The 72,089-nt window shown below is 41.4% G+C and overlaps 3 protein-coding genes across 6 annotated transcripts; 2 read left to right on the forward strand and 1 right to left on the reverse strand.

Annotated features, from left to right (window-relative positions):
* Positions 39,838–45,577, forward strand: LOC8068710 (transcription initiation factor TFIID subunit 6). Of its 2 annotated transcripts, XM_021454277.1 has the most exons (12): positions 39,842–40,133; positions 40,609–40,695; positions 42,337–42,438; positions 42,530–42,638; positions 42,756–42,862; positions 42,944–43,081; positions 43,161–43,256; positions 43,374–43,498; positions 44,209–44,341; positions 44,411–44,536; positions 44,634–44,745; positions 44,893–45,577. In XM_021454277.1, exons 1-12 carry the CDS (start codon positions 40,008–40,010, stop codon positions 45,267–45,269), a joined length of 1,638 nt encoding a protein of 545 aa, XP_021309952.1. In that variant the 5' UTR covers positions 39,842–40,007; the 3' UTR covers positions 45,270–45,577. The 2 variants fall into 2 exon arrangements, with proteins under 2 accessions (XP_021309951.1, XP_021309952.1); XM_021454276.1 differs by having other exon boundaries at positions 39,838–40,133; positions 44,209–44,536.
* Positions 46,555–50,501, forward strand: LOC8064651 (protein FLUORESCENT IN BLUE LIGHT, chloroplastic). 2 transcript variants are annotated; one of them, XM_002459940.2, is made up of 5 exons: positions 46,555–46,700; positions 48,130–48,308; positions 48,527–48,686; positions 49,359–49,679; positions 50,001–50,501. In XM_002459940.2, the coding sequence occupies exons 1-5, from the start codon at positions 46,601–46,603 to the stop codon at positions 50,201–50,203; spliced, it is 963 nt and encodes a 320-aa protein (XP_002459985.1). In that variant the 5' UTR covers positions 46,555–46,600; the 3' UTR covers positions 50,204–50,501. The 2 variants fall into 2 exon arrangements, with proteins under 2 accessions (XP_002459985.1, XP_021310495.1); XM_021454820.1 differs by lacking the exon at positions 46,555–46,700 and having other exon boundaries at positions 48,130–48,316; positions 50,001–50,462.
* Positions 56,576–63,010, reverse strand: LOC8064652 (4-coumarate--CoA ligase-like 7). 2 transcript variants are annotated; one of them, XM_021452731.1, is made up of 5 exons: positions 61,736–63,010; positions 57,538–57,724; positions 57,253–57,398; positions 57,070–57,124; positions 56,576–56,967 (listed from the first exon to the last, which is right to left on the reverse strand). In XM_021452731.1, exons 1-5 carry the CDS (start codon positions 62,771–62,773, stop codon positions 56,882–56,884), a joined length of 1,512 nt encoding a protein of 503 aa, XP_021308406.1. In that variant the 5' UTR covers positions 62,774–63,010; the 3' UTR covers positions 56,576–56,881. The 2 variants fall into 2 exon arrangements, with proteins under 2 accessions (XP_021308406.1, XP_002462135.1); XM_002462090.2 differs by having other exon boundaries at positions 57,070–57,137; positions 61,736–62,966.

The raw sequence follows: 72,089 nt of genomic DNA on the forward strand, positions 1-72,089 counted from the left end.
CTCATGGGATGACTCTGGTAATCTACTTCTATTTCATTATGCAATTACTATCCATGTATGTTCTGGTTCACAGCTCTTTTGAGTACTTTAATCTATAGGACGCTATAGGTGAGAGTTGTAGTATAGGTGTAAGCGTGGTGCTTAGACCTAGATTACTTGTGGATATCCCGTGGATCGTGTGGTAGGCCGCGTAGGTGACAGTTACGTTGGTCCCCTGTAGTCCACCTCCCGTTAGTAGGACTGGTAGGGTTTATCAGCCTATGGATAAGCATCCTTTATGGTGTATTCTTATCACGTGGTTCGCCCCAGACATAGACATACCCCTTTGAAGTAGAGAAACCATAGTTATCCTCTCTATTCTCCTACCATCGCCGATATATTAGATTGCTCTACTCTCTATTCCCATATTATCACCCATTGTTATCTTACCTTTAATATTGTTCTTATTCAATTCTACCATCTTTCCTATTTACACCTACTTATCTATCTAGGTTGAGTTAGAGCGTAGATCAGTTCTCCCATTTCCCTGTGGATACGATAAAACCTTTAACCGGGTAAAAGCTACAACGGTATCCGTGTGCTTGCGGATTTATCTGTGTGCATATAAATACCATAGTACACTCTAGTGCCATGCTGGGGATGACAACCTAGTATTCAAGTGGTGTTAGCAAGTGTCAACAAGCATTTTTGGCGCCGTTGCCGGGAAACGGTTGCTGAGTTGACTACGAACTAGCTTAATCATTTTCTAAAAAAATATACTTTTCCTTTTATCCTTTGCCTCATCTCTACTATTCTTTCTTCTTATCTAATCCTTGATTTCTGGTCTATCATGAATGCAAACATGTCTATCTATCAGTTTCATAAACCTACGGGCACACATCTCGAACCACCAAAATCTTCAAAGCCTATCATAGCATCTAGTTTTGAGATAGACCCTAAATACATAGAATTTATTCAAAAACAACCTTTCTCAGGAGAAGGTTAAGAAAACCCATACGCACACCTAAGAGAGTTTTATCGAGTCTGTGACCTCCTTCGCATAGAAGGCATGTCCGATGAGACCCTTAAATGGAAGCTCTTTCTGTTCTCTTTAACAGGAAAAGCTAGACATTGGTATAAACTCAAAGTAGGGAGTGTTCATGGAGATTGGAAGGAGTTATATAATAGTTTTCTTTTTAAATATTTTCCAATCTCCAAAGTGGCAGAACTTTGGTGTGAGATTATTTCTTTTAGACAACTGGAAGAAGAATCTCTTGGCAAATCATGGGACCGCTTTATTAACCTTACTCTCACTGGCCCAAAGCTTTCGATTCTAGAAGAAGTTCTTCTAATTCACTTTTTTGAAGGCCTTAGTAGGGAAAATAAGCAAACCTTGAATACAGCCTCTAGAGGATCCTTCTATCACCTACCTACTAGTGAAGCTAGGGATTTAATTGATTCATTGAGTGGAAAGTTTCCTAACATTTATATCCCTGAGAAAGAGAAAGAACCAGTTCCTAGACAAGAAGAAGAAGTTTCGATAGCCAGATCACAACCACTTCAATCCCGAACTTTAGCTATCGATCCTAAACCATCAATACCCCAAAATTCTCCAAGGGAGGAAGGAATTCCGACCTTAAATCTTTCAGATGCTGATGGTTTAGACTTCTGGTTCCATAAGAGACCTTCAAGCAGGGATAATTCAAATCCTTGCAATAATGGTTCTCTTAGAGAATGTCCTGGTTCCTGTTATGAAGAAGTCGAGGATGACATATCAAGTGAAGGAGAGCTAAACCATATAGAAGATTCTATCTGCTCCCCTTCCATGTCGACAAATTCTAAATCCATCCTTGACCTTAGAGACCCCTCTTATCCCTCTCCTTTTAAGTCTCATGATGATCCTAACAATCCATCAAGACGATCAAACCATAGGAGTCATAAAGACCATGAGGATGACATGTCAAGTAATGTCATAGAAGGGGAGCTAAGCCATATAGAAAATTCTAACACCTCCCCTTTCCTGATCACAAGTTCTAAATGGCTAGAATGTATAGAGTGGATGGATAAGGAAGAAGCCTTAATGGATTCTGACTTTGGCTCAATTTCAAATGGTGAGTTCTTGACTCCCTTTAAAGATGAGATTCATCCAACTACAGAAGAGGACATAGGTGAGACCAATCCAGGAGAAACTCTGAACATTCAGATTGGAGACGAAGATAACATTAATGAGCATGGAATTTATTTCATACCCACTTTGTTTACTCCATGCTCATATGAAACATCTTCCCATCTATTGGTCTCTCCAACATCACCACATTTGAGATCTCCAACCCCCTCTTCCTTTCTATTTATAAAAACTTTAAAAGGGCGGTAGTCGATGCATATGTCTATAATAAATATTGCAGATCTCGTTGAGTTGATCTTGATATAGGTCAGCGTTGGAGGGGAAACCACTTCGACGTCATAAATTGATGGTTTACCAAGGACAAGCTTAGTGTCCTAAAATAAGCACTGATCAGACCATAACATGAGCTTTTAATTATTCGCAACATTGCCTTGTGCATTGAGTATATAAGGATAATTGTAAAAATATTTCTTCGGGTATTCTGGTCACTAACCTTTCTAGGATTCGAGCAAGAAGATCGGATGAATGACAAGCACAAGGTATGTCCAACCAATCATCATGCAACACTGAATTAAATTCATCCAAACTTGAATTTTGCAAAATTCAAGCTTGGGGGAGTACCTTACATAAAAACATCCTTTGTCATGTTGCTATGTTGGTAGTCCCTACCTTTGAGACATGCTCAATTGATTAAATACTAATCACACTACTTCATCTCCACTTGAGTAGATCTCTATGCTCTCATGCTACCTTTATTTGCTTTAGTATATGTCTAGGTTTGGAGTAGTTTCATTTATCTCTTAAATAAGCATGGTGCTTAGTTTAGGAATGATGATATTACTTCCAAGGGATTTCAAATTAAGCATGGTGCTTAGGTTAAAATGTCCTTCTAAGTCTAATTAGACATGGTGTCTAGGTTGATTTTTGAGCCGAAAGTATGCTATAGTAGATATTGGATACTTTGTTGGGCTAACCCCTACAGGAAAACTTTCAATATCGACCTGGGAAGTCCTGAGATAAACTCACATTGGAGACAAAGAGAGAGAAACATCAAGTTTAACAATTTACACATGGAAGACGTAGCTCCTAAGAGATGATCCATGGAGGGTGCCACAAACACGATGCACAACCGCTAAGAAAGGAAAGCTTCCACAAGGTCATACTGTACCATCACTCTTCAAGTAAAGTAACATCTTATGGTACTTGACTATTACTTTTATAAGCTTCTCCTTGGTTCTGACGTTCATATGAATAAAAGAGACAAATATGTATGATTTACAACTCTAGGTTAACCAACCCAATCGATTTAACATGTTTAGTCCTTCCACCTTTGTGATCCCACACTCCTAATCATATGAGCTAAAATGTTGCACACTCAATCTTTGGAAGATATATAAAAAACATAAATATAGATAGATTATCTTTCCATTAGGTTGAGCGATCTGATCTGACAAATGTGTTAAATACTACACTCATGATCTTATTATCCATCAAATTTGTCTTGCTCACTATGCTTAAGGTTAGAGAAGAACAAATACACTTTTGGTTCTATTGGTGTTTTCCACCAACAGGGCCTATGCACTTGATCTCTGCCTTGTCTCTATGAGCAGGTACACTTGGAGCAAAACATGGTGGAGTTTTACAACTCCCAGATTCCACCAAGTGAAGGACCTGGATCTACGAGCACAAACACAATGAGCAAGATACTCCCAACGCCGCACTTCGAACTGCTGGGCAAACGAAGAACATGGTGACACCGTATCAAGAGGTGCAGACGTCAAGGTCCGCACCTGAATCAAATGATGCACCTAAAGAATGAACACGGTGAGAAGTCTTGTCCAGAAGACTTAAAATATTTTAATCCTTGCCGGAAGGTAAAATCGGAATTTATCCATATTTATCTTTTCTGCATTCCTTTTTCTTTTTTTATTCCATCACTTGCATTAGCATATTTACTTTTCCACATTAGCATTAGAAAAGAAAACAAAAATATTTGTTCATTGCACTGCATCATAAAATCTAAAGCCCCATGTGAGTAGACTTGTGGTTTAAAACCCATAGGTATATTGACTGTGGTGGCATAAAATAAATATGTTTTCATCGTACAATAAAAAAATAATAAGTGCATGATCCTGCTAAATAAATAAAATTTATTAGGAGGAATCTCAATATGATAAAGGCTAAGAGATTTTATGCTAACACTTAACCAGTTCCACAAAGCTTTGTTGTCTACTTGAGCTCCATAGAATTCAAGAATCAAAGAAGACAAGCAGACGGAGGACGTTCTAATCGCTGTCAGGGTGCTGCCGACATTCAAATACACCTTCGCCACCTGCTAGAAGAAATTACGTCAAAATCCATCTTGGGGGAGAGCACCCCCATTTATCCTACTAAGTGTTTCTACTTGCGTTTATACTTTACTCAAATAATAAAAAGATGCATAATCATAAAAACCCAAATAAAGATTTTTGTGCTTATATATATCTTTGCTTAGTTTGCTAAATAAATAAATAAATAAATAAATGAAGTTTGCTATGAACCCTCTGAAAGGTCCAAATGGCTAGAGGGGGTGAATAGCCTATTTAAAATTTCTACAAACTTCTACTAGACAAGTTGATTAGTAAAATAAAAGGCGAAGCTATTCTAGCACTAGCACAACTAAGCTATGCAAGCCACCTACACAAGTCTAGCAAGAAAGCTAAACACTAGTTACAACAAGAAAGCACAACTAAAAGCTTGCTACACTCCTAAACAATAAGACTAAACTAAACAAGCTAAACAACTAGCAAGGTAAACAAGTAAGTAAATGAGTGAAGAGTGATTGTTATACCAACGTTGTAGAGTAGAGATATATCCAACCAATCACTCACAATTACAAGAGAATCCTCGGCAAGAGATGACACAAGATTTTTTAACCGAGGTTCACTTGCTTCCCGGCAAGCTAGTCCTCGTTGTGGCGATACACCCACTTGATGGATCACGAGCTAATTAGCAATCCAAAGCCAAACCCTCAGCGGGTGCCGCACATCCACTCACAAGATGGGGATCCTCCAAGCCACGAGCAATCCATTAGAGTAGCCAATTGCGATCTCCCGCGGGGAAGGCTCAAGAACCCCTCACAAGTCACTTGGTGAGGCTCGAAACAATCTCCAATCACGAGCTCAACACCACCGCTCCTCCAAGCCGTCTAGGGCGTCGGGAAACACCCAAGAGTAACAAGAAATCCACAGCAAACTCAAGAATCAAGTGCCACTAAATGCAACTCTCAAAGCAATGCACTTGAATCTCACTCAATCTCACTAGGATTAGCAATCAAGCAAGGAGATGAGTGAAGGGAGTGTTCCTCTAGCTCAAAGTATGGCTCAAGTAATCAAATGTGCAAGAGAGAACCCCTCAAAGCCGGCCACCAACTATTTATAAGCCCCCTCAAAGAACTAGCCGTTGGCCACTTTCACTGGGCTGAAAACGGGGGCACCGGACGCTACCAAGTGAGCACCGGACGCTCGACTCCCTGCGTCCGGTGCACTAGGGTTGGCCACGTGTCCGCCCTGAATCTCGCGTGTCAGATCCTAACGGTCACCTGCGGATCACTGGACGCTCTGCAGATCCACACCGGACGCGTCTGGTGCACACCGGACTCATGCGTAGAGAGTTTCGCAAACCTGCGGGTCACCGGACGCTAAGCACCGGTAGCGTCCGGTGCTCACCGGACCCATGCGCAGAGAGGGTCGCAAAACACCCGCACACCGGACGGTAACCACCGGACGCTCTCACAGTGCGTCCGGTGCTCAACCCTAGCAGGGTCAAGCACACCGGACTCTGAGGCCAGCGTCCGGTGCCTCCGCGTACTGCGTCCGGTGAGTGTTTGTCAGTGAAAAACACTCCCACGACTTCTCCAAATTTCCGACCAGCACAATAGAAAATATACACTTAATTTTCTCAAAAGCGCCGAATCTCGCCTCGCAAGCTCGGCGGGAGGGAGAGAGGAACCCAAACCCCTCTCAACCCTAGGAACTCCACCTCCTTTGCAAATGTGCTAACACCAACACGTGTCCACCACCAAAGTGCATGTGTGTTAGCTTTTCTCAAACATTTTTCCCAAAGGAGTTAGGTTAGCACTTAACTAGATTCTAATGCATATGCTCAAGATATGGACCTAGTAGCACTTGATTCGAGAGAAGACCGTGATTTCCCCTCTTGATAGTCGGCTATCTATCCTAAACCCGGTCAATCACTTCTCTACTCATCTTAGACCGGTAAAAGTAAAACCCTATGTGTATACCTTTGCCTTGATCACTTTGCTCCTCGTCTATCACCATGATCTTTACTTCATGCTTCATCCCTTTGTGATCATGTGACCACCTTTCCATGCCACCGTGCACCTTCATCACATGTGTTGCTATAACTAACTCAAATCACTTAAACACATAGCATTATCAACTTGGTGTCATTAATTACCAAAACCAAACTTGGGCTTTCAATCTCCCCCTTTTTGGTAATTGATGACAACCATCACAAAGATATGAAATGAAATCATAATGAACTTGAATTGCTTGTCCAAAGCATTTTAATCATGAGACAAGGTTGGACAAACATTTGAATTTCAGTTTTGGTAGTACTAGCTCCCCCTACATATGTGCTTCCATGAGTTTGGTTCAAGTTTGCACATATGTATGAAATGGAATTTTGGGAGATTTATTACTACCAAAATGATGCTAAGGTATATAGAATGGACCTTTGAAGCGTGATACCAATCGGAGTTGCCAATATACCATCCTTAGCACCAATGTAGCTAGACATATATCAAAAACTCAAGATACCTTGTGAGATCACATTATATGTCTAGATACCACATGAAAATAAAACTCTATGCTAGAATTCAAGACATCATTCAAGTTCTATTTCTAGCAAGCACCAATCAAACAATGAGTAGTGAATTTAAACTTGCAATGCAACACCTCATTATGTTAGTGCACATACAAATGCAACAAAAGGTTCATGAGCTTGCTCCCCCTATTTGTGTGCTCAAATTTTAATTTAATTTTCCAAAATTTATCTCTCCCCTTTAAGCACTTTTCTCCCCCTTTATGACTTTATCTTTGTTTCTCTCCCCCTTTGTCATCAATGACCACAAAGGTTCAAATTTTAGTGAGAATTAAGTCAATCAATGTGAGGGTCAAATTATGGTTCAATCTAGATCACTTGCCTAGAATATGTAATTCGGTTTGATCCAAGGACAAGCTTTTTCGCACCTCATAAAGTATAAGGGTTATCTTGACCATGTTGAATTACACATCATAAGCTCATATTCTAGATTCAACACTAGGCTCACAAGCTCACAAACATGTCATATGCTACCACTAGATCAATCAAACATAGAAGCAATAGTGGTACCATACATACATCAAAATCTTTTGATTTTCATGAATGAGCCTATTTGTCATGCAAACATGTCTATATGTTCTAATCATGTCCTTAGCAAAGTATGAATGCTATGTCAACCAACTTTACCTTGCTTTGTTGAAGGAGAGGCATGTCATATAAATGTGGGGGTGCACTCATCTCAAGTTGGAGAAGTCAAGTATGTTCAATTCATTTCTCAACTTGCAAAATCTCTTCTCATCAAGTGGCTTTGTGAAGATGTCGGCTAGTTGATCTTCGGTGCCAATGCTTTCAATGCTAATATCACCCTTTTGTTGATGATCTCTTATGAAATGGTGCCTTATGTCAATGTGCTTGGTTCTTGAATGTTGAACCGGGTTTTGTGTCATCTTGATTGCACTCTCATTGTCACATAGCAAAGGCACATTCTTGAATTTGATTCCAAAGTCATTCAAGGTAGCTTTCATCCAAAGCAATTGTGCACAACAACTACCGGCACTAATGTATTCGGCCTCGGCGGTTGATAGTGCAACACTATTTTGTTTCTTTGATGACCATGAAACTAGAGACCTTCCTAGCAATTCACAAGTGCCACTTGTGCTCATTCTATCAATCTTGCATCCACCATAGTCGGAGTCCGAATATCCAATCAATTCAAAGTTAGACCCCTTGGGATACCATAATGCAACATCATGAGTGCCCTTGAGATACCTCAATATCCTCTTGGTTGCCTTCAAGTGACTTTCTCTAGGTGAAGCTTGGTATCTTGCACATTTGCACACACTAAACATTACATCCGGCCTTGAAGCGGTGACATAGAGCAAACTTCCAATCATGGACCGGTATAGCTTTTGATCTACCATGTTGCCACTTGCATCACTACCTAATTGATCATTTGTGCCCATAGGTGTGCTCATTGGTTTAGCTTCTTGCAACCCAAACTTGTTGATCATGTCCTTGATGTACTTGCCTTGACTTATAAAAGTACCATCCTTCATTTGCTTGATTTGAAGTCCAAGGAAGTAACTAAGCTCTCCAATCATGGACATCACAAACTCATTTGCCATCATTTTTCCAAACTCTTCACAAAAGTCTTGATTGGTTGATCCAAAGATGATATCATCAACATAGATTTGCAACACAAACGAGTCATTGCCTAGCTTCTTAGTGAAGAGGGTAGTGTCAACCTTTCCCATTTTGAACCCTTTAGAGAGAAGGAAATCTCTCAATCTCTCATACCATGCTCTAGGTGCTTGCTTCAAACCATACAATGCCTTCTTGAGCTTGTACACATGGTTGGGTTTCTTGTCATCTTCAAAACCGGGAGGTTGTTCAACATAAACCAATTCATTGATGTATCCATTGAGAAATGCACTCTTCACATCCATTTGAAAGAGCTTGATGTTGTGGGCACAAGCATAGGCTAATAATATTCTAATTGCCTCCAATCTTGCAACCGGTGCATATGTTTCTCCAAAGTCAAGACCTTCAACTTGAGTGTAGCCTTGTGCTACTAATCTTGCTTTGTTTCTCACAACTACACCATCTTGATCTTGCTTGTTTCTAAAGACCCACTTGGTACCAATTACATTGTGGTTCTTTGGCCTCTCAACAAGCTCCCACACTTGATTTCTTGTGAAGTTGTTCAATTCTTCATGCATGGCATTTACCCAATCGGAATCCTTCAATGCATCTTCTATCTTCTTTGGTTCCTCAAATGAGAGAAATGAGTAGTGCTCATAAAAGGATGCTAGCCTTGATCTTGTTTGTACACCACTTTGAATACCACCAATGACTTGATCCAATGGATGATCCCTTGCTATGCTTGTAGGTTGGAGAATTGGGAGTTGATTGCTTCCACTTGCTTGATTTTGATTTTGATCATCATCATGAGAGCCACTAGTACTAGTTTGATTTGTATCAATTTGCACTTCTTGATTGATCATGTGAATGTCATTATCATCATCAACTTGCCTTGGCCTTATGTCACCAACATCCATGTTCTTCATTGCATTTGTCAATTAATCTCCTCTCACATCATCAAGAATTTGAGCTTCACTTTGAGATCCCTCGGTTTCATCAAACTCAACATCATGGACTTCTTCCAATGTGCCACTTGCCAAGTTCTAAACTCTATATGCCTTGCTTGTAGTGGAATAACCAAGCAAGAACCCTTCAGCACATTTCTTATCAAACTTGCTCAATCTAGTGCCTTTCTTGAGAATGTAGCATTTGCAATCAAACACTCTAAAGTATGCAATATTGGGCTTTCTTCCATTCAATAGCTCATATGGTGTCTTCCCAGGCTTCCCATGGCAATAGAGACGGTTGCTACAATAGCAAGCCATGTTGATGGGTTCACTCCAAAATGAATGGCTAACATTGTATTCACTAAGCATTGATCTAGCCATATCAATCAAGGTTCTATTCTTCCTTTCAACTACACCATTGGATTGAGGAGTGTATGTTGGAGAGAATTGATGTCGAATGCCAAGGTCATCACATAATTCCTCAATTCTTGTGTTCTTGAATTCACCACCATTGTCACTTCTAATCTTCTTGATAGTGGTTTCAAACTCATTTTGCACCCTCTTGACAAAAGACTTGAATAGATCACAAACATCACTCTTGTCATAGAGGAAGAACACCCAAGTATATCTAGTGTAGTCATCTACTATCACAAATCCATACTTGTTGCCACCAATGCTAGTGTATGTTGTTGGCCCAAATAAATCCATGTGCAATAGCTCAAATACCTTTGATGTGCTCATTTCACTTTTCTTAGGATGTGCATTTCCAACTTGCTTTCCGGCTTGACAAGCACTACATGGTTTATCCTTCTCAAAGGTGACATCCTTCAAACCTCTAACTAAGTCATGCCTCAAAAGTTTGTTCAATTGTTTCATTCCAACATGACCAAGCCTTCTATGCCACAACCAACCCAAACTTGATTTGCTAATTAGGCATGATGTCAATTGAGTGTCACTATCATTGAAATCAACCAAGTATAAGCTACCATGCCTAAATCCTTTCAATATCAAGTTTGATCCATCAACACTAACAACCTCAACATCATCACTTCCAAAGATGCACTTGAAACCAAGGTCACAAAGTTGTGCAATTGACAAGAGATTGAAATCAAGGCTCTCAACTAGCAACACATTTGATATGCTCATGTCATTTGAGATAGCAATTTTACCAAGCCCTTTGACCTTGCCTTTCTTATTGTTGCCGAAAGTGATAGAATCAAAGCCACCATTTTGATTTGTATCAATTGATTTGAACATACAAGACTCTCCGGTCATATGTTGAGTGCACCCACTATCCAGCACCCAATGCCTTCCTCTGGCTTTGTAATTGACCTACAAAACAAGATCAATTCTTTTTAGGTACCCAAACTTGATTGGGTCCTCCAAGGTTAGCAACTAAGCTCTTTGGTACCCAAATGACTTTCTTCTTTGAGCCCATCCATGGTGCACCAATGAACTTAGCATGAACACCTTTTATATCCTTGGTAAGCACATAGAAAGAATTAAGCTTAAATGAGGATACATTGGCTTTGGGTTTCTTGTTCATGCATTGTTGCTCTAAGTGACCAACTTGCTTACAAGCTTTGCAATACTGGCCATTGTTCTTCACAAAACTAGTCTTGTGAGGAGCAAAGGTGGCCTTGCCTTTCTTGGGGTTGTAGCCTAATCCCTATTTATAGAGAGAAGCTCTTTGGCTACCCAAGCACATAAGCAAGCGGTCCTCACCACTATAAGCCTTAGCTAAGGTGTGATTGAGCTCTTTCACCTCCTTCTTGAGAATTTCATTCTCAACTTTAAGTGTGGTCTCACATGTGAAACCATCACCACTCGATGAGGATGATGTAGATGAGCTACATGAAGGATTAGTAGAAGCAACAACTATAGGCTTACTTAAGATATCACATGTTAGGCATATGTTGCAAGTTTTAGCTTTCTCAATTTTAGTTGGCTCATTTTCACATTTGTTAACTAGAGAGGAATGAGCTTCTTCAAGCTTAGTGTGAGCCTTTTGAAGCTTCTTATGGTCTTCCTTTAGACTCTCATAAGATGCCTTAAGCTCATCAAGTTCTTGCTCAAGGGTTTTCTTATCCTTAAGCAAGGCCTTGCACTCCTTCCTAGTTTCTTTATAGTGATGAGTGCAATCTTCTAGCATAGTGATTAGTTCATCTTTAGTTGGTTCGTCATCATCACTATCACTATCATGGTCACTCTCATCATTGGATGATACCTTAGTGGCCTTAGCCATGAAGCATGATGGAGTGTCGAAGATGGAGCTCTTTTCTTGAATGGCAATGCTAGCATGCGCCTTCTTCTTGGTGCTCTCATCATCACTTGAGGAGTCATCACTATCCCAAGTTGCAACATGGGCATCACCCTTCTTCTTGTTTGAGCCTTCCTTCTTTTCTTGCTTCTTGTTTTGCTTCTTTCTTTCCTTCTTGATAGCATCTTCATCATCACTATCATAAAGACACTTGGCGATGAGATGATCCTTGCTATGGCATCTAAAGCACCTCATGGAGTAATCATTCTTCTTGGAAGAGTTCTTCTTTCTTCTTGCTCGATAGCCCTTTTTCTTCATGAACTTGCCAAATCTTTTGACAAGAAGAGCCATCTCCTCCTCATCATCACTATCACAAGAGCTTGCTTCTTCTTCACTTGATGAGTCTACCTTGGCTTTGCTCTTGGATGTGGAGGCCTTGAATGCCACACTCTTCTTCTTCTCATCATCCCTCTTTTCACCTTCCTTCTTCCTTTTCTTGACCAACTCATCCTTCTCATCATCTTCTCTATAAGCATCATCGGTCATCACTTCTTGGAACACTTGTTGAGGAGTTGATTCACTAAGTGTTGTCTTGACTAGCACGGTGATCAATGTGCCAAATCTCTTGGGCAAGCTTCTTAAGAATTTCATAGAGAATTGACTATCATTCACTTCTTCCCCAAGTGCCTTGAGCTCATTCACAATGACTTGCAACCGGTGAAACATCTCCGGCACACTTTCATCTTCTTACATCTTGAAGCTTGAAAACTTTTCTTGGAGGATGTATCCTTTGGCGGTTTTGGTTCCCCTGGTGCCCTCAAATGTTTCTTCTAATTTTGCCCATGCATCATGAGCAATCTCAATGTTCTTAATTTGCTCAAAGGTCTTGTCATCAAGAGCTTCATGAAGAGCACTAATGGCAATATCATTGCATTGTAGCTTCTTCTCTTCGACCGGTGTAGGTGCATTTTCATTTGCAACCTCAAACTTTGTTTTGATCACATTCCAAACCTCTCTATTGATTGACTTGAGATGAGCGGTCATCTTGGACTTCCAATATGCATAATTGGTGCCATCAAACTAAGGTGCCTTCTTGGTGTTGTTGATATGCAAACTAAGAGCCATTTCTTCACCGTAGGTTGTTAAGCCTCAAATAAACGGTGCCTCGGCTCTGATACCACTTGAAAGGTCCAAATGGCTAGAGGTGGGGTGAATAGCCTATTTAAAATTTCTACAAACTTCAAATAGACAAGTTGATTAGTAAAATAAAAGGCGAAGTAATTCTAGCACTAGCACAACTAAGCTATGCAAGCCACCTACACAAGTCTAGCAAGAAAGCTAAACACTAGTTACAACAAGAAAGCACAACTAGAAGCTTGCTACACTCCTAAACAAGAAGATTAAACTAAACAAGCTAAACAACTAGCAAGGTAAACAAGTAAGTAAAGGAGTGAAGAGTGATTGTTATACCAACGTTGTAGAGTAGAGATATATCCAACCAATCACTCACAATTACAAGAGAATCCTCGGCAAGAGATGACACAAGATTTTTTTACCGAGGTTCACTTGCTTCCCGGCAAGCTAGTCCTCGTTGTGGCGATACACCCACTTGATGGATCACGAGCTAATTGGCAATCCAAAGACAAACCCTCAGCGGGTGCCACACATCCACTCACAAGATGGGGATCCTCCAAGCCACGAGCAATCCACTAGAGTAGTCAATTGCGATCTCCCACGGGGAAGGCTCAAGAACCCCTCACAAGTCACTTGGTGAGGCTCGAAACAATCTCCAATCATGAGCTCAACACCACCGCTGCTCCAAGCCGTCTAGGGCATCGGGAAACACCCAAGAGTAACAAGAAATCCGTAGCAAACTCAAGAATCAAGTGCCACTAAATGCAACTCTCAAAGCAATGCACTTGAATCTCACTCAATCAAACTAGGATTAGCAATCAAGCAAGGAGATGAGTGAAGGGAGTGTTCTCTAGCTCAAAGTATGGCTCAAGTAATCAAATGTGCAAGGGAGAACCCCCCAAAGCTGGCCACCAACTATTTATAAGCCCCCTCAAAGAACTAGTCGTTGGCCAGTTTCACTCGGCTGAAAACGGGGGCACAGGATGCTACCAAGTGAGCACCGAACGCTCGACTCCCTGCGTCCGGTGCACTAGAGTTGGCCACGTGTCCGCCCTGAATCTCGTGTGTTAGATCCTAACGGTCACCTGCGGATCACCGGACGCTCTGCAGATCCACACCGGACGCGTCCGGTGCACACCGGACTCATGCGCAGAGAGTTTCGCAAACCTGCGGGTCACCGGACGCTAAGCACCGGTAGCGTCCGGTGCTCACCGGACCCACGCGCAGAGAGGGTCGCAAAACACCCGCACACCGGACGCTAACCACCGGACGCTCTCACAGTGCGTCCGGTGCTCAACCCTAGCAGGGTCAAGCACACCGGACTCTGAGGCCAGCGTCCGGTGCCTTCGCGTACTGCGTCCGGTGAGTGTTTCTCAGTGAAAAACACTCCCGCGACTTCTCCAAATTTCCGACCGGCGCAATAGAAAACATACACTTAATTTTCTCAAAAGCGCCAAATCTCGCCTCGTAAGCTCGGCGGGAGGGAGAGAGGAACCCAAACCCCTCTCAACCCTAGGAACTCCACCTCCTTTGCAAATGTGCTAACACCAACACGTGTCCACCACCAAAGTGCATGTGTGTTAGATTTTCTCAAACATTTTTCCCAAAGGAGTTAGGTTAGCACTTAACTAGATTCTAATGCATATGCTCAAGATATGGACCTAGTAGCACTTGATTCGAGAGATGACCGTGATTTCCCCTCTTGATAGTCGGCTATCTATCCTAAACCCGGTCAATCACTTCTCTACTCATCTTAGACCGGTAAAAGTAAAACCCTATGTGTATACCTTTGCCTTGATCACTTTGCTCCTCGTCTATCACCATGATCTTTACTTCATGCTTCATCCCTTTCTGATCATGTGACCACCTTTCCATGCCACCATACACCTTCATCACATGTGTTGCTATGCCTAACTCAAATCACTTAAACACATAGCATTAGCAACTTGGTGTCATTAATTACCAAAACCAAACTTGGGCTTTCACCCTCATGATAAGCTCTCACATAGAAATGATGAATAGTTGCTCTGCCATGACTAGTTCTCAAAATTGAAATCTCTCAAGTTTAGGCACGACTGTTATGAATTAAGCTTTGCTCTAAACCTGAACTTGTGGGAAGAGTACCTGATCAAAAGTCAAAGTCGTTAACAGATATGATATGGGAAGGTTGAGCTGCTGTTTATATGTTCTTAGAGATACTAGAATTCTAGAGAATTTTATCTTTGAAAATCTTTAAAATGTTGCATGATGAGTTCCTGTATGATGAGAGTTTAAAATCCTACCACAGCCATATATACATGCTTATTAGACTATGAAGCATACATTTACTTTTTACTGCTTATGAGCATTGAGTGTGGTCAAGCTGTGTAGACCCTTAGGAGCTTGTCATGCGGTTAAAATCAAGATTCACTTGCACGTTCACTCATACATGCTGCTTCTACTCCGGAAGTATGCATCCACATACATCCACTTATTTCCATCTCTAGATTCACCCAAAATTATTCTACTCCTATCCGGGAGAGAATAGCCAAAAACATTATCCCATTCCTGTTTTTCCCCGTAAAATAAATGCTCGAGATATTTTAGGTACTACCACTTGCTACATTATTCCAGGAGGGTGAGTGCTCTGAAAAAAAGTGAATACGAGGAAATAAAAAGGGGCAAGTGCCCGAAACCTCGAAGAAAAGAAAAAGTGAGACGAGAGGTAAAATGGACAAGTGTCCGACAGTAGAATTAGGGGTACAAGATACCCACCTGAGAGAAAAGAAAAAAAATATAGAGCATCTCATTCTCCTCAAAAAGCTTCAAAGTGCAAGAAAGGTATGTATCCCCTCAAAAGAGCACAAGTAGAATTAGACTTTCACCATTGTTATCACCATCATCACCATACACCATTCACTCGCCACACATGCACATCTTGATTTGACTTATTGACTTGTTCTTCTGGATCCATGGTTTGACTATGCAATAAATGTCTTGTAAGTATGTATTATCTATCTCCTACCTATGAGCTCCAGATATCAAAACCTTAGAGTAGGGTGAGAGAGCTTGGATAGGATCCAGAAATACCACAAAAGAGAGATTTGAGAGAGTCATACAAGGAAACTCTGAGTTTTATTTGAAAATCTACAAAAAAAACTCCAGAGCTATAGTTGATCAAAGAACAAGAGACATGGTGCTTGACTTGACCATTCTATCTTTTAACTGCTCAAGACATAAGTGACAGTTGCAAGCCCCATGGTGAAAGGTAAAATGAGTAAGTTTAAATCTTAACAGTTTACCCTAACCTAGAGATGAGATCTTGTTTGAACGCATGTGTACCCTTAAGGCATGAAACCACTATAGAAACTCTTGAGTCCATCCTTGCTCAGGGACGAGCAAGAGGTAAGCTTGGGGGATGTTGGGTATTTTAAACGCAAACAGAAAAATCCGCAAGCGCACGGATACCGATGTAGCCTTCACCCGGGAGTATTCCAGAGTATCGATTTTCCACAGAGAACGTGAGTGTACTAATTAAGATCCAAGATCGCCCAAGGATAACTATATAATTATTTTTGGTGGGAAGAGAGGAAGTTTCCTGAGAGTTCTCTAGTTGATCTAAGAATCAAGAATTACTTCAAGATTATCTATTTCGGGACATCAGAGCACTAACCACAGAAAGAGATGAGAAGGGGGTTAGGAAGGTCTGACTACGGTCCTACAAACACCGATCCGAACGTGGTGGAATACGTCGACCGTTAGGGCTGTCACTACCCTAAGGCTACCACAACAATCCGCAGGATTGGGTGCAATTCCAGGTAATTGCAAGACTAAACACCACGTCTAATCTATTAATTACTACTCTAGCGTTATAAAGACTAGAGCACTTGATGCAAGCGGGAATCCAATAAATAACTTGAATGTAAATAAAAGTAATTAAAGAACTCAGGAATTATGAATTGAAGAACCTGGAGAATGATGAAGAACGAACCAGTTGCTGCAAAAGTATAATGTTGAGGAAGATCCGACAGATCCGGCTCCTCCTCCGCTCTCCTCTTCTCTCTCCCTATTTTCTAGATTACAACTAGAACTAACTAGAACTAGAACTAGAGGAACTAGAACTAGAACTAGATGAACTAGAACTAGATCTAGATGAACTAGAGGTAGAACTAGAAGAACTAGAGGGATCCTCTCTACTTGGATGAAGAATTGAAACCCTAACTTTGATTCTGTAGAAGAGGTATGATCTCCAGGGGCCAAGAGGGTCTGGTTTTATAGTCCCTTCAAGTGAATCTGGGACGTCGGATCAAAACGACATTGATCTTGTGGTTTTCCTTGAAGTATTAGGTCGGTGGAGTGTTGTCCCCGAATTGGACTCTGTTTGGTCCAGGGGGGAGGGCGGGCGCCCAGTGCCCGGCTCCGTTACGTCTCCCGTTCGTTCCCATGGCTTCTGGTGTCTTCTAGATGGTAGAAAATTGTGTGGCACGTTAATATCTCTATGTAAACCTGACGTGTGGGCCTTTCTTTCGTATTTCTTGATAACCCCCTGCAGAAATAGACAAACACCAAAACTTGTGGAATTCTGTCAGATAAAACCCTAAGTCTAGGTGTTTGTTGTATTTGGATCCTTTTCTATGATTAATTGATGGTTAAATGTGAGCATTAAGGACCGTCAACAAGCTCCCCCAAGCTTAACCTTTGCTCGTCCCTGAGCAAAGATGAACTCAAGAGTTTCTGCAGTGGTTTCATAACTTAAAGATACACATGCGTTTAAACAAGATCTCATCTCTGGTTAGAGTAAACTGTTAAGACTTAAAACTTACTCATTTACCTTTCACCATGGGACTTGTAACCGTCACTTCTGTCTTGAGTAGTTAAAAGATAGAACAGTCTAGTCAAGCACCATGTCTCTTGTTCTTCGATTAACTATAGCTCTGGAGTTTTTGCAGATTTTCAAATAAAACTCAGAGATTCCTTGTATGACCCTCTCTAGTCTCTCATTTGTGGTATTTCTGGATCCTTACCAAGGCAGTAATGCTGTATGCCTTCTCTCAAAGTATGTGGTATTTTTGGTATGGGGCATAGTGGCATTGCCTTCTCTCTCACCCTACTCTAATAAGGTTTTGATATCTGGAGCTCATAGGTGGGAGATAGCTAATACATACTTACAAGACATTTATTGCATAGTCAAACCATGGATCCAGAAGAACAAGTCAATAAGTCAAATCAAGATGTGAATGTGTGGCGAATGAATGGTGTATGGTAATGATGGTGATAACAATGGTGAAAACAATGGTGAAAGTCTAATTCTACTTGTGCTCTTTTGAGGGGATACATACCTTTCTTGCTCTTTTGAAACTTTTTGAGGAGAATGAGATGCTCTATATTTTCTTTCTTTTCTCTCAGGTGGGTATTTTGTACCCCTAATTCTACTGTCGGACACTTGTCCATTTTTACCTCTCGTCTCACTTTTTTTTCTTTTCTTTCGAGGTTCCGGGCACTTGCCCCTTTTTATTTCCTCGTATATATATTTTTTTTCTCTTTTTTTTCTTTTTTTAAGAGCACTCATCTCATGAGATAATATAGCAAGTGGTAATGCAAAAATGTTTTTGTCTATTCTCTCCCGGATTAGGAGTAGAATATTTTTAGGTGATTCTGGAGATGGAAATGGGTGGATATATGTGGATGCGTACTTCCGGAGTAGAAGCAGCATGTATGAGTGAACGTGCAAGTGAATCTTGATTTAACCACATGACAAGCTTCTAAGGGTCTACACAGCTTGACCACACTCAATGCTCATAAGTAGTAAAGTAAATGTGTGGTTCATAGTCTAGGAAGCATGTATATACGGCTGTGGTAGGAATTTAAACTCTCATCATACAGGAACTCATCATGCAACATTTTAAAGATTTTCAAAGATAAAGTTCTCCAGAATTCTAGCATCTCTAGGAACAGATAAATAGCACCTCAACCTTCCCATATCATATCCGTTAACGACTTAGACTTTAGGTCAAGTACTCTCCCCACAAGTTCTGGTTTAGAGCAAATCTTAATTAATAACAGTCATGCCTAAACTTAAGAGAGATTTCAATTTTGAGAACTAATCATGGCAGAGCAACTACTCATCATATCCATGTGAGAGCTTATCATGAGGGTTCATAGCAAACTTTATTTATTTATTTATTTATTTATTTATTTAGCAAACTAAGCAAAGATATATATGTATAAGCACAAAATCTTTATTTGGGTTTTTATGATCATGCATCTTTTTATTATTTGAGTAAAGTATAAACGTGAGTAAAATACTTAGCTGGATAAATGGGGGTGCTCTCCCCCAAGCTGGATTTTGACGCAATTTCTTCTGATGTAGCTAGCAGGTGGCGGGGGTGTAATTGAATGTCGACAGCACCCTGACAGCGATTATGATGTCCTCCGTCTGCTAGTCTTCTTTGATCCTTGAATTCTGTGGAGCTCAAATAGATAACAAAGCTTTGTGGAACTAGTTAAGTGTTAGCATAAATATCTAGCCTTTATCATGTTGAGCCTCCTCAATAAATGTTACTCTTTTTAATAGGATTATAAATCTATTTTTATATTTTAATTTTTTTATAGGACAGGAATATATATTTATTTTATTTTTATGCCACCACAGTGAATGTACTTATGGGTTTTATGCCATGAGCATACTCACATGGGGCTTACTTAACATTTTTATTTCTTTTTAAGATGATATGAACCTGATTAACTAAGCAAACTATTTTAAATAATTGAAGGGAAACGGATAACTACCAAGTTTACTTCTTGACAAGGCGTTCGGTGTTTTTAAGTCATCCGAACGGGACTCTCCATATTCTCAGTCATCCTGGGATTCGCTGGATGGCGTAGTCGGTGGTCCCGGCGGCGCTTGGTCTTCATGTATAACTATCTTCTCTCTACACACCTGACTCGGTGCTACGGTCTCCTTAGGATAATTCTGTTTAAGTTGTATGTCTTCAGACTGTACTACTTCCCCTTCGTAGTCTGCCCATCCATCCTTGATGATTTGCCTCCTCTGGTTGCGGTTGCGTCATCTTCTTCTTGTCCTGACCTGCTTAGAGTCTTTAACTATATAGTTAAGGTCAGTAAAATAGTGGCATACCTTCTCAGAGGGGAAGTGCATGTGGACTTCTCCGGTTCCAATGTAGATGATTGCTTTAACAGTGCTGAGAAACGGTCTTCCAAGGATGATGGGTGTATCGTACTTGTCTTCTCCCATGTCAATAACCTGAAAGTCTCTCGGAATGTCTGATCTGCTATCTGGAGCTGAATGTATGTTGGTTTTAGGGGCATGGTTCCGAATAGGAGCTGATAGGTGACTGCGGCCATTACGTTGACGTCAGATCCGGTGTCGTAGAGTGTCTTCTGAAAATAATATCCGTTGATTGTGCACTCGATGCTTGGAACACCAGGGTCGTCCTTCTTGGTCAGGAATGGTGACTTGAGTTGACGATCTTGACCTTCTTGAGCTGCAGTGACCATCTTAGTTGACTCAGTCCACATTTGCTTGTTTTTGTTCCTCCTGTTGGTCCTCTTCCTTGGTTCATGTCGGGAATGCTTTGAGATTTGTGTAGTCTTATTCTTGAAGGAAAAACGTCTCCTTCCTCCCCTTGATGTAGAAACTGATCTTTGCAGCACTAGCGTAGATGATAGCTCGAGAGGTGTTCAGGAATGGCCTCCCTAGGATGATGGGTGCCCTCTCATCAGTACCAGTCTCTATCACCACGAAGTCTGCTGGGGCGTACAAGGTACCAACTCAGACGCAGAGGTTCCTGGGCATAATGTTGACGCTGGAGCCAAAGTCGCAGAGTGCTTCTAGAAAGTCCACCATGCCGATGGAGATCGGGATGACGGGGCATCCTGGATTGTCTCTCTTGACCGGCAGAAGGTCAGTAATTACTTCCACAACAGGGTTACTCCAGTAGTTATGTCCTCAAGCATCTTAGGGCAGTGATTGCCTGAGTGTCCAGTATCTCCAGTGTGTTTGTGCTCGTAGATCTAGGTTCTTCACTTGGTGGAGTCTGGGAGTTGTAAAAGTCCTTCTTATTTTGCTTCAAGAGTACCTGCTCATAGAGACAAGGCAGAGACCAAGTGCATGGGCCCTATTGGTGGAAAACACCAACAGAACCAAAAGTGTATTTGTTCTTCTCTAACCTTAAGCATAGTGAGCAAGACAAAGTTGATGGATAATAAGATCATGAGTGTAGCATTTAAAACATTCGTCAGATCAGATCACTCAACCTAATGGAAAGATAATCTATCTATACTTATGTTTTTATATATATATATTTTCCAAAGATTGAGTGTGCAACATTTTAGCTCATAATATTAGGAGTGTGGGATCACAAAGGTAGAAGGACTAAACATATTGGATCGATTGGGTTGGTTAATCTAGAGTTGTTAATCATACATGTTTGTCTCTTTTATTCATGTGAACGTCAAAACCAAGGAGAAGCTTATAAAAGTGATAGTCAAGTACCTTAAGATGTTACCTTAATTGAAGAGTGATGGTACAGTATCACCTATTGGAAGCTTTCCTTTCTTAGCGGTTGTGCATCGTGTTTGTAGCACACTCCATGGATCATCACTTGTGAGCTATGCCTTCCTTGTGTAAATTGTTAAACTTCATGTGCCTCTCTCTTTGTCTCCAATGTGAGTTTATCTCAGGACTTCCCAGGTCGATATTGAAAGTTTTCCTACAGGGGTTAGTCCAACGAAATATCCAATATCTACTATAGCATACTATCGGTTCAAAAATCAACCTAGACACCATGTCTAATTTGATTTAGGAGGGTATTTTAACCTAAGCACCATGCTTAATCTAAAATCCCTTGGAAGTAAGATCATCATTCCTAGCTAAGCACCATGCTTAATTAAGAGATAAATGAAACTACTCCAAACCTAGACATATACTGAAGCAAATAAAGGTAGCATGAGAGCATTTATAGAGATCTACTCAAGTGGAGATGAAGTAGTATGATTAGTATTTAACAAATTGAGCATGTCTCAAAGGTAGAGACAACCAACATAGCAACATGGCAAATAATGTTTTTATGTAAAGTACTCCCCCAAGCTTGAATTTTGCAAAATTCAAGTTTGGATGAATTTAATTCAATGTTGTATGATGATTGGTTGGACATACCTTGTGCTTGTCATTCATCCGATCTTCTTGCTCCAATCCTAGAAAGGTTAGTGACAAGAATACCCGAAGGAATATTTTTACAATTATCTTTATATGCTCAACACACAAGGTAATGTTGCAAATAATTAAAAGCTCATGTTATGATCTAATCAGTGCTTGTTTTAGGACACTAAGCTTGTCCTTGGGAAACCATCAATTTATGTCAGTGAAGTGGTTTCCCCTCCAACGCTGACCTATATCAAGATCAACTCAACGAGATCTGCAATATTTAATATAGACATATGCATCGACAACCACCCTTTTAAAGTTTTTATAAATAGAAAGGAAGTGGGGGTTGGAGATCTCGAATGTGGTGATGTTGGAGAGACCAATGGATTGTGAAGATGTTGCATATGAGCATGGAGTAAATGAAGTGGCTATGAAATAAATTGCATGCTCATTAATGCTAAGAGTGAAATCCATGTGGTACGGTGAAAATGGTAAGGTGAGTGTGGTAAAAAAAAAGGAAAAGAAAAAGGATACACGGACGACTTGGTTCGAAACTAGCACAGCTACCGTTCTCCGGCAACGGTGCCAGAAAGCTTGTTGGGTATTTTAAACGCAAACAGAAAAATCCGCAAGCGCACGGATACCGATGTAGCCTTCACCCGGGAGTATTCCAGAGTATCGATTTTCCACAGAGAACGTGAGTGTACTAATTAAGATCCAAGATCGCCCAAGGATAACTATATAATTATTTTTGGTGGGAAGAGAGGAAGTTTCCTGAGAGTTCTCTAGTTGATCTAAGAATCAAGAATTACTTCAAGATTATCTATTTCGGGATATCAGAGCACTAACCACAGAAAGAGATGAGAAGGGGGTTAGGAAGGTCTGACTACGGTCCTACAAACAACGATCCGAACGTGGTGGAATACGTCGACCGTTAGGGCTGTCACTACCCTAAGGCTACCACAACAATCCGCAGGATTGGGTGCAATTCCAGGTAATTGCAAGACTAAACACCACGTCTAATCTATTAATTACTACTCTAGCGCTATAAAGACTAGAGCACTTGATGCAAGCGGGAATCCAATAAATAACTTGAATGTAAATAAAAGTAATTAAAGAACTCAAGAATTATGAATTGAAGAACCTGGAGAATGATGAAGAACGAACCAGTTGCTGCAAAAGTATAATGTTGAGGAAGATCCAACAGATCCGGCTCCTCCTCCGCTCTCCTCTTCTCTCTCCCTATTTTCTAGATTACAACTAGAACTAACTAGAACTAGAACTAGAACTAGAACTAGAGGAACTAGAACTAGAACTAGATGAACTAGAACTAGATCTAGATGAACTAGAGGTAGAACTAGAAGAACTAGGGGGATCCTCTCTACTTGGATGAAGAATTGAAACCCTAACTTTGATTCTGTAGAAGAGGTATGATCTCTAGGGGCCAGGGGGGTCTGGTTTTATAGTCCCTTCAAGTGAATCTGGGTCGTCGGATCAAACCGACATTGATCGTGTGGTTTTCCTTGAAGTATTAGGTCGGTGGAGTGTTGTCCCCGAATTGGACTCTGTTTGGTCTAGGGGGGAGGGCGGGCGCCCAGTAAGGGAGGGCGGGCGCCCAGTGCCCGGCTCCGTTACGTCTCCCGTTCGTTCCTGTGGCTTCTGGAGTCTTCTAGATGGTAGAAAATTGTGCGGCACGTTAATATCTCTATGTAAACCCGACGTGTGGGCCTTTCTTTCGTATTTCTTGATAACCCCCTGCAGAAATAGACAAACACCAAAACTTGTGGAATTCTGTCAGATAAAACCCTAAGTCTAGGTGTTTGTTACATTTGGATCCTTTTCTATGATTAGTTGATGGTTAAATGTGAGCATTAAGGACCGACAGGGGAGTTGTTGACGGTCCTTAAGTACCAAATTTAATTATCAAATAAACAAAGAAAAGGATCCAAATGCAACCAACACCCAGAATTAGGGTTTTATCTGACAGAACTCCACAAGTTAAGTTTTGGTGTTTGTCTATTTCTGCAGGGGGTTATCAGGAAATATGGAGGAAAGGCCCACACTTTGGGTTTACGTAGAGATATTAACGTGCCCCGTAATTTTCTATCATCTAGAAGACTCCAGAAGCCACGAGAACGAACGGGAGGCCGAGCGGGCCCGGGGGCAGGGCGCCCGCCCTCCCCACTTGGGCGCCGGCCCAGCTCTGGCAACCAATCACGTTCAACTTCGCGGATTATGCTCCACCGACCTAAAGGATCAAAGAGAACCGTTCAATCAATGTCGGTTTGATCCGACGACCCAGATTCACTTGAGGGGACTATATAAGCAGCCCCCTGGCCCCTGGAGGAGGCAAACCCCTTCATCCTTATTTATTATTCATAGACAGAGCAAAAGCTAGGGTTTGGAGATGAGAGCTCTCCTCTCATCTCTAAACTAGAGTAGATCTAGATAGTAGCGAGATGGAGAGCGAGGGAGGATTGGATGAGAGGCTGGCCTGTCGGTTCTTCCTCCGGTTGTACTTCGCCATAATCAAGCTCTAATCAAGCTTGCTCATGGGATGACTCTGGTAATCTACTTCTATTTCATTATGCAATTACTATCCATGTATGTTCTGGTTCACAACTCTTTTGAGAACTTTAATCTACAGTACGCTATAGGTGAGAGTTGTAGTATAGGTGTAAGCATGGTGCTTAGACCTAGATTACTTGTGGATATCGTCTGTCTAGCCGGATCGTGTGGTAGGCCGCGTAGGTGACAGTTACGTTGGTCCCCTGTAGTCCACCTCCCGTTAGTAGGACTGGTAGGGTTTATCGGCCTATGGATAAGCATCCTTTATGGTGTATTCTTATCACGTGGTGCGCCCCAGACATAGACATACCCCTTTGAAGTAGAGAAACCATAGTTATCCTCTCTATTCTCCTACCATCGCCCATATATTAGATTGCTCTACTCTCTATTCTCATATTATCACCCATTGTTATCTTACCTTTAATATTGTTCTTATTCAATTCTACCATCTTTCCTATTTACACCTACTTATCTATCTAGGTTGAGTTAGAGCATAGATCAGTTCTCCCGTTTCCCTGTGGATACGATAAAACCTTTAACCGGGTAAAAGCTACAATGGTATCCATGCGCTTGCGGATTTATTTGTGTGCGTATAAATACCATAGTACACTCTAGTGCCATGCTGGGGATGACAACCTAGTATTCAAGTGGTGTTAGCAAGTGTCAACACTAGCATGCCCCTTCTTCATGGTGCTCTCATCATCACTTGAGGAGTCATCACTATCCCAAGTTGCAACATGGGCATCACCCTTCTTCTTGTTTGAGCCTTCCTTCTTTTCTTGCTTCTTCTTTTGCTTCTTTCTTTCCTTCTTGATAGCATGTTCATCATCACTATCATAGGGACACTTGGCGATGAGATGATCCTTGCTATGGCATCTAAAGCACCTCATGGAATGGTCATTCTTCTTGGAGGAGCTTTTCTTCCTTCTTGCCCGATAGCCCTTCTTCATAAACTTGCTAAATCTCTTGACAAGTAGAGCCATCTCCTCATCTTCATCACTATCACAAGAGCTTGCTTCTTCTTCACTTGATGATTCTATCTTGGCTTTGCCCTTGGACGAGGAGGTCCTGAATGCCACACTTTTCTTCTTCTCATCATCCTTCTTCCACCATACTTCTTCCTTTTCTTGATCAACTCATCCTTCTCATCATCTTCTCTATAAGCATCATCGGTCATCACTTCTTGGAATACTTGTTGGGGAGTTGATTCACTAAGAGTTGTCTTGACTAGTACGATGATCAATGTGTCAAATCTCTTGGGCAAGCTTCTCAAGAACTTCATAGAGAATTGACTATCTTTTACTTCTACCCCAAGTGCCTTGAGTTCATTCACTATGACTTGCGACCGGTGAAACATCTCCAACACACTTTCATCATTCTTGCATCTTGAAGCTTGAAAACTTTTCTTGGAGGATTGTTGGGTATTTTAAACGCAAACAGAAAAAATCCGCAAGCGCACGGATACCGATGTAGCTTTCACCCGGGAGTATTCCAGAGTATCGATTTTCCACAGAGAACGTGAGTGTACTAATTAAGATCCAGGATCGCCCAAGGATAACTATATAATTATTTTTGGTGGGAAGAGAGGAAGTTTCCTGAGAGTTCTCTAGTTGATCTAAGAAACAAGAATTACCTCAAGATTATCTATATCGGGACATCAGAGCACTAACCACAGAAAGAGATGAGAAGGGGGCTAGGAAGGTCTGACTACGGTCCTACAAACACCGATCCGAACGTGGTGGAATACGTCGACCGTTAGGGCTGTCACTATCCTAAGGCTACCACAACAATCCGCAGGATTGGGTGCAATTTTAGGTAATTGCAAGACTAAACACCACGTCTAATCTATTAATTACTACTCTAATGTTTCAAAGATTAGAGCACTTGATGCAAGCGGGAATCCAATAAATAACTTGAATGTAAATAAAAGTAATTAGAGAACTCAGGAGTTATGAGTTGAAGAACCTGGAGAACGATGAAGAACGAACCAGTTGCTGCAAAAGTACAATGTTGAGGAAGATCCGACAGATCCGGCTCCTCCTCCGCTCTCCTCTTCTCTCTCCCTATTTTCTAGATTACAACTAGAACTAACTAGAACTAGAACTAGAGGAACTAGAACTAGATGAACTAGAACTAGATCTAGATGAACTAGAGATAGAACTAGAAGAACTAGAGGGATCCTCTCTACTTGGATGAAGAATTGAAACCCTAACTTTGATTCTGTAGAAGAGGTATGATCTCCAGGGGCCAGGGGGGTCTGGTTTTATAGTCCCTTCAAGTGAATCTGAGCCGTTGGATCAAACCGACATTGATTGAACGGTTATCCTTGATCCTTTAGGTCGGTGGAGCAATATCCCGAAAGAGAGTCCTGATTGGACTCTGGTTGAGGGCGGGCGCCCAGGATAGGAGGGCGGGCGCCCTGTCCCTGAGTCCTCTCGGCCTCCGCTTCGGTCCCGTGGCTTCTGGAGTCTTCTAGATGATAGAAAATTGCGTGGCACGTTAATATCTCTATGTAAACCTGACGTGTGGGCCTTTCCTCCGTATTTCCTGATAACCCCCTGCAGAAATAGACAAACACCAAAACTTGTGGAATTCTGTCAGATAAAACCCTAAGTCTAGGTGTTGGTTGCATTTGGATCATTTTCTCTGATTAGTTGATGGTTAAATATGAGCATTAAGGACCGTCAACAAGCTCCCCCAAGCTTAACCTTTGCTCGTCCCTGAGCAAAGATGAACTCAAGAGTTTCTGCAGTGGTTTCATAACTTAAAGATACACATGTGTTTAAACAAGATCTCATCTCTGGTTAGAGTAAACTGTTAAGACTTAAAACTTACTCATTTACCTTTCACCATGGGACTTGTAACCGTCACTTCTGTCTTGAGTAGTTAAAAGATAGAACAGTCTAGTCAAGCACCATGTCTCTTGTTCTTCGATTAACTATAGCTCTGGAGTTTTTGCAGATTTTCAAATAAAACTCAGAGATTCCTTGTATGACTCTCTCTAGTCTCTCATTTGTGGTATTTCTGGATCCTTACCAAGGCATTAATGGTGTATGCCTTCTCTCAGAGTATGTGGTATTTTTTGTATAAGGCATAGTGACATTGCCTTCTCTCTCACCCTACTCTAATAAGGTTTTGATATCTGGAGCTCATAGGTGGGAGCCAGCTAATACATACTTACAAGACATTTATTGCATAGTCAAACCATGGATCCAAAAGAACAAGTCAATAAGTCAAATCAAGATGTGCATGTGTGGCGAATGAATGGTGTATGGTGATGATAGTGATAACAATGGTGAAAGTCTAATTCTACTTTTGCCCTTTTGAAGGGATGCATACCTTCCTTGCTCTTTTGAAACTTTTGGGGAGAATGAGATGCTCTATATTTTCTTTTTTTTCTCTCAGGTGGGTATCTTGTACCCCTAATTCTACTGTCGGACACTTGTCCATTTTTACCTCTCGTCTCACTTTTTCTTTAATTTCGAGGTTCCGGGCACTTGCCCTTTTTTATTTCCTCGTATTCTTTCTTTTTTTTCTCTTTTTTTAGAGCACTCATCTCATGAGATAATATAGCAAGTGGTAGTAACAAGATAACTTGAGCATTTATTTCACAGCGGAAAAACAGAAATATTTTTGGCTATTCTCTCCCAGATTAGGAGTAGAATATTTTTGGGTAGTTCTGGAGATGGAAATGGATGGATATATGTGGATGCGTACTTCCGGAGTAGAAGCAGCATGTATGAGTGAACGTGCAAGTGAATCTTGATTTTAACCGCATGACAAGCTCCTAAGGGTCTACACAGCTTGACCACACTCAATGCTCATAAGCAGTAAAAAGTAAATGTGTGGCTCAAAGTCTAGCAAGCATGTATATCTGGCTGTGGTAGGAATTTAAACTCTCATCATACAGGAACTCATCATGCAACATTTTAAAAATTTTCAAAGATAAAATTCTCTAGAATTCTAGCATCTCTAAGAACAGATAAACAGCAGCTCAACCTTCCCATATCATATCCGTTAACGACTTAGACTTCAGATCAAGTACTCTTCCCACAAGTTCAGGTTTAGAGCAAATCTTAATTAATAACAGTTAGGCCTAAACTTGAGAGAGATTTCAATTTTGAGAACTAGTCATGGCAGAGCAACTATTCATCATTTCCATGTGAGAGCTTATCATGAGGGTTCATAGCAAACTTTATTTATTTATTTATTTAGCAAACTAAGCAAAGATATTTATAAGCACAAAATCTTTATTTGAGTTTTTATGATCATGCATCTTTTTATTATTTGAGTAAAATATAAACGTGAGTAGAACACTTAGCTGGATAAATGGGGGTGCTCTCCCCCAAGCTGGATTTTGACGTAATTTCTTCTGATGTAGCTAGCAGGTGGCGGAGGTGTATTTGAATGTCGGCAGCACCCTGACAGCGATTAGGATGTCCTCCGTCTGCTAGTCTTCTTTAATCCTTGAATTCTATGGAGCTCAAATAGACAACAAAACTTTGTGGAACTAGTTAAGTGTTAGCATAAAAACTCTTAGCCGTTATCATGTTGAGCTTCCTCTAATAAATTTTACTCTCTTTGGTTGGATCATAAATCTATTTTTATAATTTTATTTTTACAGGACAGGAATATATTTATTTTATTTTTATGCCACCACAGTGAATGTACTTATGGGTTTTATGCCATGAGCATACTCACATGGGGCTTACTTAACATTTTTATTTTCTTTTCAAGATGATATGAACCTGATTAACTAAGCAAACTATTTTAAAATAATTGAAAGGAAAAAGATAACTACCAAGTTTACCTCTTGGCAAGGCGTTCGGTGTTTTTAAGTCCTCCGAACGGGACTCTCCGTTTTCTCAGTCGTCCTGGGATTCGCTGGATGGCGTAGTCGGTGGTTCCGGCGGTGCCTCCTCTTCATGTATAACTATCTTCTCTCTGCACACCTGACTCGGTGCTACGGTCTCCTCAGGACAGTTCTGTTCAAGTTGTTTGTCTTCAGACCTTACCACTTCTCCTTCGTAGTCTGCCCATCCGTCCTTGATGATTTGCGTCCTCTGGTTGCGGTTGCGTCGTCTTCTTCTTGTCCTGACCTGCTTAGAGTCTTAAACTATATGGTTAGGGTTAGTAAAATAGCGGCGTACCTTCTCAGAGGGGAAGTGCATGTGGACTTCTCTGGTTCCAATGTAGATGATTGCTTTAACGGTGCTGAGGAACGGCCTCCTAAGGATGATGGGTGGATCGTACTCATCTTCTCCCACATCAATAACTTGAAAATCTTTCGGACTGTCTGATCTGCCATCTGGAGCTGAATGTATGTCGGTTTCAGGGGCATGGTTCCGAATAGGAGCTGATAGGTGACTGGGTCGTCCTTTTTGGTTAGGTGACTTAAGTCGACGGTCTTGACCTCCTTGAACTGCAGTGACCATCTTAGCTGACTCGGTCCACATTCGCTTGTTCCTGTTCCTCCTGTTGGTCCTCTTCCTTGGTTTATGTCGGGAATGCTCTGAGATTTGTGTAGTCTTATTCTTGAAGGAAAACGTCTCCTTCCTCCCCTTGATGTAGAAACTGATCTTGGCAGCACTAGCGTAGATGATAGCTCCCGAGGTGTTCAGGAATGGCCTCCATAGGATGATGGGAGCCCTCTCATCAGTACCAGTCCCTATCACCACGAAGTCTGCTGGGGCGTACAAGGTACCAACTCGGACGTAGAGGTTCTTCAATATTCCCTTTGGGAAACTAAGCGTACGATCTGCAAACTGCAAACACATGGCTGTTTCTAATAAAGGATGTGTAAAGAATTTTTCATAGAGTACCCTGGGCATAATGTTGACACTGGAGCCAAAGTCGCAGAGTGCTTCTAGGAAGTCCACCATGCCGAAGGAGATCGGGATGACGGGGCATCCTGGATTGTCTCTCTTGACCGGCAGAAGGTCAGTAATTACTTCCACAACAGGGTTACTCCACTAGTTACGTCCTCAAGCATCTAAGGGTAGTGATTGCCTGAGTGTCCAGTATCTCCAGTGTGTGTACTCGTTGATCTAGGTTCTTCACATGGTGGAGTCTGGGAGTTGTAAAAGTTCTTCATATTTTGCTCAAAGTGTACCTGCTCATAGAGACAAGGCAGAGATCAAGTGCATGGGCCCTGTTGGTGGAAAACACCAACAGAACCAAAAGTGTATTTGTTCTTCTCTAACCTTAAGCATAGTGAGCAAGACAAAGTTGATGGATAATAAGATCATGAGTGTAGCATTTAAAACATTTGTCAGATCAGATCACTCAACCTTATGGAAAGATAATCTATCTAAGCAAATGTTTTTTTACATGACTATCATTTTCCAAAGATTGAGTGTGCAACATTTTAGTTCATATGATTAGGAGTGTGAGATCACAAAGGTGGAAGGACTAAACATGTTGAATCGATTGGGTTGGTTACTCTAGAGTTATAAATCATACATGTTTGTCTCATTTATTCATGTGAACGTCAGAACCAAGGAGAAGCTTATAAAAGTGATAGTCAAGTACTTTAAGATGTTACCTTACTTGAAGAGTGATGGTACAGTATCACCTTGTGGAAGCTTTCCTTTCTTAGCGGTTGTGCATCGTGTTTGTGGCACCCTCCATGGATCATCTCTTGTGAGCTATGCCTTCCTTGTGTAAATTGTTAACTTTCATGTGTCTCTCTCTTTGTCTCCAATGTGAGTTTATCTCAGGACTTCCCAGGTCGATATTGAAAGTTTTCTTGCAGGGGTTAGTCCAACAAAATATCCAATATCTACTATAGCATACTATCGGCTCAAAGATCAACCTAGACACCATGTCCAATTTGATTTAGGAGGGAATTTAACCTAAGCATCATGCTTAATTTAAAATCCTTTGGAAGTAAGATCATCATTCCTAAACTAAGCACCATGCTTAATTAAGAGATAAATGAAACTACTCCAAACCTAGACATATACTAAAGCAAATAAAGGTAGCATGAGAGCATTTATAGAGATCTACTCAAGTGGAGATGATGTAGTGTGATTAGTATTTAACAAATTGAGCATGTCTCAAAGGTAGGGACAACCAACATAGCAACATGGCAAATGATGTTTTTATGTAAAGTACTCCCCCAAGCTTGAATTTTGCAAAATTCAAGTTTGGATGAATTTAATTCAATGTTGTATGATGATTGGTTGGACATACCTTGTGCTTGTCATTCATCCGATCTTCTTGCTTCAATCCTGGAAAGGTTAGTGACAAGAATACCCGAAGGAATATTTTTACAATTATCCTTATATGCTCAATACACAAGGTAAAGTTGCAAATAATTAAAAGCTCATGTTACGATCTGATCAATGCTTGTTTTAGGACACTAAGCTTGTCCTTGGGAAACCATCAATTTATGTCTGCGAAGTGGTTTCCCCTCCAACGCTGACCTATATCAAGATCAACTCAACGAGATCTGCAAAATTTATTATAGATATATGCATCGACAACCGCCCTTTTAAAGTTTTTATAAATAGAAAGGATGAGGGGGTTGGAGATCTCGAATGTGGTGATGTTGGAGAGACCAATGGATTGGTAAGATGTTGCATATGAGCATGGAGTAAATGAAGTGGCTACGAAATAAATTCCATGCTCATTAATGCTTAGAGTGAAATCCATGTGGTATGGTGAAAATGGTAAGGTGAGTGTGGTACAAAAAAGGAAAAGAAAAAGGATACACGGACGACTTGGTTCGAAACTAGCACAGCTACCATTCCCCGGCAACGGCGGCAGAAAGCTTGTTGGGTATTTTAAACGCAAACAGAAAAAATCCGCAAGCTCACGGATACCGATGTAGCTTTCACCCGGGAGTATTCCAGAGTATCGATTTTCCACAGAGAACGTGAGTGTACTAAGATCCAAGATCGCCCAAGGATAACTATATAATTATTTTTGGTGGGAAGAGAGGAAGTTTCCTGAGAGTTCTCTAGTTGATCTAAGAATCAAGAATTACCTCAAGATTATCTATATCGGGACATCAGAGCACTAACCACAGAAAGAGATGAGAAGGGGGCTAGGAAAGTCTGACTACGGTCCTACAAACACCGATCCGAACGTGGTGGAATACGTCGACCATTAGGGCTGTCACTACCCTAAGGCTACCACAACAATCTGCAGGATTGGGTGCAATTCCAGGTAATTGCAAGACTAAACACCACGTCTAATCTATTAATTACTACTCTAATGTTTCAAAGATTAGAGCACTTGATGCAAGCGGGAACCCAATAAATAACTTGAATGTAAATAAAAGTAATTAGAGAACTCAGGAGTTATGTGTTGAAGAACCTGGAGAACGATGAAGAACGAACCAGTTGCTGCAAAAGTACAATGTTGAGGAAGATCCGACAGATCCGGCTCCTCCTCCGCTCTCCTCTTCTCTCTCCAGAACTAGAACTAGAGGAACTAGAACTAGAACTAGATGAACTAGAACTAGATCTAGATGAACTAGAGGTAGAACTAGAAGAACTAGAGGGATCCTCTCTACTTGGATGAAGAATTGAAACCCTAACTTTGATTCTGTAGAAGAGGTATGATCTCCAGGGGCCAGGGGGTCTGGTTTTATAGTCCCTTCAAGTGAATCTGAGCCGTTGGATCAAACCGACATTGATTGAACGGTTATCCTTGATCCTTTAGGTCGGTGGAGCAATATCCCGAAAGAGAGTCCTGATTGGACTCTGGTTGAGGGCGGGCGCCCTGTCCCTGAGTCCTCTCGGCCTCCGCTTCGGTCCCGTGGCTTCTGGAGTCTTCTAGATGATAGAAAATTGCATGGCACGTTAATATCTCTATGTAAACCTGACGTGTGGGCCTTTCCTCCGTATTTCCTGATAACCCCCTGCAGAAATAGACAAACACCAAAACTTGTGGAATTCTGTCAGATAAAACCCTAAGTCTAGGTGTTGGTTGCATTTGGATCCTTTTCTCTGATTAGTTGATGGTTAAATATGAGCATTAAGGACCGTCAACAAGGATGTATGCCTTGGCGGTCTTGGTTCCCTTGGTACCCTCAAATGTTTCTTCTAATTTTGCTCATGCATCAAGAGCAATCTCAATGTTCTTCATTTGCTCAAAGGTCTTGTCATCAAGAGCTTCATGAAGAGCACTTATTGCAATGTCATTACATTGAAGCTTCTTTTCTTCAACCGGTGCTGGTGTATTCTCATTTGCAACCTCAAACTTTGTTTCGGTCACCTTCCAAACCTCTCTATTGATTGACTTAAGATGAGCGGTCATCTTGACCTTCCAATATGCATAATTTGTGCCATCAAAGTAAGGTGCCTTCTTGGTGTTGTTGATATGCAAACTAAGAGTCATTTTTTCACTGAAGGTTGTTAAGCCTCAATTAAACGGTGCCTCGGCTTCGATACCACTTGTAAGGTCCAAATGGCTAGAGGGGGGGTGAATAGCCTATTTAAAATTCTCTACAAATTCAACTAGACAAGTTGGTTAGTAAAATAAGTGGTGAAGCTTTTCTAGCACTAGCACAACTAAGCTATGCAAGCCACCTACACAAGTCTAGCAAAAAGGCTAAACACTAAAACACAACAACTAGAGAAGGCTACACAACAACTCTATACTAACAATAACTAAGCTACGCAAGCTAAACTAACAAGGTAGGCAAGTATGTAAAGAGAAGAGAGTGATTGTTATACCGACGTTGTAGAGATGAGATATATCCAATCAATCACGTACACAATCACAAGAGAGACCTCGGCAAGAGATGACACAAGATTTTTTTACTAAGGTTCACTTGCTTCCCGGTAAGCTACTCCTCGTTGTGGCGATACACCCACTTGATGGATCACGAGCTAATTGGCAATTCAAAGCCAAACCCTCAGCGTGTGCCGCACATCCACTCACAAGATGGGGATCCTCCAAGCCACGAGCAATCCACTAGAGTAGCCAATTGCGATCTCCCACGGGGAAGGCTCAAGAACCCCTCACAAATCACTTGGTGAGGCTTGAAACAATCTCCAATCACGAGCTCAACACCACCACTGCTCCAAGCCGTCTAGGGCGTCGGGAAACACCCAAGAGTAACAAGAAATCCGCAGCAAAACTCAAGAATCAAGTGCCACTAAATGCAACTCTCAAAGCAATGCACTTGACTCTTACTCAATCTCACTAGGATTAGCAATCAACCAAGGAGATGAGTGGAGAGTGTGTTCTCTAGCTCAATGTATGCCTCAAGTATTCAAATGTGCAAGAGTAAACCTCCCAAAGCTAGGCACCTTCTATTTAAAAGCCCCCTCAAAGAAATAGTCGTTGGCCACTTTCATTGGGCTAAAATCGGGGGCACCGGACGCTACCAAGCGAGCACCGGACGCTCGACCCCCTGCGTCCGGTGTTCTAGGGTTGGCCACGTTAAATATCGCGCGTCAAACTCTAACGGTCTCCTGCGGACCACCGAACGCGACCAAGTGAGCACTGGACACGTCTGGTACTCACCGGACTCGTGCGCAGAGAGTTTGTAAAACTCAGATCTCACCGGACTCGGAGCACCGGACGGTCCGGTGCTCACCAGACTCGTGCGCAGAGAGGGTTGCAAAACCCCCTCACACCAGACGCACACCACCGGATGCACGCAGAGCATCCGGTGCTCTCAGTCAGACACCCTCTGCTAAAATCAGGCCACACCGGACGCATGAACAGGGAACACCCTGCGTCCGGTGCAGTGCGTCCGGTGCTCAACCCTAACAGAGCCAAGCATTGACAGCACACCGGACGCTCAGGCCAGCGTCCGGTGCCTCCGCGTACTGCGTCCGGTGTGAGAAACACTCCCGTGACATCTCCAATTTCCTAACAACGCAATAGAAAATATACACTTAATTTTCTCAAAAGCACCGAATCTCGCCTCGCAAGCTCAGCGGGAGGGAGAGAGGAACCCACACCCCTCTCAACCCTAGGAACTCCACCTCCTTTGCAAATGTGCTAACACCAACAAGTGTCCACCACCAAAGTGCATATGTGTTAGCTTTTCACAAACATTTTCATCAAAGGAGTTAAGTTGGCACTTTACTAGATCCTAATGCATATGCTCAAGATATGGACCTAGTAGCACTTGATTCGAGAGATGACCGTGATTTCCCCTCTTGATAGTCGGCTATCTATCCTAAATTCGGTCAATCACTTCTCTACTCAACTTAGACTGGCAAAAGTAAAACCCTATGTTTATACCTTTGCATTGATCACTTTACTCCTCGTCTATCACCAAGATCTTCCCTTCATGTTTCATCCCTTTGTGATCATGTGGCCACCTTTCCATGCCACCATGCATCTTCATCACATGTGTTTCTATGCCTAACTCAAATCACTTAAACACAAGGTATTAGCAACTTGGTGTCATTAATTACCAAAACCAAACTTGGGCTTTCATCCTCCATGATCAGGATGGCGTGCTTCTTGCCGTGGGAGCACGGGAAGGCGCCCACGGGCGGCGGCGCCGCTGTCGCGCGGCCTCGTCATATGCCACGGTGGCCCCTTCCGCGTGGCCTTCATTTGGATTCAGGGCAGGCAATTGCATGCTCGTGTGTACTCCTCCGACGCCGGCGATGGCGTGGGCATCTAGAGGTCGACGTGCGCAGAGGAGGAGACAAAGATAGAGTCCACCACCTTGGGTGCTGGTGATGGTGACCATGCTCTAGCTCCGGCAACATGTTCGATGCAATGTCTTAGAGAGAGGTAAACTTACCAGAATGAGGAAGAGATAATTGTATGCAAACCAAGTCAACCAACCAAACAAGAAATCGTCCTAGCCAGGCTCAACCACAAAGGCAACCAAACAAAGAGGTCTTGGCTTGTTAGGGGTAGGCTTGGTGTAGCCTGGCTTGATTTTACTAGTCTGGCCAGGTTAGAAAACGAACCAAACACACCCTATGTTTTTGTGGTTGGAGAGAATCTCACACCAAGATGTATGGGTGTGTTTGGTTCCCATCCAGATGTGGCCAAATCTGCCCTGGGCTAGATTTCACATGTTTGGTTCCTTGTTCTAGGCTTGGGGCATGGCCAGGATGGGTCGGCCGTACGATGTTGGCCTGGCCAGCCTTGAAAGGCCAATTCGGCCTTCCCAACTGAGCCAGGCTCTGGCCAGCCTCCTGCCTAGGTTCCCGTCATTGCTCCCAAACTTCTTCTCTGCATCCTCCCGGTCCCCAACCCTACCTCCTCAGCAACTCCACGCCGGCGGCGGCGGCGTCCGTGAGGCAGGCCAGCGCGGAGACGAGACGCGCGAGGCGGCGGCGCCGGGCCGCCACATCAGGTAGCACCCCGCGGCAGCGTCCGCCCAGAGGAGCTAGCAGCGGCGGCGCCGGGCGAAGCCAAGCGCGCGGTGGCCGGAGATGCGGATGGGGAATCTCCGGTCGAGGCTCTCGGCGACGACGCGCATGCGTGGGCGCATCTCGGGGTCGGGCTCCTCGCACCGTGGGGTCGACTCGAGCACGACGTGGAAGACGGCCAGGACCTTCTTCTTGGCGTGCACCTCGCTGAGCAGTGTGGAGTCGACCACCTCCGAGCAGCGTGGGGTCGCCCAGGACCTTCTCCTTGGCGTGCACCTTGTCGTGCATCTCGCTCCGTGCTCGCGCCCGCTCCATGCGCCGGGCCATGCTCCGTGCACGCCGCGCCCTGGCCTCCAGGTCTTCGCTCGTCCGGTACTGCTCTCCAGGAAGCTGTATCCGTGTCCATGTGGTGCTCGCTAGGTGTTCATCATGTGGTCTCCAAGAAGCTATGCAGTTGTAGATGGGCAAGTGCAGGGGAGAAGATGATGGACTGCTGCTGGTGCTATGTTCCATGTTTTTTTTGTATGTTCGTGCTGAGCACCTGAGCTGCTGCCCGTCCGATGGCGTTGGTGAGAATTGGCGCACAGCAGGTGTTCGACGAATTATGTCAAAGGTGGTGAACTAACCTGTATAAAAAAGAGGTGACTCTATCCAAGCCAAACAACCCAACCAAACACACTAAAAGTTAGACAGGCTTAGATAATGCATGCAACCAAACAAGTCCATCTTGGCTCACTAGAGACAGGCTTGATCTAGCCTGGCTTATTTCCTAGCCAGGCTAGAAGAGAGACAGGAAACCAAACACACCCTATATTTCTGCAACTCGATGATGTTGGCGCATTTGAAGTTGCTTGTGCAAGACTTGTGAAAGATCCCACATTGCCAAAGGATCAAATCAACTTGGCAGAGTGGGCGATGAGGTGGCAGCGCCAGCATTAGCTGGAAGCAATCATGGATCCTCATCTGGATGGTGACTTCTCATCAGAATCACTAAAGAAGTTTGGTGAGATTGCAAAGAAATGTCTCGCTGATGATGGGAGAAGCATGCCATCAATGGGTGAGGTCCTGTGGCATCTTGAGTATGTGCTGTAGCTCCGTGAAGGTTACAAGCGAAATGTAGAGTTCGAAATATTTAGAAGCGGTGAGTTGGAATTCGCTGATATATCCTTTAGCCTCCCTCACATCAGAGAGGGGGAAGAGGAACGCCACTCTATGCCATCAAGTATCAGAGAGGAACTAGACACATGAGAACTTCTGACTTCAGCAAAAACTCACTGAAAAATCTTGCTTTGTAGCCATGATCTTGATGTAAAGTTGTGTTAGAGCATCTCCAAAAGCCTTTCTAAATCTCACTGTCTAAATCATCATTTGGAGAGCCATTTGCATAAAAATCGTTTTCTATATTTTTTTCACTCTCCAACAGTTTTGCTAAATCTCATGCACACTCTAGAGAGTCATTCTTGTCTTCTATATTTGGCTAGCGAAAAATTCAGAATAGACAATGTCTATATTTGGATGACCATTTAGAGAAGGAGGGTAATTTTTCATCAGAATCTCTATTCCTAGCATTTAGAAAGAATATATAGAGTCTCTTGGAGATGCTCTTATATTGTTCTCTTAGTTTTTTTAGCTGTGTCAGTTGCTTCTTATTCCTTTGGGCGTTCTTCCTGCCTGACAAGTGTAGAATAATAGTGTTTTTTTCTTGCGTAGATTACCAAACCCCGCCAAAAAAAGGACACAGAAGTGTCAAGATTTTCCTTGACATCTGTATCATGAAATTTGCATAACCACCGTCCATGTACTGCTGCCTGAATGACCTGTATAAATGACACTGACAACTATAGTGGATATCTTTAAGGATATATTGTTGACCTGGCTTCTTTGTACCAATGCATTGTAATTTGTAACCATGTCGCTGGCTTGCTGTTGCCAGTGAACAGTTCTAAAGTGCTGTGACAGGGATAATATGTTGAGACCACCAGATAACTGGAACCGATCAGAAAGTGTATATACTGAACACTGGCATTAGAATTCCACCCACCTATGCACGAAATAACCGTTTACGCAGTGACAGGCATAGTTGAACTGCACCAGATGACCTTTTTGTGCTTCAAGCCTAGGCAAGGTACCAAATCCAGGCAAAAGAAATTGAACTAACATTATCAAATGAAATAGTTTTGTTTATGCTTGCAAGGCTAATAGTCAACTGCATACAAGGGCCTATAATACTGATAAGCGATCCTGGATCTCAACATTTGCAATGGAATAGTAAAAACAACAAAATGTAGAACCACCACACATAACAAAATTAATTTGGCACATCAGTAAGCATGAGGATAGGAATTTCTACAACCAAACTGTATAAGAGTGAGTAGTAACGGCTATTAGGGATATGTGCATTCTGAAATCACAAAATCAAATCAATTCCTGTACACAATTATTAAAATAAGTGCTATTCAAAATCCTGTACGCAAGCATGAGACCCATCAATAATGACAACAACTCAGCGCTATACTTCCAACGCTGTGCACCAGTAAAGCAGTCTGATTTCTGGTCAGCTTATGAATGTCATAGTTATCATAATATTAACAAATTATAGCTTCAAAATTTTATAGCAAGAGTGAAACGTAAATAGATAAGTATCATTTCGGTTCTCGATTTTTATGAATACTTGATAATTTTTTTCTCCCGTTGCAACGCACGCACACGTTTGCTAATAAAAAGTTTAAATGGAGACGAATGGCTTTACTTTTTAGTATGGAGTATATATAGTAAATAAAATAATAGACTTGTCGTCTTCCCTCAAACCCAACTTGAAATATGTTCGAGGCCCGGCCTAAAATCAAGTACCTCGAGCCCAACTTGTGTTCGAGGCCCGGCCAAAAAATCAAGCCTGCCAGAGAGCTCGTTGACAGCCCGCTGCCCTCAGGCTCAGCTCACAGCTCACCTCCTCTCTCTTCTCGACTCCTCTCTTCTCCGTCTCCTCCCGATCCCGGTCGGGGGAATTTGTTGGGGGAGAAGAAGCGAGGGGGAGAGAGCTAAACTAGGGTTCAGGGGATTCGGGGCCGAGAGGTGCACGATGAGCATCGTGCCCAAGGAGACGATTGAGGTCATCGCTCAGAGCGTCGGCATCCCCAGCCTCGGCGCCGATGTCGCCGTCGCGCTCGCCCCCGACGTCGAATACCGCCTCCGCGAGATCATGCAGGTCAGGCCCCGCCCCCCTTGCCTAGGGTGTACTTGTTTATGATGTGAGAATTGAGATGGAATGTTGAGGGCTGCATGATGGGATAAACTTGTCAAGTGAGATGGTGTTTGTTTTTCGACTGCTACAACTGGTGGAAAAGTCTTTTTTTTTATTTTTTTCAACTGATAATTCGAGTTATGCTACTTAATTAGTTGAGCGCATACAATTCTTTCCCTTTAGGGATGTAGAACTTAGTTGGACATCATAATTTTGTCAAAGTACTAGTGGGGTTTGATACGGAAGACTGTCCTACGGCCAGATATTTCATTAGCTAGTGTTTTTCATAATTCATTTCTTTGTGGATACTGTCTTTTCCCTTTCTGCCGCTTGTGCTAATTTATGCTAAACTTATAATCACACAAGTCTTCATGAAACCTTGCAGTTTTACTACTTCTTCTGCCATTGTGATGATCCCATTTTCTGTGTTTTGCATCAGGAATCCATTAAATGTATGCGGCATGCAAAGCGGACTGTTCTGACGGCGGATGATGTTGACAGTGCCCTGGGCCTCAGGAATGTTGAGGTGAATTACCTTCCTATGCTAAAATTTTTGGATACTTGCAATGTAGGCTTATATAGGTCCACTATGGAAAAAGTCTACATCACCCCCTGAACTATAGGGTGGTGTCTACTTTACCCCTCGAACTATGAAACAGTCTAATTTACCTCTGAACTATCCAAAACCGTTCAAATCACACCTCTGAGTGGTTTTTTATGGCGGTTTTGCTACAGTAACTATAGTTTTGCTACAGTAATTGTGGTTTTGACTTTTTCTTTTTCTCTATTTGTTTTCATATAATCTTTGAAAAATCATAGAAAAAATATAAAATATAAAATCTAATTTTGTTGGACTCCGCATGAGTAGATCTACGCAATGAATATATAATGTGTTATACTTTAATACAAATTTTTTCTATAATTTAAATTAGTTAGAAAAATCAATTTTATCTGTAATTAATTGGAATAATTCATAGCTGCAGCTTCTGTGGTCCAATTGTGGTGAAATTTTTATGGTGGACTAATTATTCTACGCTTGAACTATAGTAAATATTTCATACTCAATGGATCATAAACCTAAGTTATTATGGTGAATTATTAAAGTAGTTATATATTTAATTATATTTAACAAGCATAAACCTGAATAACCGGAATTAACTTAGTTATACATGATCCGATGAGTATGAAATATTTACTATAGTTCAAGCATAGAATAATTAGTCCATCATAAAAATTTCACTACAATTGGACCACAGGAGCTGCAACTATGATTTATTCCAATTAATTACAGATAAAATTTGATTTTTCTAACTAATTTAAAGCTACAGAAAAAAATTGTACTAAAGTATACCATATTATATATTCATTACGTAGATCTACTCATATGGAGTCCAACAAAATTAGATTTTCTATTTTATGATTTTTCTATGATTTTCTATGATTTTTTAAAGCTTATATGAAAACAAATAGGGAAAAAGAAAAAGTCAAAACCACAGTATTGTAGCAAAACCGCTATCAAAAACCGTCTGGGGGTGATTTAAACGGTTTTGGATAGTTTAGGGGGTAAATTAGACTGTTTCATAGTTCGGGGGGTAAAGTAGACACCACCCTATAGTTCAGGGGGTGATGTAGACTTTTTCCGGTCCACTATGCACTTGTGAATTGGTAGCTAATAAATTTAGAATCCTTTTTTTTGTCGTATTGTTTTTCTGAATCATGTTCAGAACTTCCAAAACGTGTAACTACAACCAACTTTTAGATTTTGATAAGTATCTTTATGGTATGTAAATGATATTCAACTTACGACCTCCACTTGCATATTTGGTTCAGTAAACAATCGAACAAGTAGTTTTTGGAGGATGATTCCATGTATTTGTTATCTCGAAATTCCATCTCAGAAATCTTTAGAAAAATTGGTTTTTGCTTTACTGGTACATAGTTGTTTTTACTACAGTTGTAATATTGGTTCCTCAGTTCATAGATGTAATTTTCTGACTAGAATTTTCTCAGCAAGTAAAGCTCTTTGATTAGCTTCTTTTTGTTGAAACTGACTGCCTTATGCAATTTTTCGTCATACTTTTATATTGAAGAGTGTCAAAATTCCTCTGCTAGACCTTATTTTGTTTGAACTGACTCTGCTGTTTCATTACTATGGGTTCTCAATCAGCCTGTGTATGGATTTGCTTCTGGTGACCCATTGCGTTTTAAGAGAGCTGTTGGGCATAAAGATCTCTTCTATCTTGATGATCGGGAGGTAGACTTCAAAGAGGTAGGGGCAATATTAATGATTATTAAATTTTCGTACCACTTATTTCAAAATCATTAATTTGAAATGTTTCTTCATGGTTGGTGTTATGCAGATTATTGAAGCTCCTCTGCCCAAAGCCCCACTGGACACATCAGTTGTAGCCCATTGGCTAGCGATTGAGGGGGTACAGCCTGCAATACCGGAGAATCCTGCTATTGACGGTTTGCTCTTTTTGTCCAGAGATTTATAGTCCTTTTCTCCTTGGCAAGATGTAGTTACATTCTTCTCTAATATTGAGAGAAAAAACACTTGTTGTGACAAATAGCATTTTATTTCAGCAATTGTACCACCAACTGAAAATAAAAGGTCTGAGCATGGTAAGGATGATGGACTGCCAGTTGACATCAAGCTTCCTGTTAAGCATGTATTATCTAGAGAACTACAGGTACTTTGATTATGATACTGTGCAATATTGCTCATATATTTCCAAGAAACTTATATACCTCTTCACTATTTGGTTTTGCAGATGTACTTTGATAAAATAGCTGAGCTTACTATGAGTAGATCTGATACATCCCTTTTTAAAGAAGCTTTAGTGAGCTTGGCAAAAGATTCTGGTCTTCATCCTTTGGTTCCTTACTTTTCCTACTTCATTGCAGACGAGGTTGTACAGTAGCTTTCTTGCTTTTGGTGTTATTTTCTTGAGATGGAATTACTTAAGTGTGTATCCATCTGAATTTCAGGTTACCCGGAGTTTGGGTGATCTTCCTGTTTTATTTGCTCTAATGAGAGTAGTCCAAAGTCTTCTCCGTAATCCACATATTCATATTGAACCTTATGTAAGTGGTAAACCATAAAGTTTTGATAGTTCATGTGTGTGACTTATTTTTTAGTCATTTTGGATATTCTTTTCATCATATTAGTCCTAAATTAGCAATATTTGTCTTGATTTGTAGTTGCACCAGCTGATGCCATCAATGATCACTTGCATTGTTGCAAAAAGGCTAGGGCATAGGCTCTCAGATAATCACTGGGAACTTAGAGACTTCTCTGCCAATTTGGTCGCCTCGGTATGTCGGAGGTGAGTGATATGTGAAGGGTGTCAGTAGGTCCTTTGTATAATTATCAAATTTTAATTCAATTACATTTATGATTTCAACTCCTTGGTCCCATATTATACTCTTAAAGAACAGCTCATATGAAAGGTGCCCATGAAAGTGCTTTATCTTAGTTATTGCTAAAATGCTATCTTATCGACAGGTTTAAGATGAAGGTCAATTCAATAATAGTTTGACCACCATTTCATACTCTTTCTTCCATATATATAAGATTTTATTACTATTTTGTGGGATCTTGCTATATATGACATGATCAGTTTCATGGCAACTTACATCTTCTTTAGCGGAGAACATACCAATAAACCATTGCATGGCTTTGCGGCTTTGCTACTGAGTACACTACATATTGTGTTCCTTTTAGAGACCAAATGGTAAATAAATATTTTCACTATGCTGTGTGTGGACAGAAGATTTATTTCAGTTCTATCTTCATGCATTTGTTGGGCGGGTCATGACTTGTTCGTGTCTTATGTGTTCCCCATAAATCCATTTTCTTTTGGAATTGATAGATCCATAGCCTTTTGCATACTCTGCTCATGGAGTGTGAGTCCTTTTCTAAATGATAATCTCTAGCTCTCTTTGCTAATTGGTCTTTTCTGTATGTAGTAATTGGCTAATTGCCTTAATAATTTTCTCATGACATTGTTGATCAACTGAAGATTATCGTTTTCAGGTTTGGTCATGTCTATCACAACCTTCAAAATCGGTTAACTAAAACATTGATCCATGCATTTCTTGATCCTGCCAAATCACTGACACAACATTATGGTGCTGTTCAAGGGATATCTGCATTGGGTCCCAGCGCGGTAGATCCCATTCAAAACTCACTTTTTGTATTAGTTTTGCACTGGCTGATGTTTTTTTCTGCTTGCCAGATTAGACTTCTTCTTTTGCCCAACCTTGTAACATATATGCAACTTCTGGAGCCGGAACTGCAGCTTGAGAAGCAGAAAAACGAGATGAAAAGGAAGGAAGCTTGGCGTGTTTATGGTGCCTTGCTGGTGAGTTTAGAGTTTTCAGTCAATATAATGTTTTCTGTATTTTGGTTCACCAACTAATTCCAAGCAAAGTCTCTCACCACTGGGATGCATTTTTTAGTGTGCTGCAGGCAAATGCTTGTATGATCGGTTGAAATTATTTCCTGGTTTGCTTTCTCCATCGATGCGGCCTCTTTTACGGAGCAACAAAAGGGTCTCAACCAACAACCCAAGTAAGTGTTGAATATAAGCACACTATCAGTTGAATATATGCCAGTAGACACATGTTGACTGGCGGTTAAGTGCCAAATGGTCCTTGCTGTCAGCAGTTGAATTAGTAGAGTTTGAAAGTAAAGAGTATGTTGCGCTGCAAATTTCAGATAAGCGAAAATCTAGCACAAATCTCTCTGCAACTCAGCCACCTCTGAAGAAGATGGCAACAGACGCAACAGCCAACTCCATGGCCTCAGCTTCCATGGGAGGAAACATGCAAGGTGCCATGGATGGCTTTCCTAACCAGTTAGCCAACCCTGGCATGATGCAGGCCTCGTCCTCTGGCCAGATAGTGGAGAGCATCCCATCAGCTGTGATCCGGAGAGATCAGGGCAGTGATCTCGCACAGAGAGTTTCTGCAGTGCTTAGGCAAGCTTGGAAGGAGGATCAGGACACCGGTCATCTCTTGGGGTCTCTGTACGATGTCTTTGGTGAAGCCATCTTCTCCTTTGTCCAACCACCAGAGATATCCTTGTTTGTGTAGAGAGGAAATGCATAGGCGAGGGTTTCATTAATCTACGCTATTGTAGGGATATTTTGCAGAGTTCACGAAGCGCTATAATGTAATGCCAGCTGTAGTTTACTCAGTACTGCATGTATTTGTAACATATTCCAGTTATGTATACTATGTTGCATAGCCTGCTGCTGCTGCAAATTTACAACTGTATGTTACTGTAGCTAGAACTAGAGCACCTGCAGCAGCTGTGGCGTTAGGCGTTAAGCAGAAGCGAACAGTTTCAAGTATGTCTATCTACATGCATTTTGTGGTGGCGTTAACATTCAGGTGGCATAGTTTGCTTTTGTAAGTGCTTACTCTTCATCCAAAATAAGGACACAGTTAACGCGTGACCTGTTGTGCACTAGGACGTGACCTTGTTCATCTTCCACCTTAGGCATCCGCCTCTGTCTCTGCCTTCCTCACCTGCTGTTCCTAGCTAGTGGTTGGGTTGCCCCACCACTTGCCCTCGTCACCCTCCTTGTCCTCATCCCTGTTGTCAGCCATCGCCCCGCCATGGGCGTGCTAGAGAGCTTCGGTGAACCCTAGCGCGCTAGTGGTGGTTGCCTTCTTCCCCCCCTCCTGCGATGATAAGCTCTTGTCGTGGCTACCTTCCTCTTCTCCCCCCCCCCTCCTACGATGATAAGCTCTTGTCGTGGCTACCTTCCTCTAGCCATGGCATCCCTGGCCCTCCTTGGCTTGGGTGCCTCCACCACCATCAGGGCCCAAACCGTTCAGCCTCCTTCCTTGCTGCCTGGGCGGTCTACCTCTCTAGGGCCTCTTCCTTCTAAGCTCACTGGAGTTGGCTTCCTTCTCCCTCTCTGGTGACCTCCTCGTCGTCTTCGACAAGCTTCTCGTCGAAACCCTATGTGACTTCTTCCTCTCTGCACGTGTAGAGCTCGCGGTGAGCACAGGAGGGAGGAAGAGAGGCGGTGGAGGAAGGAGAAGAATGCGGGGAGAAGGCGAGTGCGAGGGCGACTGGTTGCGCATGCCTACCGCGTATTAGAGTTTGCGCTAAATAAGTGCCATTCTAGTCTTGTATGCTTGTCACAAAATAAACGTCATTCTCACACATTTTTCTTCTTCCAATTCATCTCTGTTTTCTCTTCTCCAATACATTTCTATCTTTTCCGTTTCCTGAAATTGACCTGCACTGATCCCTTGATGTGAGGAACAGTGGCTCAGATTTATGATGTAATATCACATCCTTTCCAGGGTCTTGCATGAAAAATGACCGGCTAAAACTAAAAAAAAAAAACATGTACGTGACGATATGAGCCCCTCGCGGGTTTGGTTCCCTCCCTTATCCTATTTCGCTCATGGCGCTTCTCCTGCGCCTCGCTGCTCCGTCAGCGCCGCCCCGGCGGAGCTCCGGCGGCAGGGCTTTGCCGCGCGTCGTCCTCCCGGAGGCCATTTCCAGTGAGTGCCACCCAAGTCCTCCTCCGTCCGTTTCCCTCTTTTCCTTGCATGGCCATTCCCTCTTTTTCTTTGGAATTTGGTCTAATACCTGACTACCTGTAGACGTGCCACGCCTCAATTTCTCGTGGCCTCCGTTCCTATCGTTTCACGCTGGCTTATCCAATCCATTGCTCCTCTGAGCAGCAGTTACCTCCAGCCCGTGTGCTCTTCTGGTCTCTATCGCCTCCGAACTGCTGCGCACCGGAGCTGCTCGACGAAATGCTCGTTGCTCGCCATCTCCTCTCTACTTCGGTTCTTTCTGTTTGTTGTACTTGTGCGTGTGCCACTGAATGTTACTGCAAGCTGCTGGTCTGGTGCTCAGTGCTGTAGTCGTCACAGTGAGGTTTCTATGAATCGCAGTGATAGGAGCTTTAGGGACTCTGAAATCTTGCGAGAGTGCGAGACGATGTCTCATGGGCCATTGTGTTTTGGTTGATCCATTTTCCAATGGCTGCCTGGAGATGTGTTTGATACCAGGTTCACAACTTCAATATATAATCTCAAAGTCAGCGTGTGCGGGGACTGCCCAATACAGCCTTTATTTTTTAATCTTGTTTGGGCAGATGACAACTCTTGGCATCCAGATCCTTTCCCCCATAACCTTTTGTTAGTGATGATAATTTGGTCTGAGAGAGGGCCTGTTGTTAAACATGTCGACGATTAACTAGTCTTAGCAAGTTTTTCTTGCTCTTTCTTGTGATGTGAGAGAAGAGGGCAGTATTATCCTAAGAGGTGTTGTTTGACTTCAGTATAGCTGTGCTAATGCTTAGCTAGGTGCTTTTGTTATTGTGAGGGGCTCTTATGCAATATGCACTCCCTTTAAAAGGAAATACAGCTTTGACCTTTGAATAGCCTCCATTCTAGAACTTGCTTCTATCACGTATTCACGTCCACATCTCTCCATTGCTACATAGCAGCATATATCTCTGGTTACTTGCACTATGCGCTTAAAGTGAGTGCTTTTGTAACAAAATCACTCACTTTAAGTTTGTAAATTCTTTGTTTGCCTAGAAGAGTATTGCCACTTGGTCTTTAATGTTTCATCCTTGCTTTGTGGTTCTGCCTGAAAACCAGGAAAGAAAAATTCCATCTTTTTGTTGCCATTCCCATGCATGTATTATTTCCATAGGATCACATTGTTAAGTTAATATGGTCATTGTATTGGGTAGAGTTTAACTTTACACCTGTTTAGTTAATTTAATGAAGTATTTGACAGCATTAAGAATGTGTAAGTTAGTGCTCATTTTTGTGTTTTTTTCTAGAATGTGATGTCACTACTGATCATGATTAACCAAATTTATAATCCATCTTTCTGACAAAGTCATTGCAATACTTACACAATGTCATGCAAAATTTTACTCTAGGTAACTAATTCACTTTTTACATGCAGAACAATCATTTCTTCTTCCTTTACGAGTTGACAACACTGCAAGTCTGTCCTGTCCTATTAAGTGTTCAGCGGCTCGGCATGCCCCATCACTGATTGATCACACCGATTCTAGGAATGGTGGCATCCATGCAGCTAGTGTATATGGACATGATCTCATGAAATCCATATCTGATCTTCAGGTATGATGGTGAGTCCCTTTCTCTATTTTTAGCATGTATCACCTGTTAACATAAACAACCCTTTAATTTAAAATAAGGCATAAGGGGACTTAACTTTTCCTAATAATTAAAACTAACCTAGTACTGTCTTATTGAACACAGCTTAAATTTTTCTCCTTGCAAATTTTGTATGGAAACCTCAGCTATAATAACTCATTATTTTCTTATACTTGTCGCAGGAAGTTGTATTTTCTTCTTTTAGCAAAGCATGTCTTCTCAGTAGTTGTATCATATATGGTCTACCACCCAGTTGTATAGCAGAACCATGTGAGCAAGCATACTCTCTCCCTAACATGCCTTTGCTATTCGCGATAGCCATGGTTGGTGCTACTGTTGGAGGTAAGCTCATCACACTCTTAACTTATAAGAATCTTTCAGGCATAGAACGTTGGTTGGAGCTTGAGAACTGATTGTGGATTTAAAGATGACAATACACAGTGGACGGTTTCCTTACTTCTGTGTTTATGTTTTTTAATGGTCATCAACATCATATGTTGTTACAAATGATTTAAATATCTGAGCATTAAGAGCACACACTAAATCACTTCTAATTCCATGGAAATGCAAGAGCATGCTATGCACTCTTGCAAGTTAATACTTGTCAAACACAACTTTTTTATGTTTGATTGCTTCTTCCCCAGTTTCTTATTTAGCTGTGCATTTTGTTAAATATAAAACATTATACATAGGAATGCATATTCAGATGCAACAAATGCAGAGTGCAAAGAAAATTACATTTAGGAGCATCCTAGTTATCATACCTATGTTCGATTGCTTTTTCCCCAGTTTCCTTATTTAGCAGTGCATTTTTGTTAAATTTAAACATAATACACAGCAACTGAAACAGATGCAAATGCAAATGCAACAAAGAATGAATGCAAAGAAAATTACATTTAGGAGCATCCTAGTTATCTTACTGATTACCTTCCCTGTTTCTTTTAACTATAACTGGGTTGTTGATTTTGCATGCATGGTTTCTGCATCATGTTGAACAATTCAGATATCCTGTAGGGCTCCTTGCGAGACAGAGGAGAGGGGAGCTTGCACGTCTAAATGATCAATTACGTCAGATAAATGCTGCACTGAGAAGACAAGCCAAGATTGAATCTTATGCTCCTGCCTTGAGCTATGCCCCAGTTGGTAGTAAGATACCGGAATCAGAAGTTATTGTTGATCCTCAGAAAGAGCGCCTAATTGCATATCTCAGGACTGGGAAGAACTATCTGAGAAACCAAGCTCCTGAGAAGGCATTTCCTGAGTTTAAGGCAGCTCTTGATCTTGCACAATCTTTAGGTGATCATGTTGAAGAGAAGAAGGCAGCACGAGGATTAGGTTTGTTCATTATTTTGTGAAATTATAGTTTCATGGTTTGGTTTCACAGATAGTTTCATGGAATTGTGAGAATATTCCTTTTTTGATTTGGTTAAATGCTACATAGTATGCAGGAGTACAAGTTCAAAAATGTTAACGAAGGAAAATATTTTCAGGCATGTTTAACCAAGTTAAAAATTGATCATATAAACATAATAGAATTGTTAGTGTGTCCCCCATTAAACTTGAAGTTCTTTCCCCCCTCACCATACAGCAAAAATGCAAACCACAGACAGTCTGATGTGTTTGTGAAAAGTAACGAAGTTGCTTTGCATTCGCCAGGGGCATCCTTGCAAAGACAAGGCAAGTACAAGGAAGCCATAAATTATCACTCCATGGTGCTAAACATCTCCAAGATGACCGGAGAGGATGCAGGTGTCACTGAAGCATACGGAGCAATAGCAGATTGCTACACCGAGCTTGGTGAGCTCGAGAAGGCAGGCAAGTTCTATGATAAGTACATAGCAAGATTGGAGAATGAATGAGAACAACAGCGCTGATCGGAAAAATCTGTGAGAGCAAAGACAAAGATAATGCTAATCGTGTCTCTATCTTTTTTTTTGCTTGCCATGTATTCTACTGTAGATGTGCAGTTCCCAGCTGGAACTGATGTTTGCTATCACGACTCGAGTTTCTTTTTGGCGGAATTATCTAAGATGTTTAGGTACAGATCAGTATCATGCCGTGTACGTAGTTGTTTTGATAATTAGTGGCTCAAATGGTCCGTACATGCACTCTTGTCAATGTGCTATTTTGTGCTGGTTTAATTTTGTAGTTTTGCTATATCATGCCCTTGGTGAAAATCTTTCCTCCTACTCATGAATAGGCTTTCCGTTTCTTTTCCTTTTTTTCCTTTTTAAATAACGTACATGGAATAAAAGTAAGATTCCAGTGAAATTTTTCCCTCCCACAAATCAACTTTAGTTACTCTAAATTTACATTTAACTTGTACTAGAGTTCAATGTTTTATGATCGTCCGATTAATCATGATTAATCATTCTTACAGGTACTTAGCATTTCTTTAGGGCTTCCGATTCGATTAGAGTGATTAGAAACCTAATCGTTTGATTAATCATGATTAATAATGATTAATTGTTAATTAATCGTGATTAATCGTCGATTAAGTCTCTTGCCCAATTAGAGCTTAATTGGCAGATGGGCTGCTTTTGGCCAGGGCTAAATTTATTTTGGCTAGACCTATTAGAGTTTCTCTTATATACCTCACCTCCACTTTCTCTCTCTCCTTAGTTCTTACTCTCAACTCTAGCCGTTAGCTGCTGAGCTTGTTGCTCATGCATTTGCTGAGCTGCTGAGCCTGTGTGCATCTCACTCCCTCCTCTCTCCCTTCTAGTTTCAATCCAAGCAACCTGTTGCTGCTTGCTGCTTCCTCCTCCCTCTTCCCTGCTGTCTGCTTCCTCCTCCCCCTTGCTGCAACTACAACTATATACATATATGATATAGTCATGCTATGTGCTAGACGATTAGACCGATCAGAGGTTGATTAATCGTCCTGATCGGTACCAGACAGATTAGAAACGATAAGCCGATTAGAAAAAATTGTTAGAGTTAATGTGGTTGTTTTGGTACAATTTCATGATATGTTTGGGTGGAAAGTCGCCTATCCCACACTACAATTTTAGTTAATGTCAACTTATGTTAGATTTACACTCAACTTGTACTAGAGTTATGGTGATTATTTTGCTGTAATTTCTAGATAGAATTGGTGTAGGCCTTGTTTAGTTCCTAAAAAAATTTGCAAAATTTTTTAAATTTCCTGTCACATCAAATCTTTAGACGCATGCATGAAGTATTAAATATAGACAAAAATAAAAACTAATTGCACAGTTTGGTCGAAATTGACGAGACAAATCTTTTGAGTCTAGTTAGTACATGATTGGATAATATTTGTCAAATACAAACGAAAGTGGTACTATTCCTATTTTGCAAAAAAATTTGGAACTAAACAAGGCCTAACTAAAAAATCTGACTATGGAGAATGAATATTTCACCCAATTCTTAAAAAACACATTTAATATAGGTGTGAAACTTCTCTAAAACCTTTTTCCCCCTTATAACATGTTCAAAAACTAGTAGAGAAGTTTCACCTGAGTAGTCTTTGGCAATCAAAGATACGTGGTCAGTAAACTGGACTTTGACATTCGGAAAATTGAACTTGAGTGTTGGCAACTTTTCAAGTTTCAACATGTGTGCTTGAAGATGCGCTTGATCAAATTTCAACAAAACTAAATACACAGTATTCCTAGGACCGTAAATTGATCATTGTTATGTAACATCCAAATAAATAAATATATCTCATTAGTTAATTTGATATGCGTGATCTTAGCTACTTCCCATTCATTAAGTTTATCCCCCACTAGAGCTCTCCAGAATGAAATATTTAATGGTGTTGATCTCATAACATTGGTCACTCTATCATGCGGATCTAGAGCTCTCTGGAATAAAATATTTAAAGGTGTTGATCTCATAACATTAGTCACTATATCATGCGAACGATTTGCATAATATTATATAGTGTGGGATAAAGGTCTTTGAATGGCGGTTGCCTTCCATTATTAATTTTGAAGGAACCATAAGCCAAAGTCTGATCTTTTATTTTCATAAGACCCTTCCAAAAATGAGTGTAGGAGAGATTTTGAGCTTAGATACTTGTCTCTAAGCAAGGGCACCACCCTTTTACGCGGCAACTTTGGAACGAACATAGCTCAATGTCATGTTTCATTGTAGTTTTTTTTATTAAAATGACAACACATTAATAGAACTACAGGGATGCAAGGAAACCAGTGCTGTGAAAGTCCGGAGAAAAAAATAAGTCAAAACAGGAAAACGGAAAAAGAAAATAGCACGGGACACTCTGCATAGAGCACGAGACAGTTGATCTGAAGTTGTGGCAAATTATCGAGGAGATCATTAGGGACTATAATATTTTGGCGCAATTTTCCATTAAGTATAGGATGTGTCAGTGTTTTTTTTTTGCTTGTTTCGAGAGTGGGTTGTCTCACTCTCGCAAGTAAGTAGGGATGAAAACGGTACGAATATTTTTCGACCGTATTCGAGACTAAATTTATTTAGAGGGGTTTAGATCTGTTTGTATCTGAGTCCGAATATTCAACATCTGATACCATATCCGTATCTGAATACTTAAATCGTATATTTATGATGTCGATATCCAATCATATCTTATCCAACATGGTTGACATTATCCGTATTCGAATCTAAATCTGACCAAAAATATGAAAACAAATATGATATCAGTGATATCCGTCCGTATCCGATCCATTTTCATCCCTACTTGTAAGTTTCAAGTAATTGTTCACAAAAGAGAACAAGGACCGGACTGTGCAACAAAAAAGTGCAGTGGCACGGACAATCATATGAAATCTTATGTAAGATTTTTTTCCTTATCTGGTACATTTGGAAGGCTCACAATGACAAGAGGTTTCAGCGGAGAACATGGACATCTCACCAGATCCAACAAGCAGCAAATGCCCATATAAACTCTCACTTGGATGCTCTAAATGAACAGACCCTCTCTCATTTACATAATTCCCTACTTCCTACTCATAACAGATATGCAGGAACACATCAAGGAAGCCACCAATCGATCTCGGCGACAGACCAACTACTGGTTTGTTCTCTAACATCTATTGCAGGAATCCGGTGCTATACAGATGCATCGACGACGCTAGACACTACTGCATCGGTTCCTAGACAGGTGGGTCTAGGAATTTTCATCATCAACACTGATGTACAACTACCACTAAGCATATTCATCAAAGCCACTATGCAGGACTCTTCTTCAGTGATCATGGCATAATCTGCTGCTATGGTATTGGTAGCATAACTGCTCAATCATCTCCAAGGTCATCAAAAGACGCTATTGTCGGATTCCCTAGTTATGAGAGATAGAGTTTCCTCTCGGGGAGGGAACTCTATCGGATAGATATTTCTAGTTAGAATTCATAATCTAGGTATAACACTGTAGAGGAGATATACTTCCCTCTGGGAAAGGGTAGTATATCGATAGGTATAGAGAGGGAGAGTTTGCTTTCGGGAAGGGAACTCGACTGGAGTCCTAGTAGGAGCATATGGTATGACACAAACAGGGGTATTTTTCTTGAGAGATTTGCCCCAAAACGCGATTTTGGGGCTTTCAGGTGTCATATCATTAGGGCATTAACAAAGATGTGCTACAGCGCATATTTGTTAATAAGCTTATTGGCTTGATTTCTTCTTCGAAGAAATGCCTACGCGTACGTACACGCGTATGTGTACCTATGTGCGCGTATGATCTATATACGCGCACGTCCGTGCGTGCGATCTATAGACGCACGCGTACGCCTGCGCGCATTACTACTTACGCACGCGCGCTAGACTCACTCTGTTCGCAATAATCTCCCTACGGTCAATTATTGCTCACTCCGTTCGTCTGCACTCTGCTACGCTTCGGTATAGATAACCTTCCCTGACAGGAAAGAACATCTCTACCTACGCTACGCTATAGGAAGGGAGTGCGGGGCGCCGCTCCCTTCCGTCAATAGAGCTTATTTTTCAAAAATACTATCATCGATTTTCCTGCCAGGGAAGTCGATGAGAGGATTTTCAAAGTCAAGTTTAGGGTTGATGGAGTTTGACTGAACATTTTGATGAATCCCCAAAAGGCCGTATCAAATGACATTAGTCTGAGTCCATCTTCCCTTGCTATTGACGTATAGGTATGCGTATGCATGTCTTTCGACACTTATCCAAGATTGGAGTAAGCAATCATAGCCCATCCTATGATCATGATATGTTTTTCTTGGGATTTTATTGTTTTTTCAATTGGTTATTGCCATGGAGATATGGTTTCCTGGGAGGGAACCATATCGATAGACAGATAGAGTTTCCTTTCGGAAAGGGAACTCTATCGGAACTGAGATATGCTTTTCTTGGAGGAGGGAAGCCTATCGAAGCCGCCCCGCAGGGCCTCCGGAAATATAAATAATATCCCCTTTCTTGGTTTATTTATCTACCCTTGTATCCCAAGATGGATAAACTATCTAATATAGGTTAGGTAAGGATAGAGCTAAAGATTGATTGGGTATCACGAACGGATAGAAATCGGAGAAGAGTTCTATCTGTTCGTGGATAAGAGAAGACTAGTTATCAGAGGGAAGGGTGGAATGAAACAATCCAGGGTCAAACGAAGATACTTGTTCGCCTAGCCCCATGTGTATCCGTATCCTTCCCTGTTTTGAGAATCTCATATTTCTTCGTAGCACGTGTGTCCTTTGTATGTTCCGTCGCCTATTTCTGGATAAGTAGATTTTCTACCAACCAAGTAGAATCGAGAATCAGCAGCTGAGAATGCGGGGCACCCTGCTTTTGTCCTCTGCCCGTCTCATCGCCTTATGAGCAGTCAAAATATAGGTTTTGCTTACAGTCACGTGGTCTGCCTCGTGCTTCTTCGCTTATTCAATGCTTTCTCTGGCATCCTACAACTCCCTTACATCCCTATGTCGGCTATCCACCCTTCTTTACCAAGTGACCGGAATCCCCTATACTCCTCCAACGAACTACAAACGTAGGCTTTCAAGGAATAACTGCTATTGAAAGGAAGACTCAAATCAGCATATATCATTGCTATTGGAATGTTTGAGCTGGAATTCGAATATTAACTGATGAATGACCGCGGAGAGCTGCTAGAAAGACCAAAAAAAGTGCATATCCTTCCTTCCAAATTTGATACATTCCGTGTTACTCCAACAGCTCGTGAACTTTCTAAATGGATCCAATCTCTCCAATCCTCCTGACTGGATAATCAAACCATATACTCAGATCACTGCTACTCTTTTATCAGGAACAAACTCAGTAGTACACTGGATTAGAAGAACCCATAATCAGATGGCTGACTCCCTAGCAAGACAGACTTAGTGCTTTACAAAATAATCAGATTGACTATTCAAGATTCTTTACTAATTCTAGTCATGCTAATGATTATCCCATTCTTAAGGCAATCAATGATGTAACCATTAACACTATAATGATCCTAACAGCCTCATGCTGTTAATATAATTATGGTTTACTTATAATAAAAAAAGAACATGCATGTTTCTTAAGAGAAAGACAACAACACATTCAGAAAACCACCGAGACAGTCAGGTCCATTCCGAAAACTATTTTGTGGGTGGCCTGCAAGCTAAGGCCTTGTTTAGATGCGAAATTTTTTTGGATTTCGCTACTGTAGTATTTTCGTTTGTTTGGGGTAAATATTGTCCAATCATAAACTAATTAGGGTCAAAAGATTCGTCTTCTTCATGTATGTGCCGCAAGATTCGTTGTGACAGAGAATCTTGAAAACTTTTTTGTTTTAGAGTGAACTAAACAAGGCCTAACATACGGATTACTGTCCACTCTTTTTTCATAAAAAAAAACTGTCCACTCCACTGCAGCTCAACAGGCACGCAGGATTCATGTAGCTCGGGTCTTCTTTAATTTTTTTTCAAGATTCTTCATTCTATCGAATCTTTAGACGTATGCATAGAGCATTAAATATAAATAAAAAGTAACTAATTATATAGTTTGTCTATAATTTACAAATCTTTGAGTTTAATTAGTCTATAGTTAAACAATAATTGCACAATATAAATGAATGTGGTATAGTAGCTAAACCCGAAAAATTTCGGGAACGAAACGAGGCCTCAACAGGCGTGAGATAAAATGCAGTTTTTTTTTATCTACTTGCATGCATTGGTGGGCATCATTAGTAGAGCCACACGCTGTGACATAATTAAGGTGCCTGCTTCAACCAAACCGATGTCCAGAACTCTAATTTGGGGGAAAGGAAAAAAACTGACATGTAACACTGTTCATGCTCTTTGGCCCAGATTTTACTTCTCTATGTCGATAGATCGAATTCCACAGCATGTCATCAGTATTATTCTTTCAATTCAAAAATCGTGCTCTAATTCTCTTTGCACACAATCTCTGTCTCATGCACACATGCAAGTAAATAAAGAAGAATTACATTCTAGAGACAGCCCCAGCTTGCACATGGTTGGTCAGCTGCCTTCTCAGTATCTTGCCAGCCGGAGACTTGGGTATGGAGTCGACGAAGAGCACCTTGCGGATCTTCTTGTAAGGGGCCACCCTCTTTGCGACGTGGTCTATGACTTGAGCCTCCGTGACCTTGCTACCAGGCTGCCTGACCACAAGCGCCACCGGTATCTGCCCTGCCTCCTCATGAGGATACCTGTAAACAAATTCAGTGAAACCATCAGACGATATATATAATATAACTGAGCATGTTTTGCAACTCTCTGGCAACGTGTGTGGCGTTGTAGTGGGGACTCACGGCATGACTGCGGCATCGATAACTTCCGGCAAAGACTGCAGGACAAGCTCCAGCTCTGCAGGTGGAACCTGCAGCGACAAATATATACACCCAGTGACCCAGATCATCATCAGTCTGAAACTGCAAGGGTGACAATCTATGTGCTTTGAAAACAAGACCAAATTAAACTGCAAAGTAATTAACCTGATAGCCCTTGTACTTGATGAGCTCTTTCAGCCTGTCCACCACGAACAAGAAGCCGTCCTGATCAATGTAGCAAAGGTCCCCAGTCCTAAGCCATCCTTCAGAGTCAAAACTACTAGCGTTGGCCTCCTCGTCGCCAACATATCCTGCAATTCATGAGAACATATATTTTTTGAGCTGAAAAAGATGAGAAAGAACCCCCTCAAAAAAAATCTGAATCCAGCTGCAGCGCAGCATCAGCTTAATTTATCATGCATGCATGTTAGGCTCTGGTGGTTATATTACCAGTCATGACGGCAGGCCCTCTCACGAGAAGCTCCCCTTTTTGGCCCACGGACAGGGCATTGCCGGTGACGTGGTCCACGATCTTCACCTCCACGTTCTCCGAGACACGGCCGGCGGAACCGATGCGGGCGCACTCCTCCCGGCTGATCATCAGCGATATGCCACCAGCCTCAGTTGAACCGTAGCCCTGAAACAAATGAAGCCACCGATGCAACTCTCTTCTCAGTTCATTCCAAAGGAAAACTGCGTGCATGTTTTCTTGACCGGATGGCGGTAAAGCCGTAAAGGTCTTTACGAACCAATGCCTTTTGGACTGTGACAAATTTTCTTTGGGGCTTGGCCAACAAGAGAGATGCTCTCTTGGATGCTCAACCATCGATGCAGCTACAGTTAGCTGTTGACTGGGCAGAAAAAATACGTCTTATAAGATAAGCAAATGAGAGAGGTTGGACCCCAACAACAAACAGATGCCATTCCTATGGCGACCACATACTAGATCAAATAATTCTCTCTTTCTCTGTTGTCTTACAATTAAACTAGTGAGTATTTTTGCTAAAGTAAAGGATAGAAGATACAAAAGCTTGACTCTCATATAGTAAGCAACAAGCTAGTTATGGGTGTAGGACCGTCTCTACAATTTTAAAGACCCTTATCAAGCAAGATGGTAAGAGTCCATTAAACTAGTTTTTCAACACACCCAATAAATACTTGTAGGCAATATCTATCCTAGAAAATAAATATACATAATGAAAAATTAGAACATACTCTGTCCATCCTAAATGTTTATCGTTTTTGCTTTAAAAAACAACTTTGACTAAATATATATTTAAAAATATTAATATTTATGACTCGTAATTAGTATCATTGGATAAATATTTAAATCTATTTTTTTAACAAATTTATTTACACAAATAAATATTACATGTATTATCTACAAATTAAATTAAACTTATCGACACGTAAACAATGGCGACACATTCACCCAAAAAATCAAAAACATTTCATGATTCCTCATCAAATCGAATCTTTCGGTACATATATAGAGTATTAAGTATAGGTGAAAATAATAACTAATTGAACATCTAATTACTCCATAATTAGACAATATTTGTTAAATAAAAATAAAAATGCTAACGTGTCAAAATTTTAAAACTTTTTCGATCTACTTTGTACTAATATTTGAGTAGAAAGGAATCATGCCGAAGCCTAAAAGCTGCACAAAATGACAAAAGCTAAGCACTCGCATGTCCAGTCATCTGCAGCGAGCAACTGTGTCAGGAGCTCCGCATTGGCAGCAGAGTGGTTATAGTACATAGTACGACGGTACGAGTACTACGGCCTTGTTTAGTTCACCAAAGATCAATAAATTTTCAAGATTCTCTATCACCTCGAATCTTTCGACACATGCATAAAGCATTAAATATATATGAAAATAAAAATTAATTACACAATTTAATGCTTCATGCATATTCCGATTTAAATGAGCAACGAGGTGGCCAAAAAAAGGCGCAAGATCATGATCAATGTTGGGTCACGCGCCTGAGCAAAATCATTATTCTCTCGGGGGTTTCCGGATTGTCAGTTTGATAACTAGGATTTGTTTAGTTCACCTCAAAAATCAAAAAAATTTTAAGATTCTCCATCATATCAAATCTTGCGGCACATGTATGAAACATTAAATATAGATAAAAATAAAAACTAATTGCATATTTTATCTGTAGATCGTGAGACAAATCTTTTGATTCTAGTTAGTTTATGATTGAACAATATTTGCTACAAATAAACGAAAGTGGTACAATAGCGAAATCCAAAAATCTTTTCACATGTAAACAAGGCACAAGAATAGCAGCCCTAGAACGTACGAGTAGTGGATTCACGATCATGATCATGATCATACTAGGGCTTAGCAGCCCTTATTTTTTTGGGCTAGTTGGGCTTAGCAGCCCTGAGTTGGTGACAGTTGTGTTAATCAGCACACGTGACACGCGTTCCGTCCTTTGGATCAACCGGTGTCCGTCGATGATGTGAACCAGAACGCCTCCTGGTCCTCGGCATGCATGCGCCTTGTTTAGTTCCAAAATTTTTAAGAAAATAGACACTTTTATTTATATTTAATAAATATTGTTGAATCATAAACTAATTATACTTAAAAACTTTATCTCGTAAATTATAGATAAATTATACAATTAGTTATTATTTTTATTTTTATTTAATATTTTATATATGGTTCGCAAGATTCGATACGACTAAAAATCTAAAATTTTTTATAAAACTTTTTAGAACTAAACAAGCGCAGGCCTCGGTCGTATCGTATGGACGGCCACGGTCGACATGCGTTGGTGGCGTGCGCCTGTTATTTTTGCCGATCGAGGGTCCGCTGTACCGTGTACCCAAGTCAGCAGTGGAGCCGACACACTCGAGACTTGTTTATATGTAAAAAGTTTTTTGGATTTTAATACTACAATATTTTTATTTTTATTTGATAAATATTATTTAATCATAGAGTAACTAGGTTTAAAAAATTCATTTCATCATTTACAGATAAAATGTGTAATTAGTTTTATTTTCATGCATGTACCACAAGATTCGATATATATGCATTTCTTTGCAGCGGCATTTTCGGTTAATATAATATATCCACCTCACCTGATCTCTATAGTTCAATTTGAGTCTTCGATTTAGCAGGGAATCACATGCATACATTTCCTAGTACTAACTAGTACATGTCAATAGCTACTACTCCATCCATTCCAAATTGTAAGTCATTCTAAGAATTTTGAAGAGTCAAACTTTTCTAAGTTTGACCAAATTTATATTATAAAATAATAATTATTATGGTACTAACTAAGTATCATTAGATTCTTTCTTAATTATATTTTCATAGTATACTCACTTTACGTTACAAATTTTAGTATTTTTCTCTATAATTTTGGCCAAACGTGAAAATATTTTGACTCTCTAAGATTCTTGAAATGACTTACAATTTAGGATGTAAGGAGTACAATGCAAGGACCACCTTTGAGATAAGAGTAGGTAGCTCATGCCCACCGTGATATACTAACTGTGGGGCCAAGGGGCAATGTAATGGATCACCAAAGAATTGGCTTATGGTACCTCATCGCATAATATCTAGATACGATTTGAAATGGAGAGAGAGTATTAATTTGTAGGCTAGATGTTATTTGGACCCAATAGTAGAAGCTGGATGTATTGATGGTTTTGTTCTCCACATTTTAAAGACTACTATTGTTAGAACATGTGGGAGATAGGCATGTGAGAGGGCAAAAGCACCTTTTAGCAATCTATTAACTGTTGTTAGCTAGTTTAGGACAGCTAGTATATAAGATAGTTATTAGCTGGATACTTTTAACTAATAATTACCTGGCCTCTACTAGATAAGCATATAATTACGATCCACCTCAAAAACTACTTATTTTTAGTAGCTAGCTGGTGGATCCACACAGGACCTTAAAGACTTGCACTTGTTTTTTCTTTCAAAATAGGAGTATGTATTAATATTTCGAGCAATTTTTAAGGCCTTGTTTAGTTACAATTTTTTTTGAAAATCGACAATGTAGCACTTTCGTTTGTATTTGACAAATATTGTCTAATCATGGATTAACTAGGGTTAAAAGTTTCGTCTCATCAATTTCGACCAAACTGTGTAATTAGTTTTTATTTTCATCTATATTTAATACTCTATGCATACGTCTAAAGAATCGATGTGACGGGGAATTTGAAAAATTTTATAAAATTTTTTAGAAACTAAACAAGGCCTAATAAAAGAAAAGAAGAGCTTGAATGCTAGTAGACGCATGGTTTCGTACAGTACTATACTCAAACCATTATTACTGCACTAAAACCTGTTTCTCGGATCACCTTCATTTAGTTATAAACCATTTTATTCTAGGACCTAGAGCAAGCTAATGATAATGCAGCGACATCATCGCCATACAAGTCAATTTCGACTAAGTGTATCATTTCACAAAGTTCAGTGATCCGCTAATTTTTGGCGTTCTTTTCTGGGCATTGCTCCGTAATTAAGCGAACAAGATTTCAACAAAAACCGTCAATTTGTTTTATCGTTTTATTAAATTCCACCAGTATATGCAATGATTCGAATAGAAATCGACTACTGTAACAACGCTATCTAGCTCACATCATAATTAATTACTTGACTGAAAGCGACGACACTCACCATGCATAGATCCACGTTGGGGAACCGTCGTCGGAAACTGTCGGCTGCCGTCCTCGGCAGCGGCGCGCCGCCACACACCACGCGCTCCAGTGCCTCCAGGCGGCACCGCTCCTTGGCCATGGCCACCACCACCGGTGGCGACGCCGTCATCTCAGCGACCGCCCACCTCTCCGCCGCCTCGACCACCCCCTTCACGCCGCGCCGCGCCACCGCGTCGGTCACCACCACCGTCGTGTGCCCCAGCGCCACACCCTTCAGCGCGGAGTAGAACCCCAGCGAGTGGAACATGGGCGCGCCCAGCAGCGTCCTCTCGCGACCGTGCCTCGGTTTCCCGAGCACAGCGTGGGCTCCTGCCACCATCGCGACGAAGCTCCGGTGCGGCAGCGCCGCGGCCTTCACCCGCCCTGTTGTCCCCGACGAGTACTGGATCACCGCCGTGTCCGACTGCCGCACCTCCGCCAGTCCCTCCTCCCCACGGCCGTCGTTCTGCCTCTGCAGAAAGGAGCGGAAGCGGTCCGAGTCGAGGAGGATGGTGGGGAGGCCAGCCGGCAGCTTTGCGGTGGTCGCCGACACGGCGAAGGCGACGGACGCGCCCGACAGCGCCACGAGGCGCGCGACCTCGTCCGCGGTGAGCGTGGGGTTTACCGGCGACACGACGGCGCCGAACGAGAGCAGCGCAAAGTAGAGCACCGGGATGTCCAGCCGCGTCGGCGCGAGGATGAACGCGACGTCGCCGCGGCCGAGCCGGACCACGGAGCGAAGCGCCCCCGCGAGCGCGCGCACCTGGGACAGGAACTCCGGGAACGATAGGACCTCGCCGGTGGCGGCGTCGAGGAGAGCCGGGTGCGCGGGGAGCGGGGACGACGTCAGGCGCGAGAAGGCGAACTCCGGAAACGAGACCGGCGCGTCCGGCGGCGGCAGCGGCACCGGCGGGCGCAGGCTACGGAACGTCCTGGTCACCTCGCAGTAGCCGCTGCGGCTGTCCACGCCGCCCGGAGCAGCGCCGTCGGCGTTGGCCGCAGGCGCGGGAGTGGCCATTTCTTCTCGGCACCTGGTGGTGACTGGTGACTGCGGTGGTTGGTGATTTTGTCGTGTGCCGTCTTCGGGTTTCAGCTGGGGTTTTTCTTATAGAGATCTGTGTGGCAAAAGTGGCAACAGCCAACATTGCAAGGGGCCAAGCAGGCGCAGGCTGTGTGATACGGTACAAGCCAGCCACCTAGCCCGTGCTTGGTAGGTGACCTGCAGTCCCGTAATTACGGACTAGTGACAAGTGACAGCATTATTAGGCATGTTTCTTCTGTTGCTAAAAGTTCTGGAACGCTGGGTTAGGGGTTGCATCAGTGCATGCATACAAATCCGCCACTAGGGCCTCATTGTTTTCTTCTTCGAATTAAGGTCTTGTTTAGTTCACCTGAAAACCAAAAAGTTTTCAAGATTTCCCGTCACATCGAATCTTATGGCACATGCATGAAACATTAAATATAAACGAAAACAAAAACAAAAACTAATTACACAGTTTAGTTGTAAATCACGAGACGAATCTTTTGATCCTAGATAGTCCATGATTGGATAATATTTGTCACAAACAAACGAAAGTGCTACAGTATCGAAAACTTTTCACTTTTGGGAACTAAACAAGGCCTAATATTCCAAATCTGCAAGACACGCTTATCACGTGATGGGGATTGGAGTGACATGAAAGGCATATTGTTTCTACCTGCGTAGGTAGAGTAGACTGCGGTGCTGTGCTTCACAAATCGTGCGTTTGTAGTCACGCTTTAGTTGGCAAAATGAAAAGTTTTCGGATACTGTAGCATTTTTATTTGTTTGTGATAAATATTGTCCAATTATGTGTTAACTAGGCTTAAAAGATTCATCTAGCGATTTACAGTCAAACTGTATAGTTAGTTTTAGTTTTTAACTATATTTATTAATTCTCCATACATGTGCCGTAAGATTCGATGTGACAGGAAATCTTAAAAAGTTTTTGTTAGCAAAAACAATCTTAGGAGATATCCTCTCTTAGATTGGCACATCTAGAGCCCCATAAATGGTTAGACGGTCTCTTGACAAACATTGGCGAATCGAGGATTTTGTCTAAGGGCATGCCGCCCAAAAAAATTTATATGCTATTTGGTAAATCCATTTCAGCAATTCAGTAATTATTGTAAAATTGACAAGATAATTCGGTATATATACACTAATTAACATAAAAAGGCTTAAATTCAATAATTAAGTTCAAACCATCCACTAAGTGTAGTATAAATAGTTCAAAAACCATACTGATAATTGAAATAAGGCATAAAAGAGAATCAGATACTTACAATAGTAATTTTATGACTACTTTATTCGACGCTTTTAAAGGGACATAAATGTCTTAATTATATCATTTTCATCTGACAATCATCTACTCTTAACATTGTTTTCACATAAACCATTGCAGAAAATGCATGTTCAACACTTGCTGTTGCCACAGTTAAAAACAATACCAATTTTAGGAGCTCATAAGCCATATCATATACGAAGAACAAAGTGAATCTCAGCTGAACAATTTTTGAATAGAAAATCACCTAGCTGCCGATGTCGTACCGAACGAGATCACAAGGACGAAGATGATTGGACAATGATAGGCCTTGGGAGATAGTCGACCGCCGACAGCATGAACGTGAATGGCGGTTCCGAAAATTTTGGATTTCGGTATTGTAGCATTTTCGTTTTTATTTGATAAATATTATCCAATTATAGACTAACTAGACTAAAAAAATTTATCTCATGATTTATAGACAAACTGTGCAATAAGTTTTTGTTTTTGTCTATATTTAGTACTTCATGCATGTGCCGTAAGATTTGATGTGACAGAGAATCTTAAAAAGTTTTTTATTTTTGGGGTGAATTAAACAAGGCCTATATCGGGCTATGGCATAGGCCACTGGAGTAAGGCCGTGTTTAGTTGCTGAAGTGAAAAATTTCGAGACACTGTAGTATTTTCGTTTGTTTGTGGGAATTATTGTCCAACCATGGACTAACTAGGCTCAAAAGATTCGTCTCGTAAATTTTGTTGACACCATTTTTGGCATGGGTTAAGATAATCAAAATAGACTAATCGGCAGTAGGGAAATTGTTGCATTGTACTGATAAAAAGTGCCGATAAAGATCAATCGATGGAAAGTGGTGCCAATGAAAGATGATGATCGGCGGAAAAATTCTCTTAGCCTAAAATCCAAAGTGTTGGTTAATAAGGTCAGGATGATGTTTGTCGATTCAGGGGTTATTGCCGATAGAGCTTATGGTGCTGTGTTGCTGATGCCGATGAGAAAAGATATGAAGACTGCTGCTGGTGAAGATTTTAGCTCACCGATGGGGTAGGAGCCGATGGAGACTTCATCGCGAGTAAGGTGGACATGGGAATAGTTAGGTTTCATTTTCTTCTTTCTATATTTGTTAAAGTATGTCCTAATGTAAGAGTCTTTTTACCTTAAAAATTGAGTCCTAGTCTTATTTGGTTGTAACTATTTAGACCAGGGTATAAATATAGGCCGAGAGGTGATGTAAAGATATATCAATCAATATCAAATACAAGTTTACTCCTATTTTCGCATCTACTTTTTGATGACTTCGTCAATTTGCATACTTTTCTTTTTACGAGTTCTCATCGATTCGGCGAGTTGCACTCGACGATCCTCGAGTTTCACGTGAGTACCTCTTGGCCGTGACATCCGGGTGTATCGCTGTTGTCGGGACCAAAGTATTCGAATTATCATCCTTGTCGATGAACATGTCAAATCGACTGGCATGCCTTGACATCAAAATTGGGTATTAGCCCTTTGTGTTTATAGATTTATTTTTGCATCAACACATATTTTGGCACGCCTAGTGGGACAAGTTCGACATCATCAACATGCTTACCTCTGAGCTCGACGCGGACAACATCATCAGCGTGACAAAAGCAGATCTCAGAGAAGAATAGAAGCAAGCTATGGAGAAGGCTATGGAGGAGTACAGGCAGCTTTGTCTGAAGTTTTTCAGCTTGAACAAGAGTGGGGAAGTCATCTAGAAGCAAGATCTGCCATTGCCTCAGCAGGTTACCTTTGACTCCAATCCTGGTAAACTTCAAGAGATGGTTAATTTTGCAATTAATCATGCTTTGGTTAACCACTCCAATGTGCTGTCCAACACCATTTACAACGCCGTCATTCGAATCTTCAAAGAGGGACAAGCACCACCACTTTATGCTGGCCTAGCCTATCATCAGACAGGGCTATCGTCGGTTGTCGCTCCATCGGCTCCTTCAGCCGTTACGGGTACAGAAGTCACGTCTCCTCCGAGTACGGCAGGTGTGTCTAATGATCAATCTACACCGATGAGATCAGATCCGATGACTTCAGGAGGGCGAGTTCAACTCAACACAGATCTATCGTCATCAGCTATGTTAGGGCCTGTATTCCAAAACAACCAGGTTCCTCCTAATTGGTGGGGATATGGTATGCCTCCGGAGTTTTTGGCAAATAATTCTAGATTATCTCAGGCACCTGATGCAGTAGGGAAGGCTCCCATGCCATCGGCTCCTCTAGTCTCGCCAATGACTCAAGTGCCTCAGCATTCTACGACAACTATTGTGTGGCCAGTTGTTGGAAATTTTCAAATGCCGTCATTTCAAGTGCCTAATGCAAGCTCGTCGGCAAATCCATTGCCGACACAATAGAGATTCATATCTCAGGCTGGGTATGTTAATCCGGCAATGACAGCAAGTTACCAGCCATCGACAAGTTTTGTGCTGATGAATGCCAATAATGGTTGGTTAGGACAGTTACCCTTTCAACATACAGCACAACAAAATCATCAAGTTGCAGGGGTTCAGCAATGTCACATGCAGGTTGGCTTCTAGAATCAAGCACCAGCAGCTCAGCCGATGAATCTTGCTCAGCAGATTGGTGGGCCTCAAGCAATGACTAATATGTTGTTTGCTGGAGATCGTGTGCCACAAAGACACGTGGAAGCATATCAATAGGTGCCAGAGATTTAGCCGGCACATCGGCAGGATGCTGATGCTTATTGGGCCGATAAGATAGCAAAGATCATGAGAGATCAGTTTGGGATAAAGCCCAAGGTTAATACCTATTCTTATCGAATGCCATATCCTCCTACATACGACCTGATCCCTCTTCTAAATCGGTACAAAGTGCTGGATTTTACCAAGTTTTCCGGACAAGATGACACATCGACAATGGAACATGTCAATCATTTCATTATCCAATGTGGGGAAGCTGCTAACAGAGATGAATTAAGGGTTCGGCTCTTCTCATCATCCTTGTCTAGGTCGGCCTTTACTTGGTTTATATCGTTGCCTCCAAATTCTATTATTACTTGGGCCGATCTAGAAAAATAGTTCCATAAATACTTCTTCTGCGGAGTTCATGAGAAGAAGCTTATCAATTTAGTAAGGCTAAGGCAGCGTAATGATGAATCGGTAGAGAGCTGTGTGCAGAGGCTGCGAGATGTGAAGAACAAGTGCTATAGTCTGGTTCTACATGATCAACAACTGGCCGATCTAGCTTTTCAAGGATTGTTACCACATCTCAAGGATATGTATGCTTATCAAGAATTTGAAATCTTGAGTCATCTTGTGCAAAGAATTTCTGATCGAGACACTAGGATTTTTGAGCCTAGAAAGAATTGGAATAAAAAGGTGTCATTTGTCAATGAAGCAAAAGATTCTGATTCTGATGAAGAGCCAGTTATCGACTTAGCAAAGTGGGTGAAAAACAAGAAGCCGATATCTTGTCCCTTTGGTCAGAAAGAGCCAGAGAAGTTTGCTTTTGATATCACTAAAGCCGATAGGATTGACCTCTTGCTTCAGGAAGGACAAATTAAATTATCACCAAACCATGTGATTCCACTAGCATAAGAGTTGAAAAAGATCAAGTATTGCAAGTGGCATAATGCAACTTCACACAGTACAAATGAGTGTAAAGTGTTCAGGCAACAGTAGCAGTTAGCTATAGAATCTGGGAGAATTAAGTTTGATCACTCATCAGCGGCAGCGGGAGAATTGGCAGTAGCGGGAGGATCGGTATCGGTGACAGCAAGAAAAGAGGCGTCGGGAAGAGTGGAATCGGCATAAAGATCATTGGGATTGCTCGTACTTTGTTCACTGTTGGGAACGGGGTATCAAGTTGCCGACGGTTGAAAGTTGCCCCGAGTGCAATGGTTATTATCAGAACAATCGGTCAGAAAGGAGATTCCGACATGATAATCAAGATCTTTCCATTAATGAGCCGATCAGAGGCAGGGCATCAGTGCATGATCGGCTAGGGGGTAGACTTAATGTGCATGAACGGTTGGGCAGATGTGTCGTGTATTTTCTAAGAAATCAAGAAGAACTAGAGGAAATGGCAAATGCTAGAGTTCCTGATGAGAAAATTTTCTATAGGGATCCTAATATACGGCGTGTAGAGTCAACTGAAGTCCGTTATCAACGGGTTTGGAAGACCAAACTTCCCCGATGGTGTCCAGAGGGTTTGACAAGGACACAAAGGAGGAGGATGCAACAGGAGCGTCATGAAGATTTGTATAGAGAAGAGAATTATTCTAAGTCTGAGAATCGGTAGCAATCAGATCACAAGGGAAAGGTCTATCAGTAGATGTTAATATGGTATTCATGTTGCCGATGGAATTCCTTGTGCCTTCTAGTGATGATTGTTGACGGTCCTTAAGTATCAAATTTAATTATCAAATAAATAAAGAAAAGGATCCAAATGAAATAAAGATCTAGACTTAGGGTTTTATCTGACAGAATTCCACGAGTTTTGGTGTTTGTCTATTTCTGCAGGGGGATATCAGGAAATATGGAAGAAAGGCCCACATGTCAGGATTACGTAAAGATATTAACGTGCTGCGCAATTATCTTACATCTAGAAGACTCCAGAAGCCACGAGACCGAAGCGGAGGCGAATCGGGGCCAGAGACAGGGCGCCCGCCCTGTCCAACTGGGCGCCCGCCCTGCCCCCAAGTCCAATCAGGACTCTGCTTTGCGGGAAGTCTCCACCGACCTAAAGGATGAATCTAAACCATACAATCTATGTCGGTTTGATCCAAGGGCCCATATTCACTTGAAGGGACTATAAAACCAGACCCCCTGGGCCCTGGAGGAGAGAGCCTCTCAACCCTAATTCATTGTTCCATCAAGGGAGAAGAAGCCTCTGATCAAGATTAGAGCCACCACATCAATTAGATATCTAGATTAGCATAGCTACATAGGATTAGAACTAGAAGGAGTCAATCTTCGATTGGTTTCCGGATCTGTCAGGAGGATTCTTGGTAATTCTCTAATTGTGCTTCTAATTGCTTTCTAATTATCTTTGTTCTTCAATATTATGAATATGACTTTGTTCTACTTCAATATATTGCTTATGACTTTGCTCTACTTGCTTATATTCAAGATTATATTGTTCTTAGTTTATCATAGTTATGTACTTGGCTTAGTTAGATACGATCTATATACATGCTTAGGATCGTATAGCGTTTATCCATCGGATCCATGGGTAAATGATAGATATTGTGTAGGCGTGGTGCTTATACCGTATTTATCTGCGATTGTACCCAATATGCCAGATCGTGGGGTAGTTCGTGATAGTGACAGCTTCATTGATTCTTATATAGTCCCCCTCTCGTGTATTGGGCTGGCAGAGCAACATTATTACAGGGGAATGATTGCTATGTTTTTCATATTCCTTGCTAATATCACTATGCATGGGCGTAGTCTTGTCTAGCAATGATTGCTAAGTATGCTTGCACTAACTATGATATGCTAGACTATATAGTTAAGAATAACTTAGGGAATATTCTTGTAGTTCGTTCTAATACCATGCTAATGACTTTCTAGAGTATCTAATTGAGGTGCTTATCATATTTATTATGTGGCTAGATCAGATTAGTTATCCTTGTCACTATTATTATTTCATATATCTTTTATGTGACACTTATCCCTGTATGATGAGTTAGATATAATGTTCTCAATTATACATGCAATGATAGATGCTCAATCTCATATTCTATTCTGTAATCATTAGTGATGATTTCTAATCCCTTCCCAGTGGTAAAAATATAAATAACGATACCTGGAATACTTCCCGGTTAAAATGCTACATCGGTATTAATCTGTGCGCTTGCAGATCCCATTCATTATTTATTTAGAAGAGCAATTGCATATTTCAATACCGCGTCTCTCATATCATGCTGGGGATGACAACTTGGCTTAAGTGGTGTGAGGGATAGGTTTGACATTTTTGGCACCGTTGCTAGATTTAGAACTTAGTCTACTTTTAGTAATGATGTTAAGAATACCCAACAATGATGAAGAAATCAATCTCTCTGATCAAATAGCTCAGTTGGTGCTTGATCTGATGATGGCTGTTTTCGAGAAGCCAACTGATCATGAAAGACAGCATCTCAAGACTTTGTTCATTAAGGACAGGGTTGATGGGCAGCCAGTGTCTAAGATACTCGTTGATGGAGGAGCTGCAATTAATATCATGCCCTACGTAATGTATCAGAAACTTAGCAAAGGTGATCAAGATTTGACCAAGAACGATATGATGCTGAAAGATTTTGAAGGCAATGTGTCACCAGCTAAAGGGGTTGTATGCGTTGAATTGACTATCGGCAGCAAAACTTTGCCGACGATGTTCTTTGTCATCAATGGTAAAGGTGCGTACAATCTGCTTTTGGGGAGGGACTGGATTCCTTCCAACTGTTGTGTTCCTTCTATGATGCATCAATGCCTCATTAAATGGGTTGGAGATAAGATTGAGGTTGTTCCTGGCGATTCTTCTTACATCATTGCATCGGCAGAGTCAGATACTTATGAGCGAACCAGGTGCATATCAGGAGAGGCCTAGGAGAAAGATTTCCTCAGAGTTACCGATTATGAAATTCCACCGATCCAAGCAGTCGGTTCTGATGAAGAGTTTTAATGGATAGATTCACCGATGATGAAAAGTTTGGACAGGGGTTCACATCGGCTGATGATTTAGTAGAAGTAGATATTGGTAGTGGTGATAGGCCAAGACCTACTTTTATTAGTGCTAAGTTAGATTCCAAGTGTAAACAACAATTGATAGATTTGTTAAAGGAATATAAAGATTTTTTTGCTTGGGATTATACTAAGATGCCTGGATTAGACCGATCGATTGTTGAATATTGTTTACCTATTAAATCTGGATTTTGGCCACATCAGCAACCAGCGCGCCGATGTAACTCTAATATTCTTCCCGATATCAAGGCCAAAATTACCAAGCTAATTGAAGCCAAGTTTATTCGGTAGTGTCGGTATGTAGAGTGGATTTCTAATGTTGTTCTTGTCTATAAGAAAAATGGAAAACTTCGTGTGTGCATTGATTTTAGGAATCTTAATAAGGCTATGCCGATGGATGGCTATCCAATGCCTGTTGCCGATTTGCTAGTTGATGCTGCAGCTAGACATCGGGTTATTAGTTTTATGGATGGCAATGCGGGGTACAATCAGATATTCATGGTCGAGGAAGATATTCCCAAGACTACCTTTAGATGTCCAGGTCATATTGGTTTGTTTGAATGGATAGTCATGACTTTTGGTTTGAAAAATGCCGGTGCAACTTACCAAAGGGCCATGAATTTTATTTTTCATGAGTTCATCGACACGTTGGAAGAGATCTACATTGATGATGTGGTAGTTAAGTTTGGAGATTTTGAGAAACATCTAGCCGATCTACGAAAGATACTTGAATGCACAAGAAACATGGTTTGAAGATGAATCCTAATAAATGTGCATTTGGTGTCTCAGCAGGCCAGTTCCTAGGTTTCATGGTGCATCAGAGGGGGATTGAAATTAGTAGAAGATCCATTGATGCAATTAACAAGGTGGTTGCTCCTGCCGATAAGACTGAACTACAATCATTGATCGGTAAGATCAATTTCATCAGGAGGTTCATATCTAACCTATCGGGCAAGATCAAAGCCTTCAGCATTTTACTTAAGTTAAAAGCTAACCAGGAGTTTGTGTGGGGGGCTGAATAGTAGTTGGACTTAGATGAAATTAAGAGATACTTGATAAATCCTCCGGTATTGGTTCCACCTCAGCACGGGAAACCTTTCAGATTGTATTTATCGACCGATGATACTGTTATCAGTTCGGCCCTTATTCAAGAATTTGAAGGGAAAGAATGCGTCATTTATTATTTAAGCAGAAGATTGGTGGACGCTGAGACAAGATATTTGGCCATCGAGAAGCTATGCTTATGCTTGTACTTTTCTTGCATTAAATTAAGGCATTATTTGCTATCGACCGAATATATTGTCATATGCAAAGATGATGTGG

The sequence above is a fragment of the Sorghum bicolor genome, chromosome 2 (genome assembly GCF_000003195.3).
Source record: "Sorghum bicolor cultivar BTx623 chromosome 2, Sorghum_bicolor_NCBIv3, whole genome shotgun sequence".
NCBI lineage: Eukaryota > Viridiplantae > Streptophyta > Magnoliopsida > Poales > Poaceae > Sorghum > Sorghum bicolor.

Excerpts from the sequence above, each read along its gene's own strand:
- LOC8068710 (XM_021454276.1), top strand. The coding sequence starts at position 40,008 with ATGAGCATCGTGCCCAAGGAGACGATTGAGGTCATCGCTCAGAGCGTC. Across the intron at positions 43,082-43,160 it reads CCTACTTCATTGCAGACGAG|GTTACCCGGAGTTTGGGTGA; the intron begins GTTGTACAGTAG and ends TCTGAATTTCAG. Across the intron at positions 44,746-44,892 it reads GGTCTCAACCAACAACCCAA|ATAAGCGAAAATCTAGCACA; the intron begins GTAAGTGTTGAA and ends TGCAAATTTCAG.
- LOC8064651 (XM_002459940.2), top strand. The coding sequence starts at position 46,601 with ATGGCGCTTCTCCTGCGCCTCGCTGCTCCGTCAGCGCCGCCCCGGCGG. Across the intron at positions 48,309-48,526 it reads AATCCATATCTGATCTTCAG|GAAGTTGTATTTTCTTCTTT; the intron begins GTATGATGGTGA and ends TACTTGTCGCAG. Across the intron at positions 49,680-50,000 it reads GAAGGCAGCACGAGGATTAG|GGGCATCCTTGCAAAGACAA; the intron begins GTTTGTTCATTA and ends TGCATTCGCCAG.
- LOC8064652 (XM_002462090.2), bottom strand. The coding sequence starts at position 62,773 with ATGGCCACTCCCGCGCCTGCGGCCAACGCCGACGGCGCTGCTCCGGGC. Across the intron at positions 57,399-57,537 it reads AGGGCCTGCCGTCATGACTG|GATATGTTGGCGACGAGGAG; the intron begins GTAATATAACCA and ends CATGAATTGCAG. Across the intron at positions 57,138-57,252 it reads TCAAGTACAAGGGCTATCAG|GTTCCACCTGCAGAGCTGGA; the intron begins GTTAATTACTTT and ends TTGTCGCTGCAG.